The sequence below is a fragment of the Melospiza melodia genome, chromosome 9, assembly GCF_035770615.1.
Source record: "Melospiza melodia melodia isolate bMelMel2 chromosome 9, bMelMel2.pri, whole genome shotgun sequence".
Lineage (NCBI taxonomy): Eukaryota > Metazoa > Chordata > Aves > Passeriformes > Passerellidae > Melospiza > Melospiza melodia.
The window spans coordinates 6,971,368-7,042,740 of NC_086202.1; the positions used below are offsets into that span (position 1 = coordinate 6,971,368).

Genomic DNA, 71,373 nt, shown 5'->3' on the forward strand with positions numbered 1-71,373 from the left:
AGAGCAAGAAACCAGGGAGCAAATAAAGGGAGGTGCTGAGAGGCACCTGCAGTGCTGGGGCTTTGCTTCGAAATTCCATGGTCCTCAAGGGCTTCACAAAGATCCCACCTTGTGTGAGCAACAGCTTTGGTGAGGGGGCTTGGGAGAATTTTGGGTGGATTTTACACTGTCCTGGATATCAGTGACCTCCTGAGCCCAGGAGACCGCCCCGAGGCCGTGCTTGCAGTGAATGCCCTTATTTATTTCACGTGAAATACTAGCACTGATTTCAAAAGGCGAATGGCTGCTGAGGCTGGAAAGTAAAGGAGAATTACACCAAGAAGCACGGGTGGACAAGAGGAAAAAACCTTTTCTGGCTTGAGGATTGCTTGTGGGAGGTTACCAGCCTTATTTTTGTTCTCTTGTGTTTGTAATGGTTTGTTACTTAGTTTGGATAACTCTTAAACTTCATCCTGGATCGAGTGACAGTAGGGGTGTCTCTCTCCCAGGTCCTGGAGACAAGTACCTAAAAATCACTGGAAACAAGAAGTTCTTGGCCTGACAGCACTGCAGAACCATGTGGGAGAGCTCACTCTGAAGACAAATATAAAGAATTCCCATGCCGTATAAGCCACCCCGTAATACATGATATCAGGGGACCGGTCCGTGATTTATGCCTGTCCGGGTTAGCTGCACCCACACCCCTGACGATCGGGGGAACAGCTGGGGTAACCTCCGCAGCCTCCTCGCGCTGCATCCCTGCAGGACCCCATCACCGAGCCGGGCTGTCACCCCCGGCCACAGACAGGGGTCTCTTTCTGCGGCTGTACCGCGGACGGCTTTCCGCTTCGGTGGCCGTGAAATCCGCATCTGGGGCCGGCCGGCCCTCGCAGGCGGCCCCCCCGGCGGTGCCGTCCTTGTGCGGCTGCGGAGCGGGCGGGGAGGGGCGGCGCAGCCCCGCAGCCGGCGCGGGAAGCCGTCAGCGCCGGCCCGGCCGCTCCCCCTCGGCTCCGCACCGGCCGCAGGAAGGCGCAGCGGGGCGGGGACTACACGAGCAGCGGAGCCTCCCCCGGGGTGGGCAGCGCAGCTCCGCCGCCGGCCCGTGCCCCGGCGAGCGCGGCGGGAGCGGGCCATGTCGGAGGCGGAGAGCGGTGCCGCAGGTGAGGGGCCCCCGCCGCAATGCAGGAGCGCTGCCGGCTTCCCTCCGGCTCATGGGGGGAAGCGGTGTGGAGGAGAAGGGAGCCCCGTCCGGAGCAGGGGAGGCGGGAGGCGGCAGACAATGTCCCGGCTGTGGCCGTGCGGGCGGGGCAGGGCAGGGCCGGGCCGGGCCGGCGGTGCCCGGCTCGGGGGATGCCCCGCGGGCAGGGCCGGCTGAGGGAGGCGGCGGCTCGGTGCGGAACCCCCGCCCGGAGCCGGGCAGCGCCGCCGCTCCTCCACGTGCGGTGCCCGGGGAGCCGGTGCCGCACCGCGGGGGGACCCAGGTGACAAAACAATGCGGCGGCACGGCCGGGCGAGGCGAGGCGGGGCGGGCGCCCTGGCCGGCGCCGGGCGCTGCGGCATCCCCGCCGGACGGGCCTTTGTGGCTCCGCAACCCCGCGGGTCGGGGTCTCTCCCTTTCCTGGCAGCGGCCAGAGGGAGGAGAGCTCGGACTGGAGCTCGGGGGCTGCTGCTGACATAGAGGCAGCCCCCCTGTATAGCGAGAAGCCTGATGCACTGGGAAAGAAAGACCTGGCAGCCGGGTGGGAGAGCCGGCGCTGTCTGGCTGAGCGCCTGAGCATCCTGGCGCAGCTCCGGGCACCAGGCGAGGTGTAGGGGTGGGGAAACCCCCACCGGTGCCGTTTTACCACGTTAAGGGGCTACATGTCTCATGTCTCTGATTCTGCAGACTTGACTCGAGCTGAGCTGAATCTTGTTTTTGCCTGGAACAAGGATGGGTTTGATCGTTTGGGGTTACCCTGCCCGATAGGAGCAACACAGCCTTTGCAGGACGGGGTGGGCTCTCCTTGTGTGGGAACGGAGCTGGGGGAGGGAAGAGGGTTCCTAGGATACAAATGATATGGGTGAATAACCCCTAGGGAAATGCAGACTCAGCCTGATTTCATTCCATCTTTCCATGCCTTCTTCCTCACTGTAATCTGCAGACTTGAGGAAACTGCAGTGCTGAGCCAACGGCACTGGCAGAAATGTATGGGGAAACTTAAACTTTTAAGTTTGATTATGGTAGGATTTGGGGAGCGTTTAGAATGGCATAGCTTAATTTCAGTGTAAGCGGAATAATAGAGTCATAAAGTGTCCATTAAAAAACCCCAAACTAAACCAGGAAACACTACTTAGAAACTAGTCGAATCCTCAAGATGCTCCACTGGGTTCTTCTGCCTCCCAACATCTAAATGTTCTCTCAATGCTTCCTAAATGAAATCTCTGATGTCTGTTTGGTTTGAAGTACCCTGTAACAATTTTCTAGCATGCAGCTGACAAAGGGAAGAATAGACTGACAGGTTCATTTGTCTTTCAGATGACAGGGTATCACGTTTTTTTTTTCTGCCAGGTTGCAAGGTTGGTGCAATGCAATACTGAAATGAAGTAACTTGTGACATAGGGAGAATCTGTGCAGGAGGGATTTGGTAAGAAGACAGAAGACCAGGTAGTAAAGCAATGATTTGTGATGCCAGAAATCTTTGTGTTCTTTCCATGCGCTGGAATGCAGAGGCTGTCAGGGGGAAAAAAGGCTTGAGGGATAAAGTGTGATTTAGTGTGTGTTGTATTGACAGTATTGAAGCTGCAGCCACTTCTTGCAGCACAGTACAACGTGTAAAGGAAATGTCTGTATGTAAAATAGCTGAGTGCTGTATGCAGTGCCTGCCCATCATCTTTATAGCTCCACTTAGCACAGCACTGCGGTATCTGCAGCTTGCTTAGTGAAACTGTTCATACCCAGGAGCTACTGCATGTAAAGCTTCTAATTATACTGATTTTTGGCATTTTTCAAGCCTTTGGCTGGTAATTGGGTAATGCTGGTTGAGCTGACAAGTTTTCCTTCATGACACGCACCCTGTGAGCTTTCAGTCTGAGTGTTTGGTTCACTCCCATGGGGACAGCACTTGGTGCTCAACAGATCTGCCCTGCTCTGTCCCTACAAAGCCTCCCCAAAGCTTCAATCAGCTGTAGAGAAACCCCAAGAGGTCTGATGTGTCCAGAGGCATTTTCAGCTGGTGCATTTCTGGGTAAAGGGGCTTTATCCTGGTCCACGGGGAGTGACCAGGGTTTCTGACAAATGCCACTGTCACCAGGAGCGGGAAGAGGATGCTGCAGCCTTGGATGTCAGCTCAAGTTAGAGCAGCCTCTGGGAGGGCAGGCCTGTGCAGCAAGGCCAGAATGCTGTCTCTGCTATAAAAGACCTGATCCCTTCATGAACATGTCAGGGTCTAGGCCGTGTTTTGTTTTCTAACTGTGTCACTGCTGCTTTGGGTTATATGGGACTTGACTTGTGCTTTTCTTCTGCCAATGCTTCTTTTGTTGGTTGAGTTGATGTGACCTGCCATGGACAACTTTTCCCACTTTCATGGCAAGGCTGTTGAAATTTTTTAGGCCCCTTCTGGACATCATATCTGCTGTTGCAATTAAGTCTGGATTTCTTTTCTTTTTTCCTTTTAAAGTTACAGATCTGGTCAAATATTTTAAAATTTCCAGTTACTTATTCTTCTAAGCTGTTCCAGGGGATTAATTAATTTTTTCTTCCTTCTATTATGATTTCACCTGTTCTCTCTATAAATTCACAAAGCAACCATCCCTTTCTTAAAAAAAAAATCTCAAGAATATACTTTTAACTTTAAAACAATAATATTTAAAGATCCCATTGTGTCAGTTTTCTGAATTGGTTCTGCCTTTTGATGATATGTCAGATGGGATTTCACAAGTATTTGACTTCAAAGAGCACACCAGTTACGGTTTTAGAAACTTCTCCCTGTGGCTGTTTTAGTCTGTAGGTATTGTGAAGAAGCAAATTACCTTTTTAAATTAAAAAAAAAACTGTGCTGGCTCCCAGTAAATGATAATGGAAAACGTGAAGGGAATAAAAACAATGCACGCAAACAATGCAACTTTCAATTAGGAGGATGAGAACAGTCATGACCTTAATTTGGTTTGAAGCAGCATGACCTTTCTGGGGAGTTTGCATCTGTTCCTTTTTTGTTGTTGTTGTTTTCCTTAGGTGAACTAGCTGTTGATATTTTCTTTATGCAGCTTTAGTGAAATCTTTGTCCATCCATAGATGATTTCTTACACAATTACTCAGCTCTTGTGTGGCACTTGTCACGTTTCTATTAAACAAGCTGGCTGGTTGAAGAGGAGGATGGGTGAAGCTCCAGGTTGGTTCAGGTTGGTGTTTCTGCAGTGTGAGAGGTGCCAGGAGGGCTTGGAGTCTGTTTCAGGGATGAGCTCTGAGCTCCGTGGGCAGTGGCAGTAAATGGTACACTTGCTTCTCAGATGTTCCACTGCAGAGTGTGCAGCTGTTTGGTGCTGTAAGGCCACAGATGTTGGCGTTGCACTGAGGGGATGCTGCTGCCAAGGCTGAGCCTCGGTGATCTGAAATGCCTGTGACAGATCCACAGGCTTCCCCTCCCTCGCTGTGACAAGTGTCCTGCCTCCTGGGTCACTACATCCAGTCTGCCTTTTCTCAGTGACCAGGCACATTTTTGATATTTGTTGATATATATTGCTTAGCTCTCATTATTCAAAATGTGTCAGCTCTGGCCCGTGTGCTGTGCTGTTAAGAATCATAGTGATATGCATTTAAAATAAACAAAATCAAGTTTAAAATTTTGCTAGAACTGCTATTAAAACAGCGACTTTGCAGTGCTTTAAAATTAGCATGGCAGTGGTGATCTGTGTCAGTAATCAGTATTAAAACAGGAAATTCCTTCAAAGGCTGTCTCAGAGGGATTTGAGAAACGTTGTCATTTAAATGAAGAGGGAAATGCAGTCATTTCTGAGAAGTAAGCAAATAAATAAACAAATCTCCTCAGAATATGGTGGCCAGAAAGCCTAGAGTGCTTTGTTCTTCACCCGGGAGTGCACGAGGGTGTGTCAAGGACAGCAGAGGGGCTTTGGGCGCTGGGCTGGTGCTCCCCTGCCCTGCCTCACTGGTGTTACAGATCTGCAGGCTCTGAGCACATGGATCAGTTCCAAGGGTACCTACATCTGCAGGAATGGGAGACCTGGAGAGGGTTTTGCCTTTAGCTTTTAACCCAACACTCTCAGGCTGTGCTCTGCAGATGTAGTTTCTGAGGAATATTGAGAGAGATTTCTAGTAATCATTACCAGTTGGAGTCCAGAAAAGTGTGGATGTGAATGTAGTTCAATTATAGCAATTCCATGTCATCTGAAGGAGTTAATCCCCGTTCTCTCTCTGAAGAAAATCAGCTCCTATTGCAGGAGCCTGCCCAACCTGCACTAGTTTCCTTGGGCAAGGAAGTAGAGATAAATTATTCTCCCTTTGCTACTTCCTTCCCCCAGAGGCAATGATCTGGGAACACAACTTCAGTTTGTCCGTTTCTGGATACATCCCTGCTTCTCAGTGCTATTCAGGACCAATCTCTGGGGTTGAAGCAGTTTCTCTCAAAGGGTGTTACAGTCCTGAGTACTCTGTGTCCACCTGTCCCTGTGAGGTTATGTGCATTTGTATCCATGCTTTCTTTTTTCTCCTGTTCCCTGTGAGGCTGGAAGAGTGAATATTTGACTGTCTCTTTCCTCATTACAGGGATTGGGATATTTTTCTCTCTCAAGAGATAATAACACCATTAAAATAACAGTTTCTCAGTGCATCCTTGCCCCTCCTTTTGTCATTGTTTGGGAAATGTGACCATGTGGTCAGTTTTACCATCATTTGAGGACTCTTGATGCCTTCTCCATGATTAAAGATCAGAATACCTGTGATTAGACTGGGCTGACTGGCAGCTAGTCCCATTCCCTGATGCCAAACAGATCCAGCAAATTTAACATCTATTTCTCAAGTTTCCATGGATACCTGAGCAGAGCACTGACAGTAATCAGAACGGCAGGGCATGCCACTTCCAGCAGTGCTGGCACTGTGCAAGTGCTGCATTCAAAAATCACCTTTTGTAGGAGCTCTCTTGCTTACTCAGCTACTCTTCTGTTACAATTTTGGCCACAGGAACTCCTTTGAAGGTGGTGCCAGGGGCTTGTCACCGTGACAGTGTAAATTTGCAGTGGTTTTTTGGCTGGTCACTGTGGTCTGTGCATGCACTGTCATGGCACTTGAGCATGACCCTGATGGGTGTTAGCATAAAAACCTCTGGAAGTGGATTTCGGTTGGTGACTCCGTGATTTTGTGATCTACTCTGCAAATACTCATCAGGTAATTTCTTCTTTTCCCATAAGGTATTTTTTCTTTAAGCTTTTCTTTAAGCCTGGTAACTGTTTTCGAGACCATCAAATAAAAAGAAAGGAAATCTGGTTTTTGATACAGCAATGAAATATTGCTCAGGAGATAAATCAATAGCCATAGAATATGGTTTCATAGATGACTTTGCTAATGACTTTTCAAATGTGATACCTATATTTGACATTTTGTCATAGTTACTGTTCCTTTATTTTTCCATCTTTGAACAAAACTGGGTTTAATAGCCTTGAAGAATATGAAGGGATTTATATACAGCATCACTCATGCTGACTACTGTAAGTAATGGCTATTCTAGTTTGACTTTTCTTTTTACCCTGCCCCCTGCTTATCCTTTTTTTTTCCCTGTGAATTGATGAGAGTGGTTGGTTTTCTCTTGTCAAGGCTGTGTAAATGTGTGAATCATGTTAAGCCTTCCAGAAGATTGTCAAAATGAAGACAAACATATTCAAATTTTTTTCCCAATTCATGTTTTAAGAAAAAGGTGTCACTACATTCATCCAGCTTGATGCACTGCAAGATGCTGTTCCTGAATCTAGGAACGCTTGAAAACTAAATAACCTTTTTGCCTTCTAAGTGAACAAATTCCCCCCAAAATGTTCTTATTCCTGTGTGCTGGATGCACAGTCTGAAAAGCTGAACAGTGATTCTTTGAATACCTTGATTGAGAAATGTAGGATTGCATTCTTTCCAGGATACAATTGTATCTTGACATGGTTCTTAAATAGAAACTTGTAGTAAAACATGTTTATAACTGTAATATTTTGATCTTGTTTTTTAAAAAGAAAAAGCAGTGAACCAGTCCAGTTGAGCTGGGAAATGGTGATTTTCTCAAAGAGAGTGATTAACATCACAAACGTTCTGTTTTATGAGCATGGTCAGGGAATTAGAGCATAATCTCAGTAGTGCCATTCCTGACAACCTTGCAGTGAGCCAAGTGGAGGAGGTGGATGAGGGCAGACATGATGATGGAGGAGAAGCAGCAGGAAACCTTTTCCAGGAAGGTTTCTTTTCACCTGAGTTCTGTACATCTTGGGGTTTGTGTTCTGTTCCTTACCTGTTCCTGGAAGCAGCGAGGGAGGAGGTGAGAGGTACAGGAAAGCAGTGCTTGCAAATAGTGCAAGAACTGTGAAGGAAGCAAGTTCAAAGAAGAGCTTGTTGAAGGGAGAGAAGTTTAGTTAGTGTGCACTGAAGGTGTCTCTTACAGAACTGTGTCAGGAAATGTTTAGGGAAATCACGGAGAATTGTCTTTTACCACTCTGAGCTGCCAGATCTGTTGTTAACCCACCTTTATCACAACATAACCCCTGCTGCCTTTTGCTGGAGGTAAACCAGGATCAGAGTTGTGTCTCCTGGCAGTAGTGCATGGCTGTGGGAAGAGAGGGATCCCTGCAGGGCACTGCTGGTGAGTTCCCCTCACCCCAGGCTCTGGGGTGTGAGCAGGTTTTGAGCACACTGCAATCCCATCAGGGCGTGGGGAAGGAAATGGGAGGGAGAAGGGAGCTGGCTGATCACAGAAGCTGGAAATCTGTCAGGGCATTCAGGGTGGAGCTGGATTTGGGACCTTGCAGTGTAGAGGGTGGAAGGGTTTGAGTTGAAGGCAGCTTAAGGACACCCTTAGCTGTTGGTGAGGAGCTGCTGGGGCATCACACACCCAGTGAGTGTGATTGCTCAGCTTTAGTCCATCTTACCAAGCATTAGAGAGATCCGATGAATTGTAAGTAAAGTATTTTAGCCTATGTCCTGTCAGATAGAGGAGGAGTGAACATAGCCCATGTGGCATTTTCAGGAGGTTACTGCGAGTTCTTGCGTGTTTCTTTCACCTCAAATTAAGTTCACAGAAAAGTGGTGGCGTCTTTTGGCCTCCCATTGCTGCTGAGGCTCAGGAAAATTAATATTGTCCACAAAGCGAGTGATGGGATGAAACTGGGGTTGGTTTTTGATACTCTTAACAATAATGGTAAAATCTTAAAATTACCTTAGAAAGAGTTCATAGGGTAGTCAAAATGTAATCCCTCTAGTCAAAGCGTGATCATGATGGGAGACAATATAGAAGCAATAAATGGAAAAGGTCAAAGTTGTAATGACAAACATGTCTTATTTTTAGAATTCCGTGCAAAGTATTGGGAGATTATTTATTTTTTTGTTACTTAGGAAATCCTTGTGCTCTAATTGGTATCAGTGCAATGAATTCCAGTTCTTTGGGGGACCAGATATTATGAAAGGGTATCAGGAAACTTGGATTTGTATCAGAGATTAGTTATGGCTGTATTCTTGGAAGAGAAGTGTATTGCAGTCTTCAGCAAACCAGCTGGATGCCTGCTGGCATTTTAAAACAAAGGACTTTAATTGATGGTCATAACAGTGGTTCCATTGGTTTCAGTAGGAACAGAAGGTTCTTACTTCTGCTATGAAATATGGGATCTTTTTATTATGCATAAGAATATTTTAAGTTTTTTTTTTTGCTTCTCTCCATCTCTTTTTTTATTGTTCTGTAATTATTTTAAAAGGCCATCTTTGTATTTACAGTAAAATGCTCTAGGTTTTCACATTGCATTTGGAAGCTCTGACATTTTGTTCCTAATGCAAAGGAAAATCTCAGCAATAGGAAAAGCTGAATAAGGTTTTCTTCATCAGTGCAGCAGTTGCCAGCTAATAGCAATATGGTAAACCCTTCTTTTCTTGTGCAAATACCATTAGGAAGGTTTGCTTGGGTCAAAATTATTTTGATGCTCAAATCTTTTGAATGAAACATAATGGGTTTATTCCATTCTTTCGTTGCCTGATGGCTAATCCATACCCGTGTTTGGTTTAATACATCCTTGTTTCCTTTTTATTTCCCTTCTTTTTTTCCTAAATTTTAAATCCAGATGTAGTGCCTGAATGGGAAATAAAGAATTTGGCTAAGATTTTGGTATTACCCACAACCTGACTGAGAGCAGAGCAGTGTGTATACACACAGCAGCATTCACCTTTACCACATGCTGGAGGCTGGAAATTCCAGACAAAGGGCCATGAGATACTTGCAGTGTTTGATTTGTGACACGTTCAGTGTGTTCATGGTGAGTTCAGTTAACACGGATTTATTGGAGCCACAAAGATCAGCTGCAGTAGTGACATTTTTAGTAGGTCTAATGCATCCAACTTCCCCTGTGCACCTGGATCAGCAGCCTACAAATATCTGAGTGCTGGGATGATTTGGCATTTGGAGCAGTGGATGTGCATTACACAAATGAAAAAGAGTTATTGCAGCTTTCCTTTTGAGCCAGGGCGGTGTCCTGCACCACTCTCAGCTGGGAGTTTGGAAAAGGCTGTGCTGGGACTCACTGATGTCTTTATTGTGAAAGCACTTACTAAAATACTTGAACTCTGATCTGAAATGGGGAATGGTATTGATCCTGTTGTTGATTCAGAAAGTTGTGGGAAGAGTTTGTGTTGGGTTTGTGGCCACTCTGTCAGGACAGCAATACAAATTTACTTATGATTGGGATATAACACAGACAGGTGTTCAGGCATGTTCTTACAGATGCTCCTTTGCTTATTCTTTGGTTTGTGAAACAGCTGTAGGAGAGAGATCCAGTCACTTGGGAGTGAGGTCTGAGAAGATTTGGAAAGTGCAACTTCTCTGGTGAAGCCTTTGCTTTTGTAGCCATCACTCCAAAGTAATGCAGAATGTACCTGAAATGATTTCTGATGGCGGACTTGGGGCTTGAATCCTTATTTCTTCATTTTTAAAAAGTTGTTTCTTTTCCATACACAGAACTGGTGACATGAGGCACATTCAGAAATGTCCCCCCTTCCCTGGTGTGACAGCATTTCTGGGCATTGTGCTGCACAGCCCCACACCCTGATTCCCAGGTTCCTGATTTACTTGTCCTGTTAAATTCTCCCTGGTGACAAAGCCCACTCTACTTTATCCATTGTTTATGGCACCTGGGTTAGACAGAATCCACTGCTCTGCATCTCCTTCGCTGGGGAAACGAACAAGGTCCATAATGTGTGAAGCAGAAAATTTTACTGATGCCTTATGTAGCTGAATTATATACAGATGAAAAGTTGAACAGAAAAGAGAAGATTTTGTGTGGCTGCTGAATTATTTTTTGTTTTTGAGTACCACCTTAGTGGCTTGGACTGGGAAGTCCAGCACTCACCCTTCTTTAGCTGCTGGCTTGAAGCTGATTATCTGGGACTCTGTTGGTCCATGTCTGGCTTTTTTTAGCAGTTCCCCAAAGTTCATTTATCCAGTCCTGAGTAGGAATGTGTGGCAGGGGCTCTCAGAAATTCAGAATAGACTGATGGCCTTCCAGCTGCCATTAACTGATCTTTCTAATTAAATAATGAGCTTGGTCCTGCTCTCCAGATCTGTCAGAAAATCAGATTCAGCTGAACACTCAATCAGTGAAATATCCACACTGCATCAGCAAAGTTTTTATAAATGTTCTGGACTTTGCTTTTAGTCTGCATTCTTTGACACTTAAAGGTTAATCCTTGGTTGCATTTTGTCAAAATCTACAATGTTGCTGATCATTTACTGAAGAACAGAAAGAGCTAAACAGATTAGGCATTGCAGGAAGCCGCAGAAAATAAACTCTTGCATCTGTTTAGATGAAAAGAAGGATTAATTTAAATTAAGTCTGCTAAACCAGCAATTGGAGCTAATGTGATAATGGACATGATTTCATTAATAATACAATATCTTCTGATCTCATAATTTTGCTAATTCTGTAATGGTTTGGGAGCCTTCTCTGTTTTCCCTTCAACTTCTGATCACCTTAAAAATGCACAAGGTGTTCTTTGCCAATTACTTAGGTTAGGACTTAAGTCAGAAATCCTAATGTGTTCAGATTTAGTCTATACATATTTATTGAAATTATCCGAACCATATTCCAGGTTAATATTCAGCTCAGAAGTAAATACAAGAATTTTTATTCAAGAAGTTTGCATCATATTTAGAAAAAGATTATTTTAAATACTGTTTCGTTTGAGGACTTATTTAATTTGGATTCTAAGTCAGCTTCCTCAGTTTAATTTGGTGTGTAAATTGGCAAGAATTTAAGTGTTTATTTAGTGCATACTGTTTAGCTGTGTTTTTGTCCTAGCATGTAGTTTGACAGAGATAAGGATCCTTAGTAAACATGGAGATAAAGCTGGAACTTGAGCTATGTAGAACATTATTTGATTATGTTTTTTTGTTGCAGAAACCATAATAAGACATTCTAAGTCATTCTAATTCTAGAACTATTCCAAATACCCTGATCCTATCCAGGACAGTCTAAGCATCATTTTTCAGTGTCATGGTTCCAAATCAGGTTCCTTGGAACCCTTTCCCCATTCTTTGGCTCGGAACAGATGCTTTTGTTTCTGTCAGATCAACCAATCACACAGTGCTTTAGAGATAAGGGATTTTTAAATATCCTGGAATATCCATGCATTTACTGTTCTTCAGAACACAGCTGTAAAAATTGTTACACATGCACATTTTTTTCACCATGGAAACACTAACTCAACAAAATACAAAAGCTCCCACATAGACAAATATATTTTAACACCTTGCGGTTCAGATGGGGTAGATAGTATAATGTTACAAAAATCCTAATTTCATTTGCTTTTAGCAGTCATTTCACTAACTGCTGAGAAGTTTTGGCATTAGATCCAGGATGCATTATAGAATTATTTTATTTAGCTGGGTATTTACAGGAGGAGACATGAAGGCAGTGCTGGATGGTGATGGGTTGGGAAGGGTCTTTTTTTTTTTAATTAACTAGAATTAATTCTTGGTAGGACACCACCCAAGTTAGTGGTTTCATTGGATGGATGTCAGTATTGCTCTGGATATTTATTCACTGCTCTCTGAGATACTAAAATGTGTATCCTGTCACAGAGAATTTTCTGAGTTGCACACAGAGATAAAAATAACTTTTCAAGGCTGATAGCTGAAGACAGGTTGGAAAATGCACCTTAGAAACACAGAGTAGTTTGGGGGGTTGGAAAGGACCTTGAAGATCATCTTGTTTCAACACCCTGCCATGGGCAGGGACACTTTCCACTGGGCCAGGTTGCTCCAAGCCCTGTCCAGCCTGGCTTTGAGCCCTTGCACAGCTTCTCTGGACAGCCTATGCCAGTGCATCTCCAGTGTCACAGTAAAGAATTTCACCCTGATGTCTAATGGAAATTTGCACTTTTTCATTTTAAAGCCCTTTCCCTTTGTCCTGTCATTACCTGCCCTTGTAAAATGTCCCTTTCTGACTTTTGTAGGCCCCCTTTAGGTACTGGAAGGTGCTCTGAGGTCTCCCTGGAGCCTTCTCTCCCAGCCTGTCTCCACAGCAGAGGTGCTCCAGCCCTGTCATCATCTCTGTGGCCTCCTCTGGAGCTGTCCCAGCTCATCTGTGAAACATGAGTGCCGAAACAGGTAACCAAAAAGGGGCAAAGTCAAACACTGAAAACACATGGTTTGAGGGGTGCATTTTGTGCTTCAAATCAGCATAGTGGCAAAGTGAAACACTGAAAACACATGGTTTGATGTTTACATTTTGTGCTTCAAATCAGCATCCTAAGTGTGGGTAAAGTGCAGGTTTCCAAAGATGTTGAGTCTGTGTTGCAATGTCCTGGTCTGCTCAGGAAGTGTAGGGCAGGTCCAGCCAGGAATTACAGCAGGATGCAAGGAATGTATTTTGTTAGTTATTTAATTTTTTTTTTCTGTGTTGAGATATTGTTTTTCAATTCTAAAATAAATACCATGTTGCTGGTGCAAAAATTAAGAGGTAAAAATGGCACAAAGGAGGCTGATAACAGCATCTGTTCCAAAGACGTCTTAATGAACAGAGCAGATTCTGTGCTTGTCACACTTGGCCTGTGACTTTTTGTACTTCACTGCAAGAGGAGTAACTTAATATATTCCTGGAGAATTTGTGTAGAAAATGCAAATACTGTGCTTCTGCAAATGCTTCTAAAAATCAGGCTGAACATGCATGTTATATCTTCAAGAAATATATGAAGTTTCAAGAGCAAAATTAAGATTTGGAGAAAGATTTTTTTTTTTTCCCCCTGCAGGCGAATTCTCTCATACTTGCCCACTGCAGGGTTTTTAAATCTTCCCTGGGAAACAAGTCATATTTGATTGCTATTTTTCCCTATATAATTCTGAGGTTTTGGAGAGCCAGTGTCATTCTTGGACTGATGCTCTGAATTGTCAGTCATGTCTAGGAATTACATGCTATGAATAAACATGTGATGCATCCAAGTAGGTGATAAAAATACATTGAAATGTATTACTTATTATTTAATTGTCATTAATAATGTTCAGAGGCCTATTGCATCATTCTGCTTTACATCTAATTACAGCTTGTATTCTGTGGAAGAGAATTCAGTAAGCACTCAGGGCTTCAATTTTAGAGCAGAGGGGTATGAGCATGGACAGGGTGTGTGGTACCTTTTGTACGTTCTGTTTTGATAAACTATTGCATTCTTCAGATTATATATAAATCCATCTAAGCTTAATTTGTTTTAAGCCATTTCATTTTCTGTCATCATCAATGTAAGTGAAAGAATGAAAAATAAAATAAGTGCAGTACAGTATTTGTTACTCATTTGGTCTGTGCCTTTAAATGAAGTTTTAGTATTGTATGCTGGGTAGAAATATTTCTTTGATGACTTGTTAATAATGCTTTCCTTTTTCCCAGCTGGATTCTGTCCTGCAGTAGTATTAACAGCTGCAGGATGTTCCAGTGCAGAGTGTAGTGAAGGATGAAAACAGAGACAGTATTGGGAAAGTTTCAGAATAAAGGCTCAGGATGGACAAATTGCAGCTTACTCTTCCTGCTTTCTCCAGCTGCTCTCAGCTCCTCTTTTTCTTGTAAATGGGTCTGTCTTTTTGGATCTCACAGCTTGTGTTTAGTTTCTGCATTCATGCATTTAAATCCTAGGCAGTGTGTGGTGCTCAAGCTGCTTGTACCAACTATGATTTTTGAATATGTTTAGGAAGACTTTTAACATTGTACATGACAATGTAATAAAAGGATGGTAATAGTCATGAAGGTCAGACAGACATTTTAAAACCAAAACAACAGTTGTGTCTTAGCATGTTTTAAAGGCAGAACATGTTTTAGATGGCAGCTGTGGAATTTGCTTTGTGTTTTAGCAGATTCTTTACAACTGGAAAACAGTTTAGCAGTGTGCAAAGTAACTGTTGTATTTACTCATTCTGCTTGCTGACACTGATGGGTGTTTGCTTCCTTTTAGATGCAGTTTCCACATCTGCTTACTCATCACCAGCCAAAAGCTTGGGAGACCCTGGAATAACTCCACTGTCTCCATCACACATTGTGGTAAGAAATGCACTTTGAATTATACTGCATGCTTACATCACCTTCTCCTGCCTAATTTCTTTAGAGTTGTGATGTCCCCCATACTGATCCCCTTTATGTTATCCATAGTAGTAAGTGAGATTTTGGGCACACTGGAGTTGCTGACAGAGCTCTGATTCATTTCATTGGGCTCCTGGTTTTGCTGTTTTTCATTTGCTAAACTCATAGACTTGCTCCTGCATATTTTTATATCAAACACAGGGGCTTCTTGATCCTCAGGGTTCCCAAGGTCTTTCCCTGTCTTTATCACTGATTTGTTTAGGCAGCCCCTGCAAAGTCTTCTTCCTTTCAGAAAAAAAAAAAATGGAGGAAATACATGGTACTCAACAGTAAAACACAAATTCTCAGAGAAAAGAATGTGCCCAAAGAGAGAGAGAGGTAGAAGCCCAAAATAGAAGTAACTGGTTTTATTTCTTAAGGAAAATAGCCCCTTCTGTAAGCTTTTAGAACCAAGAGCATGTCCCATAGGTAGTGTGTTTTAATCTCTTGTACATCATGCTAATTTTGTTGCTAAACTCCTATTAAAACTAACTCCCACCCTTTTTTAAGATCACTTGTATGGTTTGTAACACAGTACATGCACAGTGTGCTTTATGTTACTGCAAGGGATTGTGTTCAGAGCACATTTGTATCCTTTGTCAGCCTATGGTGGAACACTGCCTTAGCTTTCTGATCCAAGTTCAGAATTATGCACAAATCCATCTTCAGGATTTCCAGTGCTCTCTCCCATAGTTTTTGGCTCTTATTCCCTTCTTTCTCTATATACTCTTGAAATTCCTCTTTTACTTCTGTCACAATGATGAATTACATCATATTTCAGTTCAATTTGCTCCTTAAACTCTTTGAGGAAGACATTGCCTTAGTTGAAAAACTTTCATTAGGAGAATCCAAACAAGTCTCTTATGACTGGAGCCAAAACTTGTTGCTCCTGTTTCTCCATTACAAGTAGCAGGTGTATGGGGAGATCTTGGAAAATGTAGGGATACAACAGGAATGTGCAGGAAGGGAGAGGTGTGGAATTAACAGAGATCTGTGGTGGAGCACTGCCCATAGAGTGAGGCCATGAGACAGCTGCTCTGTGAGAGGTATCATCACCTGCTTCCAAGTGTTTCTGAGTACAGGCTGAGCAGTCCTGGGTGATTTAGGGCAACAAGGCTGGTGAAGGGTCTGGAGCATATTGCCCTTGACTGTGCTTTTGAGGGATTGCAGGATTACAAGTGAAAGGCAGGAGAAGGATTCAAATTCATCATGAGCAGTTGATCAACTTCCCTCATTCCAGCACAGGCAGGAGGAGTGCAGCATGTAGTGCTGGCTAAATGAGTGTATATAAATTGTTCTTTGTAACATGGGCTGTAAACCTTATTGCTGTGTTTTGGGTGGGTTTGTCTCTGTTATTTTTGAATGGTAATTGTATTTCATTTTCATACTTATGATATAGTTAACTCCTAAAACCACCAAGTAGGTCCCGAATATATCACATTGATGGACAAACTCTTCAGTTGATCAGTTTAAGAAAAAACCAACCAAACCAGCCCCAAACCCCTAAGTTTTAATAATACAGCATAAGAGGTATTCCAGAAATTAGCATGAAGGAAGCTTTTAATAGAAAATGATGTATAAAAGGCTCTAGCATATATGTTGAGTCATGCACTGAATTTCCAATTCCATTGGAATGTGCAGCCTTCTGATACCAACTTTGGTCACAAGGGCAAATGTAGGGAAGTCCCCATGTTCACTGAAGAGATATGCAGGTCTTGCAGAGCAGAACTTGTGGCAGGTTACAAAGATTCTGATCAGTGACTGTGTGTATTTTGCTTCTGCTGTTTAACAGAAGGACTCTGATGCAGAGGATGCTGTGGAACAGTTATTTCTTGTTGTTGTGGCTATTGATTTTGGCACAACTTCCAGTGGCTACGCCTACAGCTTCACCAAGGAGCCAGAATGTATTCATGTAATGAGGTAAGGGCTGCAATGCAGCATTTGCTTTGTGACTCTGAGAACATGGGTTGCCTGCAGTAGCCATAGATATTTTCTGCAGGAGCCTGAAGTGTCTGGATTTGCCTGGCATTATCACAGTGTGCACATTTCTCATGGTTATGACTTTTTGTTGCATCTTATTGTATTCTGATTTGCTTTAGCAGTCCATGGGAGCACATCCCTTTTCTTACTTTGCTGAGGTCACAAGATGACAAAATAGAAGGAGGAATCTGAGTATTCAGAATTGTTCAGGGAGCAGAGTTAATAAGTAAGTCAGGATGCCCTTATCTCAGACACTGATTTTCTGAAGTCATGACATCCAGGAGCTGCCCATCCCCTGGAATCACACTGTGTATAGTTGGGTGTACAACACTTGGTTACTTGCACTGGGAGATCATTTGGCTGATGTAAACTTTGTGGTATTAAATCTGAATTAAATCTATGACAATGATCCATTGATATTGGGAAATAAGCAATCAAAAGTCATGAATGTGAAAATGAAGGTTTGATGTGAAATCTGTCTGTGTTATATGTATGTAAAGGACAGACATAGATGCTGTGATGTAGGGAGTTTTTTATTTTTTATTTCTTATTAAATCAGCACAGTATAACTCTATGCAATCACAAATGCAAAAACTGTTATGGCAGCTGCCTGAGATGTTTGCCCTGCAAACCATTGCTATAATATTTTATAGTATTTTTAAAAGTTATAAATAACTTAAAACATATTTAATTCTTATCATAGTATATTTAAAATTACTAATGAGAGTAATATATAGATAATTTTAAGCATTAAAAATTCTATATGGAAAGCTCAACCATAGCTGTTCTTGTAAATGATGCTGCTGTTGCAGAAGTAGGTACTGTGAGAACAAAAGGTCAAAAAGCCCAATTTGCTGCAGTCCAGTGTGATATACTGCATTTTTCTAAGCAGAGGTGGTGGCTGAATGCAGCTCCCTAAATCTCAGCAGACACTACTGATTGTGCAGGCAGCCTGCATAGTTGGTTTGTGTATAGCTGCACACTAATGCAGCTGAGGGATTTAAAATATTGTCTAAAGGAAAGTAAACTTAGAAATGGTACTCTGCCATCCAGTTGCAAAGATATCTGCCTTTTGCAGGATGGACAAGTAATGCTTTCCAGGTCTTTTCTGCATTTCAGCCATCTCTTGTTCTCTGAGCAGCACAGGAAGGTGCACAAGGCTGAAGTCAAAGGACACACCCTGAGTTGCTGCCTCAGACAGATCTCAGGGTGGGCAGGCTGGAACTCAAGTTTATCAATTCCTGTTCTCTTTGGCAGCAATTAATTAATTATTAAAGTCCTTAAAGAAGTTTGATGGAATGAGAGAAAACATCTCTGAAGCTGTATCTGAGCAAGCCTAAATTGCCTTAGAACAGCTCTGTGTTGCTCCTGTAAGTGCTGGAGGTTTTACTGTGTGGAATCACTGGTGTTTCTGGGGAAGTCCTTGAGGTGCCTTGGGCTCACGTGTTACCTTAGGACCTGGTTTTGCTGCTGGATTCACAATATGGATTAGATTCTCCTTCCCTGGGGAAATCCCTTCTCCTTACTAGGCTTCCTGCTGTCAGGCACTGGGACATTGAAATCCAGGTGATGAGATTATATTCCAAATCTCAGCTGACATTTTGCTCCTTGTGGTTCAAAATATGACATTTTCCTCCCTATGCAGTAATGGCAGCATGACTGTGATTTCAGAGCTGTGTAGCTGTGATATGAGATACTGAAGTTGAAAGAAATGAAATAAATTACTTCATGTGTTTCCAACCAGAGGGGAGGAACTTTTTTTGGAGGGGGAGTGTATTCATATTTCCAACAGGTATTTCAATCAATGGCAAATATTTTAATACCAAGAATTATCTTAATTTTTTAAATAGATATTTCTCTCTGGAAAGGATTTTGACAAGAGATGATTGAAACAGACTTACTAAATAATATATGTAATATTTTTATATATATTTATATATTAATACTCATGAAATCATGAAATTCAATCATGAATTCAACCATTCAAAAGAATGGTATATTCATTAAGGTAAGTCTGCAGTAGTTCAGAAGGTATTAAGGGCTGTATATAATGAGGCTTGCATGTAGGATAACTTACAAATATTTCAGCAGAGTAAATGTAGCTTCCCGCCGGCACTCGAGAATGTTTACATTAAAATAAAGCACACCAGTGATGCATGGTCCTCTCTACTTCCTAACATTTTTTCCACCTTCCCTCCTTAGTGTTGATTCTTTCCAGATACTTAGGTTTCTGACTGCCTTTTGACAAAGCTGCTTTTCTCTAAAAGGGTAAGATGGGTTTATTTAGAAGGTCCTACTTTGGAAAAGAGTGAACACACAGGGCTTTAGCTCCAGGTTTGAGTGTAGTGCCAGCAGTGCCATGATTCTTGTTATGTAATTAGGATACAAACAGTCACATTTTTGACTGTGTGTTTATTTGCTGTGATGCCCAGTGCTAAAAAAATATGATTTTATAAGCACTGAGCAAACAAAGTTCTTTCAGCATATATTTATCTTTAAATGTATGAGTGGCCTCACTCATCTCAGCGTGTTTGGAGTTGGGTGTGGGTTTGTAAATGTTCAGTGAATGACTTCACTTTGATTGCAAAACATTGGTTACTGTTTTATCAGTTTTAGGTAGTACTGACAACTCTTGATAGTTGCCCCCAGCTTCTGTTACAGGTAGCTGTGGTTCAGGTTCTTTTTGCAGAGGGAGTGTGTTACAGTGAGTGCTCTTTGCAGCATAACCTGAGACTGGAGGAAAGGCATCTGAGCTGCCTGGCCATGAGCTCAGCACTTCAGTGAGCAGGGCAGTGCCAGAGCCACACAGAAAATTTGCTGCTGTACAATGAGTTAATAGCATCTCATTTGGAGGGAATATGTGAGATATTACACAGTTGTGAAAAACTCCTCTTGGGTTATATGCACTTACGTGAAGTTACAGATGTTTTGGCTACTGGCTAGGTAGCTGAATGGGAGTATTTCACAAATGGAAATTAATGAAGAAATGCATGTGGCTATGAAACAAATGGCAGTCTGTCTTTGGAAGGAGGGAGAATGTGGTCTCTTTTCAGTGCAACTTCAGGTTTTTCTCCTTTCCCTCTCTTCCCTGTTTGACTGTAATTATTGGGAGGCACACACCTGCCTTTCTGCATACACTGTGCTGGTGGCATTCAGCTGCATTTTGATGATCCCAGTGTTTCATTTCCTTGCCTGTGGTGCTGCAGCTCTGGATCAAATTCCCATTACTCTGCACAAGTCCCTCTCTGGTCTGTCTTAGCGAGATTGAAGTGGAAGTAAAGGCATTTCTCTAACCTTTGTATAACCTCATCCTTCTTTCCTCACTGACTCTCTTGTCTCTATTTTCACTTTAGTATACAGTTAGATGCTCTGTGGCTATAAACACGTCTATGTTGTTTATATTTCTGTTCAGATACTTCACTTTATATCATCCTAGGAACTCATATGTCTGCATTTGGAAGAAATCTACCTTGGTTCTATTTGAATAGTTTTTTTAACTGTGATTCTGCACTGCAAAAATATCCCCCACATGTATTTATAGCAATTCTGGCTTGTATAGGTTTATGCCTTTGATAGGCATTTCCTTTTTATTTTTCCTGATTTTTACCGTTATTTTGCCTGTATTGGAACCATGAAAGGAAACTGCGAATGAAAGCATTGCAGTCCTAGTCCTACTAACTAAAATCCTCCTGTAGCTGGAGGGAGGCCAGGGCTCCACCTGGGAAGAGTGTTGCAGCCAGGAATTACCATTCCCATGCTTTTGCATCTGCTTCTCTCTAGAAAAACATCACACAGGAGTATTTCTAAATCTCTGATTGCAGATGGTAGAGTCCTGCTTCCCCTTGTCTTTCCTTGCTGTCCTTTCTGTGACTGAACAGTAATACAAGCTGGGGACTTTGGAAGGTGCTGAGCAATTACTGTGTCCAGTTTCCATCAGAAACTCATCAGGAAGCAAACATCCAATTCTCGAGGTGGCTTTGAAAATTTCATCCCGCGGCGTTGAACGTAAATTTGTCTTCATTTAAACTACACCTTAAGCGTGCTTATTCCAGAAAGAGAAAATGTGCCTAGCCATAATGAAAAACAAAGAAGCATTGTTATTAGCCACAGCCTATTTATGGCATTTCCCACCAGTGACTCAGAATGAATCATTAATGATTCCAAGCAAAAACGATATCAGTCTGTCTCCTCTCTGCTTGCAGCGGGTGTGTGGGATTTAACAATCTGCTGGAATAGCTGTGTTTTCTGTTCATGAGCTGTGAGATCCCAGCTTCTTCACATTGGAACCATATGTTTGCTGTAACACCTACTCAAAGGTTTTGGAGTTGACCAAGTGCATTTCTAGCAGCAGGTTGGAAGCAATGACCTGGAGCAGAGCCCTTGCCAGCTGATCATGGCTCAGGGGCTGAGCAGCGGAACTGGGCAGATTCAGGGAAGTTTTTTCAAGTGAGTGAATGTGGAAATCATTCCACTCCTCATCATGCTGTTTCTGCTTTCAGGGCAGTGGAATTGTCCTCTGCACTGAGGGGAGTTCAGATGTGTAATTCTCTGCTGCTTGAGCTAAAAAGGGAGATTTTGGTCTGTTTGGTCCAGTTGAATGATGTGAAGGGGTCCCAGCCCTTCCGAAATCACATTCCTTGTTACTTTGCCAAGTAGCAACCCCTTAAGTTGCAGTTTGCCATGTCAGTTTTCTGCCTTGGTCTGGAGGTCAATCAATGTTCAATAGATTCAACTGTTTTTGAGAGTGAAATGGAAATTATTTTTTCTACATACTCTTCCTATGTCACATAAACAGCTACCACAGAGCAAGGCAGACTTTTTGTGCTTCAGAATGAGGGCTTTGGCAGGAGTATGTTCTGAAAGTACGTTTTGCTATCTTTAGAAAAAGCAATTGACGTGTAGTTTAATAATGAATGCAGTTGCCTGTGTGATCTTAACTTGGCTCCTGTTTGAGCTGTGTTATGATTATGTCTGAGAGCATAAACAGATTTTCCACTGATGCCTTTTTAAGAAAATGTTTTCTGGTAAATGTTTGTTTCTCATACAGAAAGTACTTGTATATGGTGGGGGGAGGAACAGTAATGTGAGTTTCTTCCATTCTGCCTTTTTTTGGGATGGAGAAGGAATGCTCACAGCTGTTTCTACAACTTTCTACTGTCTGACCTTTTTGTCCTGCCATGCCCCCCTTCAGTTCCTGCTGCTGGGTGTTCCCATATTCAGTGTTCCTATTTATTTCCTTATTTATTTCCTGATCCGTTCAGTGAAAGCAGCTTTGGGTTTACCTTTGCCTTAATACTTTCATGGGTATCCCCTAAAAATACCATCACAATCTTGATGAGATAGGATAGTTTTATTCACCAGTAGTGACAGAAATATTTTGGTGCCTTTAGCATTCTTGGAGGTTGGGGAAAGCTGCCTCATTTTTGATTTTTTGAAACTTGTACAGCATTTTGGGTATTTGAAACACAAAATCCATCAACTTCACATGAGTAGAAAGTGCAGTGCAGAGAGCTCAGCATCTGCAGGCATGGATGCCTTCAGAGTTTCAGGTGTCTAGGAAATGAAGCACATGATCAGATGTTGGTTGAACTGGCTTGTCTTGTTTCAGGGAATGTTCTGGGACAGAAATGGGGATTTACTCAACCTCCCTCTGGTGATGTTAGATGATTAAGCAGGTCCCTAATTCAAAATGGCAGAAGTGTCCCTTGCAAGGAACCATTCATGAAGTCTGAATTACAATTGGAAAGGCCATTTTTGGGTTTTTATTAGTTGTGTTCTTGGATAATTACTGATTTATTTTTTTTTCTCTACAGTATTTATTACACGTGTTGGCTTAGGTAGAAATTACAATTACAAAACTGTTTCCTTAATTGTGTATGGCTTACTTCAGGAAGCCTGTGTTCTTATCTGAGTGTGATGTATCCTTAAGAATTATACATAACCACAAAAATGTGTTGAATTACCGGAAATGAAAATTGCACTCCTTTTTTCTTAGGTGGAAATAAACCTACTTGATTTTTATATTATAAATTTGAAATTACTATCTTTGGAGGGAAAAACAATCTGTGCAATTTTCCTCCTCATGGCTTTTTCTCATGATACACTTGTTTCTTCCTGCTGCTCTAACCTTGAGCATCACTCACTGGAGCTGTTTCACTTTTTGGCCAGACGATGGGAAGGTGGAGATCCAGGGGTTTCCAACCAGAAGACCCCAACCACAATCCTCCTCACACCAGAGAGAAAATTCCATAGCTTTGGCTATGCAGCAAGAGACTTCTACCATGACTTGGATCCCACTGAATCAAAGCACTGGTTGTATTTTGAGAAGTTTAAGATGAAGCTGCATACCACTGGTGTAAGTAACACCCAAACTGTGTTTGCTACTCAAGTTGTTTTCCTCTGAACATTACTAAATTTTTGTGAACTGTAAGTGAAGCACCTCTACATTTGCAGAGTAAATTAAACTCTTCATTTAGCATTATGATTCCTTTTGTCTCTCACTGCATTTGGCAGCTGTATATTGCCAGCCTTTCTTGTAGATCTTAAAAGTTCAGAATCTGCTTTGCTTAGATCTTCATGCCCTGTCTGCATGAGGTTGGTTTGTTCAATAAATCTGGTCAGCAGGAATGGGATATAAGAGCCAGACTGAGCTCTAGAGCAGCCAAGCAAATTCACCCAGAATTCATTGCCAGAACTGCAAGTGCCAGTAGGGCTGTTAATTTGACATTATTCCTACTGATTGTGTTTTTGTCTTTAATCCATTTTAGAGCTTTGAGAATTGGTCAGTACTTTCTGTTTTGTGGTGTTTTCTGGTTTCATCTGTTGGTGGGAAACCAAGAATCTAGACTTTTAACTTGGATTAAGCATCTTGAATGTGCAACTTTATTGCAGTTATTTACAGATGTATCTATTGCATTTGTTTAATATTTAGTCCACATTTCTTTCTCTGCCTACAGTTATCTGTAGGCATGGTAAGTGTTTAAAAACAAAGTCTAAAATAAGCAGCACAGTGTCATGATCCAGGAAATTCAAGTGATGAGTTAAATCCTCTTCAGAATAGTTTTGTCACTTTTTCCTAATCAGGTGAATAATGAAGAGTTCACTGTCCTCAAGCACTGGGAATTAATTTGATGTTTGCCTTTTTCTTTTAATAACTTCCAATTATTTTCTTTCATGTAGAATCTTACCATGGAGACAGACCTGACAGCAGCAAATGGCAAAAAAGTCAAAGCACTTGAGATATTTGCTTATGCTCTGCAGTTCTTTAAGGAACAGGCATTAAAGGTGGGGTAATGCTTCCTTATCAAGATTTTCTGTATTTATAACTAGTATAAATATGAGCTTAATATTTTTGGCCTTGCCAACCTTTGACCTAAGTTGTATTTGATGTAAACACAGCAAGGCAGGTGTAGAAACTCTGGGCAGGCTGTGGACTCTGGAGAGCTCACAATAGCCTGAAGTAATTTCCCCTTGCACAGGTCAAGCTTGATTCACTAATAGCATCCCTGTGATGCAGAGTTCTGAATAGCTTTTTACTGGCTTAGCTATTTTCTACTGTATTTTTAATGGGGAAAAAAAAAGGTACATTTGACAAGAAAATTTAAAAGCTTATTATTCTCCATTTCTGATTTGAAATGTTGCAGTGCTCATTTGTTGCAGTCTTCTTGGATCACGAGATTGTTTTTCTTATTCTCCAGTGGAATACATGTCCCCAGTAAACAGGTTTTGAGATGTTAAATCTCATGTAAATAGTCAATTGTGAATTAAGTAAACATTGCCTTCTAACGTGCCACTATAATGTCAATGTGAGCAGAGCAATTCCTGGGTCAAATCAGAGTATTCATCCAAGCAAGTGTTGTTTAAAATTGCCTTGTGGTAAAGAGCTAACCTACTTTTTTGAATGGGTTTAATTTATTTTCTCTGAGATCCCAGTCTGTTCCTTATGGCTGCAGACAAACAATCCTGCCACTCCAATGCCTCATCTTGTCAGGGACATTTTTAACTGTACTTTTTTGGGTTGGTTGTGGAGTCACAGACTTGGACCTGTGTGTAGACTGGGGACATTTTTAGCAGATATGAATGTTGGATAAAATCCCATATATTTGCTGTTCTGCCTGCTCAGGGCTACATCCTTTTCCTGGTGTTAATAACTAAATCCCTGGCATTTGTGAGTGAATCCTGGAACTAATTAGACATGCCATGTAAGTGAGCTGTTACTTTGCACTGTGCTGTGTCTGTCTGTGGTGCCCTGTGCAGTATAAAGGTGCTCCTTTTCCAGCGTGGATTTTTGAACTGCAGCATAGCTAAACAAACACAACACCTTGGCTCAGCACATGCAGAAACATTTTTTTTTTCACATTCTAAAGGCCTGTTGTCCACCTCTCTGAACCTTTCTCTGTTTGGATGGAGATTTAGATAGGACATATGGTAATGACATTTTACTTGGAACCTTGCCCAAAACATGTCAGTATATCACCTAATTTGCAAATGCAGTACAGACTTCTCTCTTTTTTTAGGGGAGAAAAAAAGGACAATAAAAGTACTAAACTAGTCTTGAATGTTTGCTTAAAGCAAAATTTTGAAGGACCAATCAGTCATTTTTTAGAGGGGCTAACTGTAACTTCCCCTTGTTAACTGCATTATAAAAGTTTGATTTAAAGGTAAGTGGTGTATAAAGAAGTCATTGAAAAATTCAGATTGTAAAACATAAATGTTCATCAGTGATGCCCCAAATATTTTTCTGTGTGTTAATCAAGATGTATGTGTGAATTCTTCAAGCTAACAGCAAATCCCAAACCATAGCTAAGGATGTACATAAATGTGCTGTAATATTCTGTAAATTGCTGCTTTTGCAAAAGCCAACTTTTCTGCTTTATTTTGAGCACTGAACTTTTCTGTAGGCCTCCTTGAGAAAGCTTCAACCTTAATCCCACCTTTTGGCACAGTAAAGCATTCTTGGCAGGTTGGAAGTAATTCTGATTTGTAGCATGGATGTAACAGGAAAAAAATTGAAAAGAGGGTTACTGTTATCAGAGCCAGCAGAAAAGAATGTTTTCCTGTAGACACCCATCATTTTACATTCACCTCCATTTTCTTTTCTTTTTTGTTCTTTCCCTTTTTTAGGAGCTCAGTGACCAAGGAGGCTCGGACTTTGAAAACACTGAAGTAAGATGGGTGATTACAGTGCCTGCTATTTGGAAGCAGCCTGCAAAGCAGTTTATGAGACAAGCTGCCTACAAGGTAATGTTACAGGCTGAATGTAGAAATGCCCCTCTAAAGGCCTACTTTATAAGCTAAATGATAAAATGTATTTGGGGTAATTTAGTATAAATACAGTCTAGAAACGTTGAAAGAGGAATTAGCTCTACCAAGCAGTAGTTCTAGGTTGTATGTATTCACCTCTTAAATGTCTTTTTCTTACTATTACTTTTATATATTTGTGTCCCTCACTGCAGACTCTGATATTTTAGTCATCTTGGACAATGTATTCCTGCTGAGTTCAGTGCACGTGGAACAGATGCAGTTTTGAGACCCTAGGGAAAGTTGAGTTTAAAATATTGGAGACAGTTTTGTTTTGTTACTTTCTTTAGGTCATCACAGACTTTAAAGTTTAGAAAAAAAAGGAAGGAAAAAGGAGGGAAAGAAAAGAGCCTCCTTGGTGGGACTTTTTTCCAGTTCCCATTTTCCCACAGTAGGAATGAAAGGACTGTGAACTGGATATAAAATAGTCTGGATATAAAATTAAATTCAAATGTTATTTTCACCAGCAAGAGTTTTATCTGCATTTAATTCTTTCCCCCCAACTGCCTCTCAGATATTTGCACTTCCCATATGCATGTCCTTTATTTCAAATTCAGTTTGTGTCTCTAATACATGAGATGTACACATTCTTCTATTCATTGGGATATTCATTTTTAGTTTGGTTTTTTTTTTTTTTTTAATTTTTGATTTTTGGTCAGAGACTTGCATAACCCATTGGCAGCAGCTATGCAATGCAGTTTGTAAAATATCTTCTAGCACATGAGTAATTTGCAGAGTGCTCCTGGGAAGCACCCAGATTTTTCTAACTCTGTTTCTGACTATCTCTAATGTTGAGCAACGTTTTTCTTAACAGTCTGTATTGTGGGATTGCTAATGCTAGTGCCAGAAGCAAAACACTCTTAAAGTTCTGATGGAAGGACACGGTTGTAGGTAAATCTGAAACACTAGAGACCCATTCATTCTCTCTGTATATTGTTGTCTGCCTGCTGTCTGTGTGCATGTGTGCTCGTGAAGTGGGAGCTGTGGAAGGAGCAGGGCAGGGTGCAGGTAGATCTCTTGGCATTTCTCATTTGTGGCACAATGGAATGTTGTTAATTAGTGTTTCTGTGTCTGTGGTTGTGTCTGTGGTTGTGTTCTTCTATGGGCAAGCTTGACAAACAGCAAGGGCTGACAAGGCTTTTAACTCGGGGTGTGTGATCCACTGCAGGAAAACTGGAGTTTAGGGAAAGAATTCATGTTAACTTGACACATGGCTGGATTTTTTCAAAGCAGTGGGGATGAAGAAACAGATGCAGAAAACAGAATTCTGAATTTCAATTCAGTCTTCCAGATTCCTGTTGCTGCATCCAGGTGTTCCTCATGGATGGATCAGAAGTTGCAGCTCTTGTTAGCTATTGGAAGATGGAAGCATCTTGAAAATGAGGGGCATCATGTAGAGAAAAGTCTGGAAAGGCAGTGGTAGCAGGAGACACACTGAAGTGCAGCCACCAGTCTGAGCTGAGAGTTAACTTGCAGAAAATATTAATGAGCTGTGGAAATCTGCTGAGCAGTCTGTGTCAGCTGAGGTAGCTCCAAGAGAAGTGAAGTACTGAAACAGCTTCAGTCACTGGCTCACAGTGTAAAGCCCAGCCTTCCTGGAATGGTTAAGGAGTTCTCTAGGCAAAGCTGATGGAATTCATAAAGTGTTGGAAATCTGCTTCTGTGCTCAACACCCATCAGCTTGTGACCAACCTATGATCTCAGTGCACCTCTGATGTCCCCTCATCTCTGCTTTGCCTTAAACAAAACATTGCTAACCTGGATCCTCTCATCTGCCCAAGAGCTCCTGCATTGTCCCCTTCCAGCTGCTGTGCTGCTTCCTCACTGGATGAGTAATCTGCTTGTTCCCTTCAGCTCACAGCTCTTCCTCTCTCTTTCCATCCAGCCTATCAAAACCCTACTAACTCTGTCTGCATGACAGCTTTTCCTGCCTTTGCACACTGCTGAGCTTTGTCATCCAGGCTGTCAGTGATTTTGCATCTTGGTTATTGCAACATCATTTCCTTGGCTTCAGCAGCTGTAGTCTGGCCTGGTTTGGATCTCTTCAGAGTACTGCCCCAAAAGAGTTTTGTAGCCTTGCATTTGACAGGGAATCAGCCCACATTTGACTCCATCTGTGTCATCTCAGGCATAAGCTGCATGAACATTTCTATTGCTTACTTACTTTTCTCTTCTGAAACTCTTTTTAAGATGCTGGGTTTTTTCATGCTTACAAAAACTTGGTTGTGATTAACCCACTTACAAAAGAAAACTACTCATTGCTTCTTGCTGTTGCTCTGCCTGCCCTATCTGTATCCATCTTTTGTGCTTTTTGTATCCTTAACAATTTTTATAGCTGAGTTACTACCTCTTTGAAGCAGGTGTTTGTTTGTTCTCTCTGGGGCCTTCTGAGGGACTCAGTCTGGCAGGCTGTACAGAGTTGCATGTCTTTACAAATTATTTTGCTGAATCAAAATTATTTTATTCCTGAGTGGCAGCTCACAGATGCTTTTTCCTGTGCCTCATGTTTCATTCTCATGTGTCCAGAGATGGCTCTGAGGCTCTGGGACACTTGCTGAGGTCTGGTCAGAACTGGAGAGAGCTCTGTGACGAGAGCAGAGTGTTAACTCTCTAGGACTCACTTAGCTTTAATGTTTTTTTCCCAGAACATGTCTGCTGGGATTAGTGAGCATTGCACACTAATTCACTACATCTTTAGTAATGACTTTCAGGGTTTATAGTCATATTTGCTATTCTCCCCGCTGGTTAAATATAAGACATCATAAATAGCATCAACTTTTCTTGTTTCTGTGTCTGTTGTTCTGCTTCACATTCTTTGGGCACAGGAAGTGCATAGCTGGAATCTGCAGGCTGGACATGCTAATAGGAACAAAGTCTTAAGGAAAAATGTGGAGTGTGACAGGAGGATGTGAATGCAGAAGCTGTGAGATAAGAAAGTAAAACATGGCGTAACAAATGCACTTAGGGAGAAGGGCAAAAGAAAGGGAAGGCTGGTGCATTTTCATAAGCTTGCCCAAAATACTGTCTGGGCTTTCAAACATCATCCAGGTGGTCTAGTCTGAGATAATAGTGAGGGTTCTTTTCTTTTTAATATGAACTCTTGAGTTTTGAAGTTGAGTTCTAGAACTCTGAAGTAGATTTATTTTTCAATTACAAATAGCAAATAAAATCATTTGCATGGTAAGTTCATATAAACAAAAGAGAGGCAGTCTAGGTTATAGGATTAAAGCATGTGACCCTAAAATTCCAGAGGCTTTATTTAACCAGCTCCTATGCTGAACATTTATTATTGTTTTCACATCAGTTTTGTCATGGAATGTGCACAGTGAGAATTATTTAACACATTGTGTTCTGGGGTCAGTGACATTACATTGATCAATATTGCTTTACTCTGGAGAAACCCTCTGAGAAAAATAAACAAACTTGGCAAGAGAATAATGTGACAGCACAAGAAATTCCTTACTAATAAAAACATGACATGAAGTATATTTGATTTTTAAAAGGTGGCTTGGGAGGCTTAATCAGATTGAAATTTGTGAAGCTACTCTTATTCCCTCATAAGTCTGTTCTGTACATAAAATACATGCAGCTAAAATTTATTTGTGTAGGGGTCAGGCTTCTGCTACAAGCTGCCTAAGAAGGTGTAAGCAGCACTGGGAAGCTGCTTATTTTTCTGAAACAATACTTGTTAGTGAGGCAAAAGTGTGTTAACACAAGAACGATTGTGGGGGTCTGTTAAGTCTCTGATTTCACTTTTGTGATGTTAAGATATTTTTAATTATGAGGATTGAATTGTTTATTGGGTGATGTTGGGGAAAATTCTGCATCTTATAGCTGTGCTTAATCGGGAAATGATAACTAACTGAGGGCTGAAGATTACAGAGTGGAAAAATGTGTATTCATTGATCTCTGCTCACACATTTGAGTTCCTCAGCCAGGAAGGCAGAGGCATCTGCTAATCCAATTTTGTACATTTCTGTTTGTCCACTTTTGGGGCACAAGTTAGAGCATTTGGAGTTTTTCTTTTGCTAAACAAGTAAAACAAGAGTTTTCATAGCATTCTCTGTAAGAGTCAATCTGTGCCTGTCTCTTACAAAGTTTTGAAACACATTTCTCAGATTCTTAAAAATTGACTGAAAGCAACAGAAACAGCCAAAAAATAGAATCTTCATTCTGCCTGGTAGAAAGGCTGTGCTAGGTGGCATTTACCAGCCCAAAAAGAAAATGATGGTCTGAAAGGCTGCAAACTACAATCATTAGGGAGTGATAGAAACCCACAAATGTAACTCAGTGTGGACAGAGTCTGAAACTAATGGGTTGGATTATAATAAATTCATAGAGAGGGTCAATAGATTGGTCTGAAAGACATCTTAGATGCCAATATTCAGTTACAAAGAAAAGAAATATGAGCTGAAATTGGAACTGTAGTGAAAAATATTAAGGCAAAATGAGAATGCCCAAGGTACAGAACAAGATCCATCTTACAGAAAATAGCAAGCAGCATTTTTCTCAGTACAGGTCCTTGTCAGTAAGGGCCACTTGTGTCTTTTCAGTAAAATCAGCCTGAGCCATAAGGAGCCACAATGAGGCTGGTTCTACATAAAGGGAAGGAGAGAGCCTGAGACGTTAGGAAGACTTGAATAGGGAGAGTCAGGCTTTGCTGTTGTGGTAACTGTTGCATGCCCTGGGTACAAAAAGCATTTCTAGAGTTTTATAACATTAAAAATTGAAAAGCTTATGAGAATTTAATGGCTTGATTTTTCTAATGCACGCTACTCATCAAACTTGCAAGTAATGTTCTCCTGCACCTTGGGGGATATAATGTAATGCAGCAAAAAATTCTTGGTAATGCCTCTTGGAGCTAAGCTTTCAGTTACTGCCCAAATGTGATCTGTGACAAGAGTCCCTTGGGAATGAGCTGCAGCAGCATCACCCTGGAGAAATATGGACCAAATGCCACTGTGGTCCCAGTCAACTTATCAAAAACCATGACTTCTACTTGTTATCATTCAGCAATATGTAACTCAGCTTTAGTAATGCTAATTTGGATTTATTTCTAGTCGCAATACCTGAGAAACTTTTTGAGGGCACAACAAAACAAGCAATTTGTGCGAGGAAAAATGTTGGTGAATTCAGTCTCTTGTGGTTGTTACTTACCTAAAAAATGATCCAAGATTCCTCTGCTTGGAAAATTGTGTTTGGGATTGCTTCTGAGACCAAAATGTGATACACTGAATCCAACGTCCTAAGTAAGGTTTGCTGCAATTACTGATGTTCTGTCATGTCTCACAAATACAAGAAATCCTTTTCTCTCTCGTGATGCAGAACTCTTCTGCCTGGCCTGTGTGTAGCAAGAAGTTTTCTTTCTTATGAGCAGTTAATAAAAGATTTTTGTCAAATAGGCACAGGTAAACTCCAGAACCTTCTCCGTGAATTGTAAACGAAAGTGCTGCTTCATGATTGGTAGCCAGTGGTCATAATTCAGATATTTCCTGCCTTATGGTGCATCTTTCTTCTTAAAAGAAAAAAAAATGGTTTTATAAATTAAAAAGGGGATATTGTAATACAAAATCCAAAAGACCTGGTAAGTATATATTTTACTAATAGAGTCAAACAGTCTCTACAGTTCCAAAGAATCCCAGGCTCAGATTGAAAATAAAAGAATAGGTAATGAAAGTAATGTATAAAATACAAAGTATAGAAATGCTCAGGTAAAGCAATTTGTACTCTTAGCTGGGTAATAGCAACACCAGAAGAATAAATTGAGGCAGTCTGGCTGTGCTTAGCAAAGGCATTTATCTCAATCAGACAGCCTAGCTGTCTGTAACAAACTGCTTCATCTAATCAGTGGCCACACAAATGCAGCAGTTCTGGCTACAGCCAGTGCAGCTCCACACATTCATTATTTTAAGTGTTCTGAAAATAAAAGTCACACTTCATTATGGTTCCAGGTGCCCCATTTGTTCTCTTGCTTTTCACAATGAGATAATGCCATAGTTTCTAGGCAGCCATTAAGGGGGAGAGTTGTTCCATGTTATTTCTTACCACAGGAATAGCTTTACTGACTGGTTAGCAAACAGAAGTGAAATATCAAATGGGTTCTGCTTTGGCCCAAAGTGACTTGCTAAGTGACATGATCAGGTATGTGCATGCACAGATAGCCAGGGTGATTATTCAGAGCCTGAGCACCCCTCATTCCAGCAATCTTCAGCAACAGCTCCACTGAAAAACCTAGTATTGATTTGGGTACTCAGAAGTTGATGCTTTTTCATTAGTGGGTTGTTTCACAAAAATTGTTCTTAGTGATTTACAAAATGTTATATAGGAAGCCTGTGGCAGAGCTGAATGCAAAAGCTGGGTTTCAAGTCCATGTCTGCTATTTGTATCCTCATGTTTTTAAGCATAAAGACCATTTTTACCTCTACAACTAATGAATTAGAGAATTAGGAACTGCATTTCCTTCTCTGGCAAGACACTGGACTGAGGCAGGTAATTTTTTTGAGTGCAGATTGTGTTAGTGTTGTAAACTCAACTTGAGCACCCCTGATGCATTGAACCAACTGCTTTCCTTATGTTGCATCACTTTTTCATGTGGCTCATGGCTGATGTTTAGGATTACAGGACTGCTTGAGGCTGTTGTGCTCTATATATTTTTAGCTTTAAAAATAAAAGAAATATGCTGTGATAAATGTTTCCTTTTGATTCCAAGACACTTGAACAAAAGTTCTAATTACTTTTCATACAGAAACCTGTGAGGACCTGAATATCTGCAGCAGTGAGTCTGGTCCTGCTGCCAGCCTGTCAGACACCATGGGCTCCCTCTCACTGATACACACAAGGATTTGACACCAGAGTCACAAAGACAAGGAGAGAAAAAGTGTGAAGGTTGTTAGCCTTTGGGAAGGATTCCTTCCTGCAGTTCTGGCCTTTCCTAGTGTAGGATACCTGGAACATTTTAGTCATGGAAGCATTAAGTGGAAGTGTTGGTTGGAGATTATCTAGCCTGGCCTTCCAGGTGAAGCAGGGTTATTGCTACCCTGGGTCAGCAGTGGCTTTGAGTCAAGCTTTAAGCTCTCCAAGGACAGCCTTGGATGAACAGCTATTTATGTGCTGCATCACCATCTTAGTAAAAAAGGGGTTTCAGCACGCAGTTTGGAGCCCACAAGCTGCAGTATGTGGCTTTTGTCCCTCTTTGTATCTCCTGGCAAGACTGAGAAAAATTGTGACCTGCCCTTCAGAGAGCTGCAGGCAGCTGTTAACTGCTCCTCGGCCTACAAGAGTTTCTTTCACCATAAAACTAGTTTTAACTCTAAAATGTTAACCTAAACCTCTTGGTCCTTCAGCATGGTCATGCACAACTATAAAGGGAGAGTAGTGTTACTATAAATTGGAATTAATTTCTGTGCTGTCCAGTGATGGACACTCACCAAACCAGCTGTACAGGTGCCACTGTGAGGTACTTTATTGCCATCTATCCTGATGGGCTGCAGATGGGAGGATTTCACCCAAAAACCCTTCACAAGAGCTCACAGCTTGAGTTCCCTGCTGGAGTGGGAGCAGCAGTGGGTTTGGCCCAGGTGGAAACTGTGGGGAGGTTGTGAATTTTCTGTGGGTTAAGTTCCTTTATACAGGCGTCTGGTATGGTCAAGCCCTGGGAATTCAGAAAGCACTGCCAAGCCTACACCCTGGTATTTTAAAAGCAGAGAAATAGTGTATAAATACATGGTGGCAGTATTTGCTTACTCATGGCAGAAGGGAAAAATATCTGAAGCCCCGAAAGAGCCTTCTCAGGATAAACCCAAAATCCCAAGGAAGGTTTAAAGGCTGATTTTTACTTTGGATTTCGTCCTTTTATGCCTTTCATGTTATTTCGTCACTTATATTTGTGTGGAGTGAGTAAATGAAAACTATTGCAGGAGTCTCTTAGCTTCCAGTTTGTGCCCCTCCATTAGTGGCTTTTTCATCTTCTATAGCTTGTGTTCCTCTTGTCTGCAAAATGAAGTTACTACTGTTTTACCACAGCCTGAGATGGCCTTTATGCTTTCTCAAGCAGTTTTCTCACAGAGGGATGAGTATCTTTGTCCTGTCCCTGAGCTGTTCAGATGGGGAAGCTGACACTGAAAGAATTCTGCAGCTGTGACAATTATCCACCAATGTTCTCACTTGTGAAATGCAAAGTATCAGTGACACCTGATCAGGCTAGGATGGAGGACAGCCTGTGCCACAAGCCTGATTTTAGTTCAGCCAGCAGTAACAGTGTGAAAATGTGTGCATTCATGTATATCTGTTAGGTATGTGCATGTTTGTGTAGTGAATGTTAAGAGAAAGCAAAATGCTCTTGTTTCTGTGAAGCAAAAAATGCCTCTGACATTGTAGATGTCAGATCTTTGCAGGATCAACTGCCACCCAAACATTGCGTTGATTGGATTTTTAAAAAAAAAGTCAATATTCAGTTTTCATCTAGGCTCTTCTATCCAAAGTATGTAATTTTGAAAGAAGGGAAGCACCCAGCAGTTCTTCCTCCTGCCTTTGGCAAACCCAGCTCTTTGCTGTGGTCACCGAGAGGAATCTTTGAAAATCCTGTTTATTTTGTGGCTGTTGAGCAATTTTAAGAATCTGTCTTTGAAGAGATAAGTGGGCAGAGCTAACTGGGCTGTCTGACCTCAGTCTATTCTATTTACCCACAATATTTCCTGTACTGCAGCACTCCTCATCTCTCTGAAGTCTAAGGGCAAAGCATCAGGCTATGTGATGGTGTAGTGAGTTTCCACCATTTTTTTTTTTATTTCTCCAGGCTGAGGATGAAGTGAAAGTGCATTCACTGTGCTTTTCCTGGAGCTTTGTGGTACCCACTCACCCCACTCCCTGCCAGCCCTGCTTCCCCTCCAGTGCCTCTTTGGGATAATGCTGGGAGTCTTTTCCCATGTTGCTCATCTTCTTTCCTGGCACGCTCTGCCTCCGTAATTAGATCTCAGTGGTTTATTTGTGACATCCCAGTCTGATGCCATAGGACTGGAGAAAGTGCTAGCTAGTGAAAAAGGAGGAGGATTAGAGGAGCTCACTTCCCAAGGCACTAAGTGGATGGTGTTATCATGAAGCCCTTAACACAATGAACTGATTAGTTTAAACACTGGAAGTTTCACAAGGCACTTAATTTCCAGCCACTGTTTTTGTCTTGCCTTGATTCAGCCTCACAACACTTTCTCATGCAGCCTGCACAGTGCTTAACTTGCAATCATGCCTTTCTTATTGTTGCTAATTATAATAAGTATCTTGGAAAATAGGAAAATGTTGATGTTAATTCTCAGCTTCTCTTGTTCTGGCTGAATGATGTTGTCCTCTAGAGCCTTGTTTCCTAATGAACCCCATTGTTTTTACAGAGCTGTTTCATGGGATTCAACTTCTAAATTTTATCTCTCATGCTTACAAATGGGGCTGTAGTGGTAAAACAGGTTTAAAAGGTCTTTCCTGCCGACCAGAAGAATGGATCCTTGCACTTGTCTGGTCTGCAGCATTGCTTCAGCAGTGATTAAAGCAGTGCAGTTGGTGGAGGTGACAAAGTGGGAGAGGAGAGTGGGACCCAAGGCTGTGGAGGTCATGGGTGAAGCTGTTCCTGCAGCTTCTGCATGTGCCCCATGCCACAGCAGAAATGGAACCTGGTTGGAGAAGAGTACCATTTGCCTGTGACTCTGAATTGGAGTTCTGGGGTTGTGGAGGGAAATCCCACCTTGTTGTGGGTTCCTTTTTCCTAAGGAAAGCCTTTTAGTCTCTGTGCCTTGTTTTTCCAACTGTGTGATGAGGCTGGCTCTTTTTATCTTTTCTTTTATGTGTTTATCTGTTTATTTTATTTATGCTACATTTTTGTATCTGGAAATGCTTTATTAATTGAGAATGCAGTTCCTCCAGCCCTGCAGCAGTAGTGAATCAGGTTTTAAATTACTACAAAATATATCAAGGCAGGTAAAAAGTAGAATTCATCCAATCAGTTCTTTAATAAATTTTATAACTCAAAAGAACAGGTGCACTCCATGTAAGGCATGTTCCTTGTGTTATAAATCAGTGGTCAGGCTATTTTTTTTCCCCCATTAAAAATATATCTGATCTATCTTTCTGAAAAACCAAAAGAAAGAACTTTACCTGTTGCTCTCAATAACTTGCAAGGATAGGAATAGGAAACAGGTACCTTGTCAAACATGGTGGATTTCCTGACATTGTACTTCTTTTGAGGTCACTGTGGTGTGAAAAATAAAGAACACACTGGTGTTCTGTCTGGCTGTGGAGAACCGCAGCTAAATGCTGATGCTTCTAATTACAGCAGCATTCAGAGATGGGACATTTTCATCTAGGCCTACCTTAAAAAGACTGACTACATGGAATATTTTATTATAGTGCTGTCTTTAATGTCATATATGTTACAATAGTAAAAAGAAATAAAAGGGCATTGGTTTTTTTTTTTCCTGTGTGTTGTGGCATGTGAGACTGGGTTTTAATAGCAGCATCTTTTAATCTGTAGCAATGGTGGCGCAGCATGTGGAGTGAGTGAAAACAGTTCTCTGAAGTGCTCAGGCTGCTGTAGTGAGCTGCAGTCCAGACCTCAGTATTTGCTGGTGGTGAATTACTCCAGCAGTTGGCAGCTGATGCTGTTCAGGGAATCAGGAATGTGTTGTGGTCAGCTGTGGCTCTCTCCTGGTGACACCTCTCTGGCCATAAAAACAGAGCTGGTGGCCAGGGTGAGAATTCACCTGCATCTGGATGGTGAAATTATTTATGCTCCACTACATGGGACTTTGAAGTGCTTTGAAGTTTGCTGTCCATGATGCATCTTGGCAAATGAGCAGCAATGAATTGGCACCAGCACACAGACCTGTGCTACTGGAGGGAGTGAGGTCTGGGAGTTCTCTTGTCAAAAAATGAAATCCTAGTCCTCAGGCATATGAGCAAAGTTGAATTTTAGAGCAGTTCTTTTCATAGTGTTCTTTGCTTCTTCCAGGTGTATAAATGCAGCAATATCTTGCAAATTGATTTAAGAAATTTTTTTGTGCTCAAATAATTTTTGTAATCCCATGATGACTTTTCCACTTTTGTGTTCTTGGGGAAACTGCTCTCTGCTTCCTTCATGTTCCATAAGTGATGGCTGCTAGGGAGGGTTATGGGAGCAAGAAAATTCCTTAGCAGGCTGCAGTCAGGACACTGCTCTGTTCTAAGCTCTGCTATAAGCTGTCCTGGGCAAAAGCAAATTGGTGTGTCTGTCCCACTGCCAGAATGATCTCTAAATTGTTGAATATTGAGACATTGTTTAGATCTGCCCTGCTCAGGTCTGTTAACTTGTGAATCCCTGGTGTTTATTGCAGTAGTGCTTGGGCAGCAGTGGGCAGGAACACGGAGTGAGGCAGACAGAAAGCAGAAAGTGAAAAACACAGCAAATTCCCAAATGCCTGCAATTAATAATTTTAACAAATGCATCACTGTTTCTTCATGTTGGCTGCCTGCTGTTTCCACTCCTCTTTCTCTGCATGCTCAATATTTTTCTCCCATCTGTCCCTTGGCCGTAATGATGGGACAGATGCACTGCCTAAGTCTTGCTCTTGGAGCTTGGATTAAAACAACCTCATTGCTCCATTCCTCCCCAGCAGTATTTATGTGCTCATGTTTCTTTATCATCTCCCCCTGTCCCATTTTCTCTGTGCTGTGTATAGATGTATAGATATATATGTAATATGCTCTCTTTCATGTTTAAAGTAGAAATACTGTATACACGAGGTATGAAATATTGATTGCTACATACACATATATATATATATTTATATGTAAATATATATGTGTGTATATATTTGTGTCTACATATAAAATATGTGTTGGATGCCTTGTACCTTTCACTGTAAAAGATTCTCTGTATGGTCTTTTTATGATGTGAAGCAACACTCTTCATTGTAACTGGCCCTTCAAACTCTGTAAGAAAAGCTTTTAAACTCAAAACCTCAGCAGTTTCTTCATGAGGTTCTGTTAGGATCAGCTGTGCTTTGAACTGTTAAAAACTGTCATTTCAGTTGCATGTTTTCCTCAGGAGATACTTTGGGTATGTTAAAATCATAGCTAGGGGAAAAAGGAGCAGGAATAGCATCTGCTGTGCATGGAGGGTCTGAGCACACAGCTCGAGCCCATCCGCTGCAGGTCACTGCCTTCCTCTCCTGGCTGCAGTGTGAAAAGTTCATAGTACAGGCTGCTGGAGGAGGGGAGGAAGCAAATGTTATTGTTAATGGTTTACTCTTTGCTTTTAGCAGGACCAGCCTTGGGAGTTTGTACTAAAATTCCCCCTAGAACAGACGATTTGGCAATTAATACAGTCTTCTCCCCACCACCACCTCCAGTTTGGAAATACCAGTGCATTCCATGTGTGTGCAACTCAGGTTTTGTCACCTCTGCAAATGCTTTAGGTTGTAGCCTTTGCATTTTAATATCTTTAGCAACAAACTATTTTTTCCCTAAAATACAGTTTTGTCTTCAGTGCTTAGGTTAGCCTGAGACTAAGAATGTCTGTGCTGCTGACATGCCCAGTACAAGGAGCAGATTGAGCACTCTTGAGTTCATCCACATTGCTAGATAGTGAAAAAAACCCCCACTTGCTGCTCAGATTCAGAGCTCTCACACAACATGGTAATGGATTTAATACAAGTAAAAACTGAAGCAGGGTAGTCAGGAGCTATTTATTCTCCAAGCCCTTACTGGATAGAGCAGGAAGTGCTGCCCTTAGAGCTGCAGCAGGAGCCAGATTTGGCTTTTAGCAAAACTCCAAAGGCACAGACAGTTTGTGTGCAGACACCATACATTTGTGGAATTCTTGAGCAGATCAGACAAATCTGTTTGTCAGGGACCTGAGTATTGATTCATATCTGGAATGTTGCTCTTTCCAGTGCAACAAACCAAAACTTCCTGTGTGGAAAAGCCCAGCTGGAGATAAGTGATGTTGAAGTGAGCTGGCATGAACCCAGCCCTGCCTGTGCCTGCAGCATCCAGATGGGTCACAGGAGGGACTGGGTTTGTCCTAAGGCACATCTTCATCCCCAGTACAGCTCCAGGGCTGCTTCTGCCAGCATGCTCACATGCAAGTGATGTGATGGCAGGAGAGTCTGTGCTTAATTGATGCTCTTTTTATACATTTCAGGGTTACTCTGGCTGATGTCAATCTGTTTTCCAAAGTTTGAAAGTTTGGTTGCAAACATTCTTTTTGATACAATGTTTTTTTTTTCAATACATGCTGCTACAGAGCTGGCAAGGTTTAAAATTGTGCAGTATTTGTTCAATATTTTCCTTCCCACACAGTTCTGCTAATTTTGGATCATGCTGTTTGGTCCAGTGGAGGTAACTGAAGCAGAAAGGTTTGCCCAACAGCAATAAAGGCTGTAAAGTGACCATAATCCCAGTCATGGTGTGCTTGTAAAATAATGAGCAACCATGATTTAAGAGTTTAACTCTTAACTAATTTTAGAACTTATTTGTTGTTGTTTTGCCTTTTTTTTTTTTTTTCTGTTACCAACAGTGAGGTAAATGCTTTCTTCAGAATCTGTTTATGTTACTTATTAGGATGGAGAGGGTAAAGTGAGTCAGTATATAAGGACAGTTTTGTGTCTCAAGTCTTAGCCTGGTACTGCTTTTTAAACCAACTTTACTTTGAGTTTCTGGCTGCAGTTGTCAACGAGGCAGCAATTCCCACAGCCCACAGTGTAGCTGTATGAAAGGAGCCAAATTCCAGTCCAGGTCTGCAGACTTTCCATGTCCTTTCCAGTCCTTTTGGGGATGCTCTAGAGACACCACAGTGTGTGTGCGTGTGTGTGTGTGTGTGTGTGTATTAGTTGAAGGCTGGAAGACTGACTGTGGAAGCAGGAAAATGTTCATAATGTTCATTTTGTTTTATTTGTTTGCTCAGGCACTTAACTGAAAAGTAATAGCAAGTAACCCAAAAGTTGGCCGAAAGAATTGAAAGTTGTCTTATTTTTTAGGCAGAAGTACTGGGAAAAAGAAGTTAAAACTGAGTTTTGTGAATTGTTCTTTGAATAATTTTCTTTAAGCCCAGTTTTGAGAGTGATGTAGTTACATAAGAACTTGTGGCTTTTTGAAAATACCTGTGTCTGAAGGCTGAAAATCCAGTAAGAAAATAGAAAGAATGGCAAACACTGATTTTATAATGTGGTATTATTTTTAGGTTTGTTCTCATTACATTTTAGGGAACCTGCCCTGTTGTATTTTGTCTCCTTGAATATACTGAGCATTTTGAAGATGGTATAAAAGCAAATGTACTTTAAAGCATTTTGGAATAGAAAATGTTGGTTGTAAGACAGAAGATGCATTACTGGCAAAGTGTATTGTATATTCCTATACAGTTAAACAGTGCAGGAACCTCATTTTGGCAGGGACTGTGAATATCTGGGACATAAAGACATACTTAAAATATTGTTGTGGCGAGGAGAGGCAAAAGGAGGCTGAAAGGAGGCTGGGGCCCAAGTTAATTAGAATTGAGTTCAGATTTTAGGCCAATTATTGCAGGTTTCAAACCGATTTCCTTCGTTTCTCCACCTGTCATGTACACAAGTGCTCGGTTAGCCACTTAGCATGGTAAGTGCATGCAACCCTCCCTGTTACAGCCCGTGCAGTTGTGCTGTGCAGTGTGGGCAGGACAATTCCCAGTGCAGCAGCTCCTGGCTGGGGCGAGCTCTGCAGGGCGAGCCAGCGGAGCCCAGGGGCTGGGGACAGCCTTGTGCTGACAGGGGCTGCAGGGTTCCCCTCCCCACTTCTCTGATCCCTTCTCTCTCACAGGCAGGAATGGCTTCTCCTGAAAACCCCGAGCAGTTGATCATTGCCCTGGAGCCCGAGGCTGCCTCTATCTACTGCCGAAAGCTGCGCCTGCACCAGATGATAGACCTGAGTAGTAGGGCACCTGTCAATGGCTACAGCCCGAGTGACACTATTGGAACTGGATTTACACAGGGTACTTGTGTTCATTCACTTTGCAGATTCTCATTGCTTTGTCCCCCAGGGCTGCTTTCTCACCTTTTCTTGTTGTTCCCTTGAAATGTTTCAGGCTGGCATCAGTTTGTTTTAAAAACTATTTTTGCTGCTTACCATAGTTAGACTTGTTTATATGTTGACCCAGCAGACAGAATGATTTGGGTTGGAAAGAAACTCAAAAATCATCTAGTTCCAACTCTCTTCCACTAGACCAGGTTGCTCCAATCTGGCCTTGGATATTTCCAGGGATGGGGCAGCTGCAGCTTCTCTGGGCACCCCTCACCACCCTCACAGGGAACAATTTCTTCTTAATACACACTTGAAGTTTAGCATGCAGGTAGCTTGTCTTGTCTTTATTTGGATGTTGTGGGAGTCTTTTAGTATTTTCACAACAGTATTTTTCTGCCTTAATTTAAGTTAGTACTTCATGTTGGATCATTTTTTTTTATTTAATTTGTTGGAAGCAGTTATGTGTTTGATTATCTGCATTATTGAGGCAGTGCTAAATAACAGGATCTGCAATGAAACAATTAGTCTGAGGTGTTCCCAAGTATTGAAAGATGCTTTTTGATGTCATCTTTATGAAATACTATTAATGACTTTCAATACTCAATGGAACACATGGCATTGGAATGTAGCAGTGAATTTATATGCATGTTGAAGAGCAGCTGGATAATGCACTTCTGATTTATTGAGGTGGGTTCTGTTGCTGCTGTCACTGTTTGAAGGGGAGGGACAGATTGGAGCACTGTAAGTCACTTGACAGAAGATCCTTCATCAGCAGAGTTTTTTGAGCTTGGCAGCCTACTGAAACTGGAGGCAAAAAGAAGAAACAAGAAAGGAAAATGGCCTGCAGCAGTAAGATCTGATAGCTGCTTAATGTGCATATTTCCCTATATCTCTGTGAATTGTAACAGTAGCCCTGATACTGATGGTAGTGTGTCAGTCTATCCTAGAAGGAGTTTCTCAGAAGAGTCTGTGTTTTAGCACATTTGCTAGGTCAAAACAGTAGAGACAAGTGGGAGGTTAAGCTAGTAGAGCTATTCCTGCACTTACCAGAACATTTTTTTTTTTAGTTAGGCAGAGTGACTACATCATTCTCTCCAATCCATGGCTCTCCCAGCCAGCACTTGTCAGATGTGTTCAGTGTTTGGAGGCCCACGCAAAGTACAGGACACAATCTGTTTTCAGGATTCTGTCCCTTCAGGGCCCCTTGGCTTCTGTCCCCCTCATTTGTGCCCTGAAATGTTCCAGTTCCATGTGATGTTACATGAACTCACTTTCAGACAACACAGGGATTTGCTTCTGGGAAAATAATAAAGGAGTTTATCTGGTTAAGGTTTTGAAGCTGGGCAGAATCTGGCAGATCATGGATTTCTGCTAATGGGCTTTTTCTTGGGTGGGGGTACCACTCTCATTCTTGACTTTGTATGGTAAAAAGCTATTGGGGATGAGAAAGGTTTAATGTCAAAATTAATGAAAACAAAGTTTGGAGTGAATTAATTTGGGGTTGGAATTAAAATTTCATAAAGGCATGGCAAGCACCCAAGACAAGCTGAGAACAGATTAAGGAGAAAAACCCTTTAAACATAAACAGAGAGAAGCACTCCAAGGACCATATTATTGCTGTGAAGTCAAAACAGAAATTTTAGTGTTCATAGTAGCAAGGATAAGCTTGCTTCAGTTGTAGTCAAAGACTGGCTCTCGTGTTCACTTCTAGCCCAGAGAGGGGAATGAAAGGATTGCCATTGATTTCTGTGAGCTTGACAGGCCCTCACTTGGACCTAGTTCTTGTTCTGCCATGCAATTCTTCATCTGAGCTCTCCCTGTACTGCCCAGTCCCTGAACTGAGGCTGGGGAAGCTTCTCTGCATCGTGGAGTCTTCTTGGGGAGGGTGCAGGAGCAAGTGGAGCTGATGCTCTATTTTCTGATGACAGGCACTACAGAAATAGGAAGCAAAGTGCATTCTGTGATTTGCATGCTGGTATTTTCAGAAAGAATTTCTACTTATGACAGGCTGCCTCTCTTGTAGTGTTTTATGAAGTGCCTTTGAAGGTGAGTGATGATAACACAAGGAATGTAGGGTTTTTTTGATCGTTCAGTTATGGAGGTTGATTTAGAGGCATAAATAGCAGAGGTTCTCACTACCCTGCTTTCTCCTGACAGACTGTTCTGCATCTTTTAAATGTCTAAGCAGCAGTTAAGTCTTGTAAGTTAATGGGTTGTTGCAATAAGTAATAAATATTATTGCAAGATTGCACTTAGTTGATGTATATTTGATGTATATTTTCAATACTCTGAGGGTCAGCCCTGGTGATCACTGTGTCCTTAAGACTAATTCTAATTCTTACTTGTCCTTAAGATTAATTCTGACTAATCTGAGCAGCAGTGCTTCTGGCTGCTTGTTTTGGGGTAGACTGACATCCTGAGAGGCTGGGGAGGCGTATTTGCCGGAGCACTGAAAATGAGCAGTGGCTTTTGGAAATGTGGGAATGTTCTCCCATCCCGGGTAGTGGGGGCCTTGTCTGGGCGTGGGCTGGGGCTGCCACCTGCTGGTTGTGGAGGCTGCCGTGAGCACAGCTGGCTGCTGTGAGCACAGCTGGCTGCCAGCCCCCCGCCCTGCTGCCAGCACACGCTTTGCAAGCCAGAGTGCATTGAAAAACTGCAAGTCAGACCTGTTTATAGCTGTCTTATTATTAGATTGTCACTATATATAATTAGTTTGCTTTATTTCTATTAGGTAATTTATATAGATTAAAAGACAAATAAGTATATGTAACAATATCAAGGAAGATCAGGGTAGCTGTAAACCATTTTTCCTTCTTTCCAGGAATGGCATTCTAATGTTCCTGGTCCCAATGCAATAATTTTTGGACATTTGTTAAGAAGGGATACATACAGATCTGTCAGCCTGCTTGCACTTGTTTTCTGCAGTTTTTAATTTTATTTCTTCATGCTTTTTTATACTCAATAACTTTTTTTCTATCAATCACTAGGGAAGGAGCACGTGCGCCGGAACCGGCAGAGCCGAACCTTCATGGTGGAAAATGTCATAGGAGAGATCTGGTCTGAGCTGGAGGAAGGTACTGTCCTTTCTTCAGCAAACTTTGCTCTCACTGGTTTTGTGTTACAGGCAAATATTGTGTTTCCCATAAAGGTGCTGTGCACTGCATTGTTCTCACGGTGGTTATAAAGGGGAAAAGGAAAAAATTCACAAGTTCACGCGCTGTTCTTAGTTACAAGTGCTGAATTGCAATTCTGTATGCTCTAGCATACAGAAGATTTTTTAATGTGATAGTGGAAATATTATTCCATGCAACTGGAATATTTTCCTCAGAACAGGCTTTGTAAATATGGTATAATATTTGGTAGTCCACTAGGATGTACACCAGCAGCATGAGCAGTCCCACTTTTCAGCTGTGTTACATTAACAGCTTTTGACATCTGACTTTGATGTTTGTTATCAATCATTGTGTTGTAAATACTAGCAAAGATCAGGTCTTCAGCATGGCCATTGCTGGCTGTCTGTAGGCCCTTATCTCCCTTATCTGGTGCCCTCAGGAGCTCTCACTCAGTGAGCTGCTGTGCTCACAGTGGTGTAAATGGGCCTGGCCTGTCCCCTTGGCATTGCAGGTGATCGGTACATCGTGGTTGACAGCGGAGGAGGCACAGTGGACATGACTGTCCATCAGATCAGGCTTCCTGAAGGACATCTGAAGGAGCTCTACAAAGCAACAGGTATTCATAGAATTTAGAAAATTACTAGGTTGGAAGAGACCTTAAGATTGAGTCCAACCCATGCCCTAACACCTCATGGAATGTCACTTCCACTGCTTGCTTTATGTAATTAGATGGTGTATTACATATTTATGTAATGTTTTGGCTTGTCAGTGAAGGAAATGTGTGCTTTATTGCATCTTACTGACAGTTCTTCCTGAAATGAGACCAGCACTCAAAAATGGTGTAACCCAGCTGCTGGTTGGCTGAATCACTCATTTATAGTGGTAATGTTAGAGTGGCTATGATGATACAGGAGTAACAGTGAGGCAAAGGTAAGATCTTGTTGTGTATTAGACCAACTGTTACATTTAGCAGAGATCCTCTCTTTGTGAACCTTCTCCTACGACAGTCCTGAGAGTGTTGTTCTGATGTGTGTGTGTGGCCAGCTCGAAATATCATAGGAATATTAAAGCGTATCCCAAATATTAAAGCTGTGTTTTGTCTGTGCTACAGGTGGCCCATACGGTTCTCTGGGTGTGGACTATGAGTTTGAGAAGCTGCTGTGTAAAATCTTTGGGGAAGATTTCATTGAGCAGTTTAAGATCAAGCGCCCCGCGGCCTGGGTGGATCTGATGATCGCGTTCGAGTCCCGCAAGCGGGCGGCAGCTCCCGACAGGACCAACCCCCTGAACATCACCCTGCCCTTCTCCTTCATTGACTACTACAAGAAGTTCCGAGGGCACAGTGTGGAACATGCCTTGAGGAAAAGCAAGTGAGTAGAGAAGCACATGGATGCAGAATTAACTACTGGTAGCAAAGACAAATAATTGAAATACCCTAATTACATTAGGAGTGACAGAGAATAAGTGTAGAAGTGTAGCGCAAGGATGAGAAAATGGGGTTGCATCCGGTGCAGTTTCCAGAATGAAAAGTTCTCATCAATTTCTAGCAAAAGCTTTTCTGTACAAGACTTGCACTTTTCAGGTATTACTTTCTATGACTTGTTAGGTCACCACTGCATCACTTTCTTTGACTGTATATTGTGGGTCTCTTGCATGTTAATTAGGAATGTCAGATCAAACACAGAATTTGTTGCCTAGAACCTTAATATTTAGCAGCCTGGATCCTGGAAAAAATCCAAGGTTGTGAGATGTATAAACATGTTTATGGCTTGAGGGAAGTTATTAACAGTATCAGATCACTGGAGAAAACATACATACACTACTGCATAAAGCTCTGTAAGGGGAAGCATTCAGCTTTTGAGGTGATGGCAGGCTTTTGCTTCTTATCTTGCTTCTTTAACAAGTTTGATAATTTACTTGATACGCAGGGAGACATAATCCCCTCCAGAGATCTTAATTAATGATTTTCAGTATCAAGAAGTCACTCCAAGTGACAAGATCGTGGGCTGCTGTAGAAAAGAAAGTGAGCAAAAAGTAGAAGTGGGCATTTTGCATCTCTTGAAGTTACATATTACGGAAAACCTGGAGTTTAATGAGAATGAGCAAGAGAACCTGTGAATCTGGAACAGAATGCTTGGGACCTGAGAGAGGAAGATCTGGTATTTAGTACCTGTACCCTAATTTTTTAAACTAGCCAGTGTTGAATGTAGTATGCAGGCTGGAACTCCTGCATATCTTTCAGAAGTTATTGGTGAATGTACTGGAAGCTTGAATGACTTGGAATCCAGCTAAAAGTTGCTTTATAAATGAGACTGAGGTTCTGTAATCATTAAAAATTTCTGGAAATCCTCCTCCTCACGAGGCTATCTCCTTTTTAATAGTAGTCTTAATGGTGAATCTTAGAGGAAATGATAAACGCTCCCTTTAAATGAAATGAAATCAATTGGATAAGAGGATAGAAAGAGTGTAAAGGTTAACATATAATGTGCATGAATATAAGGGAGATTACTGAGCTATACAGATGTGTATCAGTGGTAGAATAGCATAATGCCAGTGTTCACTTAATAAATGTTATGCCTCATTAAAAATGCAATTCTCTCTTCTGCCTCCTGAGGCTTCCCAAGTTGCTTGTTTTCCTTGTGTGTTTCCAGTGGCTTTGGCCTGCCACTGCTATAATCTAAATGTTGCCCTTCTGGGGATGAATCAGTGCTGTTTCAGATGAGCGAGCACTGCATTGACTGCCAGCTGTTTCAGAGAGCAGTTGAGCATTGCTAATGCTGCAGAAGGCAATCAGGCAAAGAAAACAACAATTAGACAAGCCAAAATAATAATTCTCCCTTCAAGTTTTACATAACTGCAGTTGGTATGGGGCTAGGGTGAGGTGGAGCACTTTGTTCCAAGGAAAATGCACGCAGATTCTGTAAACTCATTGATTTGTTTAATGCTTGTTGTTTCACAGCTCAGCTGCAATGCTTTAATGTTCTTTCTCTTGTTCCTTTGCAGTGTGGACTTTGTGAAGTGGTCCTCCCAGGGAATGCTGAGGATGAGCCCAGATGCAATGAATGCTCTTTTCAAACCTACGATTGACCAGATTGTTCAGCACCTGAGTACGTATCTGTGTGGGGTTCCACTTCCTGGCTGAGCACAAACTGAAGCTTTACTCACCCATTTCTACCCAGCAACAACTCCTGGTATTCACTAGTTGTTGACAAGGAATTCAGTTCTGAAACTTGCAGTTCTCTACAGACCAACTAGGAAAATAATAAAAGTAAGGGATGTGTCCTGAGCACATACTCCTGCCTAGCTCTAATGGTAGTTACTGAGTGTGATTCAGTTCTGTTACTGTCTAAGTTCCAATTACTCTATGCTTCCAGGGCTGCAGGCATTCAGAGGGCTGACATCCACTGGGAAACCCAGATTCTGCCTTTCTTTTTTCTGGTTCAGGCAACAACCAAATTATGCCAGAGTTGTATCTCATTTCTGAGTATTCCAGCTATTAAGAACTCCAATTCATTCCCCCCTAGTGGAAGGTCACATTTGTTCATGACCATCACTGACATCTCTAAAGCACAAATAGTAAATGATGCATCATGGTAAAAGTACTTCCAGGCATGGCTTAAGCAGCAATGAATTTATTTGTCCAGTAATGGAAAGTGACATGTGTTTATTGGGAAAGTTACTATTTAAGGTCTTCCTACCTGAAGATGAAATTAGTATCAAGTAGAGTATAATGCTTGTGGTAAGAAAAGTGTGCTTTTACATGTTTTAAAGCACTATTTGGAAGAAATGTCCAGCTTTGCTCATCGTGTGTGAGGGATTATTAGCTAAATTTCAGAACTTAATAAGACAACAAGTATAGAGCAGCTTATATGTGAGCAGGGAGGGAGACACCTGGGACTGCAATAGTTGTGACAGATAACTCACTTGTTTGAACTAAAAGTGAGTCTACAACTGCATTGCATGTATTTCTTGAAAGTAGATGTGGGCTTAAGCTAAGAAGGAAAATCTGTAAAAATGTAAAGAGGGATTTTTTTGCAGATGGTATTTATTGTGGTTCTGCTGGGGTCAAAAATAATAAGTGAATTTGGAATGGAGTGATTTATCTGGAATGTAATAAAGGGTTGGTTTTAAAGGCCAACTTCATAAATGTTGTTTGGTTTGAGGTGAGTGAATTCATAGTGAAATACACTAGAGATAACAGAAGTGAGACTGGTGCTGAGGGGGTGGCTGCGTGGGCACGGATGTGGCAGTTTCGGATCATGTGCATGGAACACTCAGACATTGCCATTTTCACTTGCATTGCCTTGTCAAAGTGGATTTTATTGAATGCTCTCTGTTTCTGCTCAGGTGAGGTGTTCGATAAGCCAGAGGTGACCAACGTGAAGTTCCTCTTCCTGGTGGGCGGCTTCGCCGAGTCCCCCTTGCTGCAGCAAGCCGTGCAGAGCGCGTTTGGCTCCAGGTGCCGGGTGATCATTCCCCAGGATGTGGGGCTGACCATCCTCAAGGGAGCTGTTCTCTTTGGCCTCGACCCTGCGGTCATCAAGGTGCGGCGCTCCCCGCTGACCTACGGCGTGGGGGTGCTCAACCGCTTCGTGGAGGGCAAGCACCCCCCGGAGAAGCTGCTGGTCAAGGACGGCACGCGCTGGTGCACCGACGTCTTCGACAAGTTCATCTCAGCCGACCAGTCTGTAGCCCTGGGAGAGACTGTGACCCGCAGCTACACGCCTGCCAAGCCTTCCCAGTTAGTGATAGTGATCAACATCTACAGCTCGGAGCAGGACAACGTCAGCTTCATCACCGAGCCCGGCGTGAAGAAGTGCGGCACGCTGCGCTTGGATCTCACGGGGACTGACGCCTCCGTGCCCAACCGGCGCGAGATCAAAACGCTGATGCAGTTTGGGGACACTGAAATCAAAGCCATGGCTGTTGATGTTGCCACCTCTAAAAGTGTCAAAGTCGGTATTGATTTCTTAAATTACTGATGGCCCTTTCCCCCGCCACAGCCTGTTTGTGAGACTGATCTTCCACTGTTCCGTTTTCTGACTTCTGTCTGTCATGTCATCACCGTGAATTTCAGCAGGCTACATGAGAACAGCTAAGGTGGGGTGTGTTGTGTTTGTGTCCTTTGGTGACCAAGGACTGCATTTTGAAAGACCCTTAAAAAGTTCTAGGAGCAAAAGTTCCAGAGGTAGTAAAAGTTACCGAGTTACTCACGCATGCTTAAAGATCTACCTTTATAAAATAAACACTGATTATTGTTGGGTCCTGAAGGTTAGTTAAAAAAATACCAAGTTGTAATCTCTTTGCCTTGTTCTTCTTCCTCTTCCTCCTGAGAAAAACTCACTAACCCACGTGGCTGTTGTAGGGGGTGTATCTGTGTGGGATATCTGTTTAAACAGCACCATCCTCTGGCAATGGGAACAAATTAGTAGTTTTATTGTATTCTTTGGATTTTGCCCGGTGCTTTCAGAATTTAAAGTGCTGAAAATTAATGACTCAAAGAAATAGGATCTCAATTACTTAAATCCTGTGTAAAGAAAATACCCAGAAATTCTTAAAATTATATTTAGGAAATACATATGTGTTTTGGGGGCCTAATATTGATTGTTCCACATTGAAAACAAGGCCTTTGTTGTCAGAGCTCTCAGAACAAGCTGTCAAATTAATTAGCTAGTATTACCCTCATTATACTTTGGAAAATAATATTAAGAACAAACCTATTTCTCTTTTGGGTCTTCTGAGCTTATTTTTATTAGTCTTCATCTGAAACCACAGAATCACAGAGTAGTTAAGCTTGAGGGGGACATCCATTGACTGTCTGATAAAACCTCTCTTTCTAAGCAGTATCAGTCAGAAGAAGTTTCTTTTTCCAATTTTATGGTCTCCAAAATGAAGATCCCTAAACTCCAGGTAACTTATTTGACAACCCTCACTGCAAAGGTTTTCTTTCTTACGCTTAAAAGGAATTTATTGCGTTTAAATTTGTGCGTGTTGCCTCTTTCTTGCTCCTTCACTGGAGACCTCTGAGAAGTCTGGCTCCGTCCTCTTTCCTGTCTGCTCTCAGGCATTCCTAGCATCCCCTGAGCCTCCTTGAGTCCAGCAGCCCCAGCTCTCACAGCCTCTCCTCACATGAAAGCTCCCCCAGTCCCTTCTCCCCTTCACGGCCCTGTGCTGCTCTCAGAGCTGTGTCTGTGTCTCTCCTGTCCTGGGAAGCCCAGAGCTGTTCCTGGCACTCAGACATCGTCTCAGCAGGGCTGAATCAGGGAAGGATCCCTTTCCTGACCTGCTGGCAGTGCAGTTCCCAGTGCTGGCACTCTCTGTGGCAGGGGCACAGTGTTGGCTCACGCTCAGCCTGGCTCAGTGTCTGCCTGCCACGATGCCAGGGTGGGTTGTGCTGCCAGGCTGCTCCCAGACAGCTCCTCCTGCTGCATGGGCTCCTTGCTGCCCACCTTCAGCACTCTGCCCTTGCCTTTGCTGAGCCTCATGAGCTTCCTGTCTGCACATTTCTCAACATCCCTCTGACCCATCTGCTTCATCAAGCACTTCCCCAGGTGATTGCATTTCTTTTCCTTTTTCATTCCTGTGTTAAGATTTGGAAGCACAGCTAGATGGTGGCTGTCCAGAAACATTTAAACAATTCTCAAGAGACAAAACATTCAGATCTAAAATACCGTAATACATTTTTTTGTAGCAGACATTTTAATTCAGTAAAACATATTGCTGGGTTGAGTTGAATGGCCAATGAAGTGGAAGGCAGAAACCAATAGAATGAAACTATAAATAGCATTAAATAAAGCATTCCTTACCTGGCAGTGAGCACTTGATGCAGGAGAAATGCACTGATGGCCATGGTAGCATCTTGTTTTCCAAATACTAACTTAGTGGAAATGTTTCCTTAAACACTGCTCACCTGGCAAACTTCTTTTGCAACTAGAATAGTTTTTATTTTGCAAAAAGCTACAGGAAGAAAACTTCTGAAACTTACATTCTGCATCCGCCATGAACTGACAACTTCAGATTCAAATCCTAATTCCACTCCAAATTAGCAGAGTGGTACCAACCTGTAGAATCACCCTAAAATGCTGACACTTCCCAGTGCATTTATACAGAGCTGCCTGATTACCTGCTGGAATTCATTACATTTTCAAAATGTTGCAGTGTTAATTATTAATCTAAACCTTCCTTTTTAAAAAGTTGAGCATGAGTTAAATCCATTACTGACACTTTTGGGAGATTAAAGCTTTAACAGTTATTTCACTAATTTATGTTCTAATCCTGCACTTAAAACTTTCTGTGTTTATCCTGGAGTTTTGCCACAGAAGAGAGCTGGACAACTGATGCACTGCATTTTGTCATTGAGTTTTCTGTGTCTCCTGCAGAATTCCCTGATTTAATGGGAAATGTGTTCTGCATTCAGCTTTAAAATAAATAAATAAAGGACTATGGAGAATGCTAGTCACAGTATCCTGCTGGATACTTTCTATAATTACAAAGTGTGCTTGCTAGCAGTCGATTTCCTGCTGCCTGCTAAATGCTTTAAAAGCTAAATACTGGGATTTTTTTTGTGTGTGCTGCTTTCCATGGTTTACAAACAAGAGAAACTTTAAGATGAGTTATGAACAATATAATTTTATGTATATACAATATTTAAATATTGTACAGACTCTTTCTTTCTACAGTGCTATTTTCTTGTATAAAAATGCACTTTGCCTCTGTTGATTTCATTCAGCTGTTAATTTTAAATAACACAGTTTCTCAATCAGCTTCTGTAATTATAGGCTTTTAAAGATGGTAAGATATGAAATGTAAAAGGCCGATCTTATAATAATAGGAAAGAAATGTTGGTGTGTCAGAGAATACAACATTCTTCCTGCAATGCAAGTCATACCAGCTAAGCACATCACACAAATGCAATAGTCTGTTGCTGGGGTTTTCATTTCTTTGTTTCAGATGGTGACCATTCCATCTCCAGCAATTCTTCATAATAATGGATGAATCCTCCTGTAAAACCAAAAATCAGATTGTAAAATCTGGGTATACAGCTTCTTCACTAGGTTTTGGGTTTTTAATAAGGGTATTCTCTAGTTTAAAAAACAACAACAACAACAAATGAAAAACTACCTCCCAAAGCCAGGCAACACACTTGTATTGTAGCTGCAGGTAAGGCACAGTCTCTGTCTACCACTTCCACCTGCCAAAATCCAAAATTATTACAGAAAAATAGGCTTTGCTGTCTTTGCATGCTATGTTAAGCTGAATCTGTCCAGTTCTGCACAGATTTGTTTTCAGTGGCCTTAACACAGGATTTGGTTTAATGAATGGCTGTCACCCCTGTCCCCCAGTGAAGAGGAGGTGATCTGCAGGGTCAGGTGGCCCGTGGGCTTTGTGCTGTTTCCAGCCTGTCTGCAGGGAAGGCCACAGGTGGATTCTGCAGCTCTTCTGAAGCACAGCTCCCTGCCCAGCAGATTCTCTGCCCTTTCTGGTTCACCTTTTGTAAGATCCCTTCTGGATCCAAGCAGGGGCTCATTGCTGAAATCCCTGTAAAACGTGGTTTACATATTTTTGCACTTCCTCCTTCAGTCTGGTGAGAACACTATCAAGCTTATGTTTGCAGAGCACTGAACTACTGAACAAACTCCCAGCTGTCCTTGTTGCCCTCTTTCAGAATGGAAAATTAGCTTGTCTCTCTAAGGAATTAGAATTGTTAAGTAGAATATTATGCTGTGGTCTGTAGACAATAACCCAATTAAACAACTTTACATTTTAAGAGGCATGTGGATGCCCATTTCGATAAAGTATGTTAGGTTGTAAAATTTATATGAAATTTACTAGGAAATGAGGCATTTTTAGAATTGTAATTGTGACACTTTTGCAGGACCTTCCCCTGCAGAGCATTTTTTTGGTAGGGGTTTCAGATGACATTGTGCAATTTAGTGTTGGAAAGACAACAAGGCCAGCTATCCATAGGGAAAGCAGAAGGTCTTGGCAGGAGTTTTGCTCTAAGCAATTTGCAAGTTTGGGTCCAAGTTACTGAACTCTAGGCTGAAGTTTAGCAGCTAATTGTGATGGAATGGTTAATTGTGCTAGAATATGATAAATGTGCAGTGGTGGTTAGGACAGTTTTCAGTGGTATGAGTATACCAGTATTCATATACAGGAGTTTTAATGCATTATTATGAGAAGGCTAATTATATATTGCAGAGATTTAATAGCCAAGATAAGCTGCATATTTATGATATGAAGTGGCTTAAGCGGATGAATAGTATAAAAGTTGTTGGGCATAATGTCACAGTACTCACCTGCTTGAAATAGTCTTAAACTATATTATAAAACCAACCATTGTGGTCTTGTTCACCTCTGTGCAAGATAAATTCAGATTTCACTGATACTTGGAGCTGTTCACAACTTGTCTGGATTGTATCTTGAGTGTTCTTGTGTCTTCAATCATGTCAAATAAAATACCTTAAAACTAATTTCTCTTTTTTGGGTGCTACTGTTCTTATGAAAATGGCTATAAAAAGAAACCTAATTTATTATGAAAGTGAGGCAGGCCAAGTGGTTATGCTTGAATTTGGGTGCTCCTTCATGTGTGTGACTGAGCAGAAGTGACACCGGCCATCTGTATGGCTTTAGTTCACCTGTGTGCCCAGGGTGGAACTTCACTGCTGCTCATGGCTCAGCTTCCAGCAAAACTGGTGTTTTGCTCTCTGGGTAAGGTGTTTGTTGGAGTTCAGGCAGAAAGACTTTGGGCACTACCAAAAGCAGATCAGGCGTTTTCTGTAATGATGCTGTCAGCCAGAAAATTAAATACAAAATCTGATATATCAAAAGAGGTGTAATCTCTTAGGTCTTGTATTTTTAAAAGCTGTTTTATTGTTAAAAATTCATTATCAGGCCAATAAGCTGGCCAATATCCAGGTACATTTGCATGAGAATGTGTGTATTTATAGATCTAGGGTTCAGTAAGGTCCAGCTGCCCTGCAAAAACCCTTGCACAGCAGTTTGTGCAGTATTACATTTTCTGCTAACAGCTGTAGCCCGTGTCCCTCTGAAATTCAGCAGTGTTGGCACAGGCTCTGGAGGTGATTCAGTGGCACAGGTGACCTTGGTCCATGATGCTGCAAAGATGCAGAGGGTGAACTGAGAGGCTTCAGCAGCCACTACACCCAACTTCCACCTATTTGCTGCAATGAAGGTGTTTTACAAGTGCTTTATGACTATAATTATAAACACCATCCTAATAGGCTAGGTACTGTATTTAACTTGTAATGAACTTGATTTCAGCTAAACATTCAATTAATGTTACTAGTACAATGGGAAATATAATTACAGTCTTCAGAGACACATTAAGAACCAAATTTTGCTTTCGTTGTTCTACCACAGTGCTGAAGATTCCAGTGGAGTTTCATGTGTGTGCATGCAGAATTTGGTCCTTACTCTGGACTTTTCCAGATCTTAGGGCTTTCTCATAGGAGTGTGTTTAGATTTAAAGCTACAGCCTCATCTTGATAGAAGGGATTTTGTGTAAGTTGTTGGTTCTACAAAATCACCTAAGTCCTTACTGAAATTTGCAGATTTTGTATTCATGTGAATAGTTATGGAATAAAACAAATTGTAAAAGGGCCTCCCTGACAGCACTGTCCAGCTCTCTGGCTTAGGGACAATGGGTTCAGAATTCCTTTACTCAGTGCAAGAACTGCTTGGTTTTCAAGAGATGCAGCCTGGATAAATTAGTGGGAAGTGCAGATGCTTTGTGTGACTGGAATTCAGGCCTGGTTGTTGCCAGTCTTGTACTTCATTTTCTTTTTAAGGAATAAATTCTATTTTATTAGTTCTCATTCATGCCTTGCTGTGTTCTAACAGTCAAAAGCAATTTTGTGGTGGAATCAATGCAGAGTCACAATAAGGTATTGTGCTTTTTTCCTTCAAGTTAGAGACTTGAATGTGAGTATTTAAAAAAAGGAAGAAGTTTCCACCACAGACTGTGCACAGATGCAAAGATCAATTTCTTACAGCAAAAACTGTCTTATATGGCCATCATTATGCCATATATTGAGTCAGTTAAGTGCAAATATTTTTCTGTAAATGTTCTGTATTGTCTTTAGTTAATGTACAATTGATTAGGTCAAATGGCTATGATTTTAAAGTAGTACCTGTTGTCTAATTTTTCAGGGATTGTAATGCTAGGGAAAGGTTTACTGGATGCCATATCCCAGGAGCTCTGCCCAGAGCAGCAGTTACTGGATGAGGCCATGGTGTTCATTACCATGCAATGGCAAAAAAATTAAGAAGTTGGTAGATTGCAGCCACTATGACCCTTGTATCAGTGTCCACAGGTGAGCTGACACAGACATGGAGAAATGAAAATAAATCTCAGCTTGCTCTGAGAGTGTTGTGAGTGCAGCAGAGCCAAGACACCAAAGGAGGACGATGCCAGACGGAGTGTGAGGATATGGGAATAAATCACATGGACTCCATTTTCTTCATGGTGGAGAAAAGCTCATTCTTTATTGATGTAACTAGTTTTTATGCAGTTTTGCAGACCTCATGTGTGACTCCAATTGGTCAGTAGCTTTCTTGCCAATTACTTTCATTGGTTAGTAACAAACTGTTATCCTGTATTGATTGATCACTCAAACCCCAGTGTGTACGTGCAGGAAATGTTGTTTGTGAGAGATAAAAAAATGAAAACTGTCTAACAATGTAAAAACAATTTATACAGGTGCAAGCTGGTTTTTTACCCAGGAATAGGTTGTTATGTTAATGTACTGCTCACACCAGGATTTCTTTCACTTGGGAACTTGCAGGGTGCTCGCTTCCCTTAGAGGAAATGACAGAATCGGCCAAAGCAGGCCTGATATTATGAGGCCTTTTTCTTATAATTTTTCCACTTTACTGCAAGGTAAGGAAAGAAAGGAATTGTCTGGAGAGAAGTGTGAGCAGGCCCTGGATGTGCTGGAACAGAGGCAGTGGAGTGCTCCAGCAGTTATAGGGATGGTTTCAAAGCAGAGGGGTGAGACAGAGCTGTGGCTGCCAGGGTTTGCTCAACTGCAGCAATCTAAGCAGTGAGAAAGGTGACTCTCCCTTTCCTAAGGGCAACAAGGAGTATTTCCTTCCCTTTGAGGAGTAATCTCTGCACCTCTAGTGGGAACTTCCTTCTGCCATCAGCTGATAAGGGCAGACACCAGGCTGAACACATCCTCTTCCTCGGCAGCCTTGGTGCTTCTCACACACTTGGTAACAGCCACAGGGCTGCAGCTACAGCTCCGGGGGAATGCATTGCTCAGAAGGTTTGTTCTTCATCTGTGACAATCATAATGGATCTGTTTTCTCAGCCTGTGCCTCCCCACCAACACTTTGCCTGGAAAACTATTGACTCTTCAAAATGAGTGGAGTTGAAGGAAATTAGCTGTAAGTACAGCAGAATCAAGCAGGTTCTGCTTGATGTATGCAGGAATTGTATCTAAATGTGTTTTTTCCCCACAAGCAACATTCCAGCATCCTCCTTCAGATGATTTTCTCCTGATATTCTTTGTGTTGGCAGAGGTCTGGATAGCAGCACTCTCTGCAGGGTGTTGTGAACACGCAGCCTTGTCCATGAGAAATTCCTTACACAGTGGGCAGGAGAACTGATTTGTCTACTCAGGAAACAAAATCAACATTTCAGCCTGATAATTGTGTAAGGCAGCTGAACAAGCAGGTAGCATCACTGAGGATGTTCCAAAACAATTTAAGATTAGTGTTGCAGTTCTTCTGTTTTGTCTTATGGGTGCAACACATGAGACTGAAGATCAAAAAGTCCCACACACTGATTGAGGAAGTTCCAGGACTGAGGAGATGTACAAACTAGGCTGACCATATCCCACCAAAGGAATTTTAATTTCTCCCTTCAGAGTCAAGTACCATATACTAATTCACTAGCATATAATAATTCAATAGCATATAATTATTCAATAATTCAAGTGGGATATCATAATTGTTTTTTCTTTTTTCAGATCCATCAAGTATTTTTGCTGACTGCAACTGCAGCTCTGTCAGAGCATCACAGGAGTTTCATGTAGCTGGAAAGGACTTCAGGTATCTATCATGTATCACCTTCTGATGCAAAACAATATTAGTTCTGCCTAAACTACTCCCAACTTTTGTTTAATCTGGTTTTAAAACTTGTGATGTTTAAAACTTCTGACCATTCTGGAATGGTGTTACCTGCTCTGGCAGTTTGTTTGTTTCACTGTCCTCATCTGTCTGAAGTCTTACATAATGTCAGCTTTGACTCTCTGTGGTTGTCCTACCCCTAGAGAACGTGGAACAATTCATCTCATTCCTGCCCTGACAGCTTTTGACATATCTGAAGACCAGTTTCATGCATGCCCTGAATCTAATTATTTAATTAAATCCCAGCTCCTTCCATCATGTTTTATAGAACCTGTGATCTTTTTTATGGCTCTGTTGGGAGCTTTGAGGATTAGGCAGTGCGTGCTGGTTTCTGGCAGATAAGCATCTTATTGCTGGGAGGAGATTTGGAAGCTGATGCTGAAGTTGTTCTGTGGGAACACACGTGAAGGGCTCGTGTTGGGAGCATCCCTGTCCAAAACAGCCCTGGTGAAGCATTAACAACCAATCAAATGGGACTGGGGATTTGAGGCACGTTGTGGTTTTATCTTTTGCAAACATTGATTAAAGGCCTTCTGTGTTTAAGCTGAAAGGTATGTGTTTAAACCTTGGGAGCTTGTTGCAGGAGCTGATGTTATACTGGCTGGGTGTGTTTTGGGTAAATGGCACTTAGGAGGCAGCCACCAGTCATGGTGTGAAGCAGACTGTGAGTTTTCAACTCAGAGTGCTTTTAGAATTTGCATCATTAAAGCATTTTCCTTGAACTCCTGCACTGTGGAGGTTCTGATGAACTGCTGGTGCTCTGCAGGCCTGAAGTGTTTTTCAGCTGCAGGAAAAGTGCTGCAGTGAAAACTTCAAAGAGGGTGAGAAATCTCTGACTTCATAAATGAGTTGAGGGGGAGGTTTTCGCAGGGTACACTGAGCTTTTTACTCTGAATTTAAAATGCAGGAAAATAGTCCAAGCACAGGAAATCAGGTTCCACTCTGAATTAAATATTAATTTCATCTGGTAGTCAGATTAAAACCCCCTACTTTTGACTAGATGTCAGCACCTCTGGGGGTCTAAATCTCCCTCACACACCCCTGCTGTTAAAATCCCTGGCTTTTCTGACCTTTGGAAAATGTAGATCTAAATGGAGAGTTTTGGAAGACAGTGCTTTAGACTCAATTATTTAATAGCTCTTTTACTCCAGTTGATGGCTGAGGAAGAACCACATGGTCTCTTGGGAGATTCCCAATGCTCACCTAAAGCTGTGAATGGTTTGATGCCAACAGTGAGTGATAAATCTTATCACTATTTCCTCTCTGCTTAACCAGTGCAGAAAGCAGAGGCGCTGTAAACAAGAAAACAGCTCACTGTAGAGCAAACTCTGCACACAGGATTTGTTTCATCTGCTCTATTCTACTCCTCCAAAGCTGAAATAAAGCATTTTTTACAGTCTCCATGCCCGAAATACCTCACAGGAACAAAGAAGATTATGGGATTGGTATGGGCAATTTGGTGTGCCCAGAAAACCCCAAAAGATCTGCCCTGTAGATGAGCAGTCCTGGGAGCAGCTGGACCAGTTTTGGATGCAAAGCAAAGCAAAAGCAACTGGAGAAACTCCTCAAATTTACTGAACCTTCTGGGGGCTTTTTGTCTGTGAAGTTATATTCATCTTCCCAGGGTACTATTAGCATATTCACCTACATTTAAATAATTAATTTCCTTGTTATACGCCAACTCTTAATTTTTTGTTCTTTCAGAATTATTGAAATCTGTGACAAGAGGTAGTGATATGAGGAAATGCTTGGTTTCTGGTTTGTTAATCAATTCCATAATATCTCATTCTTCACAATTGCTTTATTTAATAGCACCAATTTCTGCTTTCAGGTCTTGACTTCCCTGTTAAGCATTTAAGTTTCAGAATTTTTTTTAATCTTTTAACCTTTATCCCTTTGATTTTTTTTTTCTCAGCCTATAATTTATTATACAGTCTCCTGTCAGAGGAGGAGGTAGACTAGGTGATTTTTACTGTATTGCAAATTATAATTATTATAGTTATTTGCATTAGTAATGGATTCATTCTTATCACTGAAAACAATTCCATTATCTGATCAGACAGTTATCTTCACACTGTCCGTGCTCATATACTTTTATTAGGCACCTCTTTCTCTGTGGGTCAAAAGGAGAATTATTCTTTGGTGCAGTCACTCTGCTCTCCACTTTTAACATCCTTCCCTGGTTAAAAGGAAGTTTTTTATTACCTTATGCAATACAACTATGCTGCTTTCTGCTGCTGTGTTTCCATCCCTTCAGAGGCAGCCAGGGAGGGCACATGAGCAATGTCCCCTCTGTCACAGCCACCAGGAGAGGATTCCTAATTCAGGTTCTGTGGGAGGGAATGAGAGGCTGGTTTTCATGACCTAGCAAAGATATTTTGGCTCCTTTTGGAATTAAAGCAAAGGCTTGAGGATCTACAGTGTGGCCTTAACGAGGGGAGAATCCTCCTCTGCCAAGCCCTGGGTGACGGCAGAGGGGCAAACACATCCTCTCTGACTCCTGCTGCGCTTTCTTGCCTCTGCAGGGCTACAAAAGGGTCAGCTGCACTGATTTCCAAACTGCAGGCAAGGGGGAGATGAGGAAGGCTGGAAGGAAATGTGAGGTCAGGCCACAGAATCCCCCAGGGGACCGAGAGCACCTTGGTGGGAGCTGAGGGTGGTGGAGAACCCTTGCTCACTTTCCTCCTGATGATTTCTTTCCCCTCATCAAAAGGAAAGGAGGCTGGTGTTTGGGTAAGGAATTAAAAGGTTAGTCTGAACCAAGAGTTTGTTTAATTTCTTTTTGAGCAGCTCCTGTGGTAGTTTCTGGGCTGTAGGACAGAGTGCTTCGTGCTGGGAGAAGGAAGGGGTGGCTCCTGCTCCTCCACCACCCCAGGCAGGACAAGCTTATCCTGTGTTTTACATCCCACATAATTAAGGTGATGACTGTATATATTCCTCCTCCATGAAGAACCTCTTCTGAGTGAGAAATGGTGCTGCACTTAGGGCTGCACTCCCTTTCCAAAGAGGATAATCAGGACTCCCAGAGAATCCATCCTCTGGAACTGCACACCCCCAGCTCAGGCACCCAAGCCACCAGTAATGTTCATTGCTGTTATTTTTCATGCAGAATTGACTCTTAGGTTATATAAATTGTATGCTAAATTACACTAGTGTGAATTATGAGCTGAACTAATGCAATACTATGGAGGTTTAGATCCCTTTTTTTCCCCTTCACCTCCCTAAGTGGTTGGATGTGAAGGCGTTATCTACTTAATGCAATTAAAGGTAATATCTTTCTTAGGATAAACACACAACAATAATTCCATGGGCCAGAGCACAAGGAGGGACTTCAATGCAACTTTTGTCTTTGGCTCTCACAAAATAGAGGTCATCAAAGTGATGGCAAGTTCAAATACACAGTTGTTCCTGTGTGTTTGAACACAACATTTAGAATAATTTAAAGAGTACTTTGGTTCTTGTTTCTGTTTGTCTGCAAGCACAGTTTAGAAGCAAGTGTCATATAGGGCACTATTGGTATTTTTTGATTTAGAGCTGTGGAGCATCACATCAACCCTCTCCTTTCTTCCTCTGCCCTCTGCTGACCTTTTTTTACTTACCTTTCTCTTGCCTTCAAAATTTAGAAGAAAAATCGTATCTGAACTTATGATATAATTTCTTTGGTATTTAGTTCCAGTGAACATCTCTTTTGTCAAAGAAACTGCTCCCAGTTTCTATCAGCAAGAAGATGTTAACAAATTTAACCTTTTTTCCACACTTTTTTACAACCACACATGGTATATACTTCTGAAGGATGAAGGTGGGGCAAAACAATGTGGGAAATTACACTCCAATCAAGGAGAAACAGCCTTCAAGGCATAACATGATAAAATTCCTATTTGCAGCCTCTGAGGACACATCCCAGGAAGGTATGGAAATAAATACACAGCCATAACACTGTCAGCTGGGGCTAGGTGATGAAAGCTCTAACATGACAAACTAGATTAAAAAAAACCCTCCAGAGATTTGGGAAGGAGAATTCATCAATGCCAAATTAAGATACCCTCAAATATTTCTTGAAAGATAGAACCTCATTATGCTATTGATTTATGGAGCAAAGTAATGACTGTGGACAGCATTGTCTAAAGACAACAATGAGCACTGCAGTAATAATTAGAGTCACATGAAATCTTCAATTTTTATTTTTTTTGTCTGTTTCTAAGATGATTTGTAATAAAGGGGGAAAATGCATCACACGCAGCAGTCTAAAATGTAATGGAAATACGTGGCCCAAGTTGTTCCCATATTTAAAATATTTAAAATTCTTTTTGCAATGCTGCCCACCAACAAAATAATAGTAATTTCTGGCAGGAATTATAAAACCTTAACTATAGCACAAAGTGTTTTTCACCAAATTACTCACTCTATATCCACAATTACAGCCCATTTTTTTTCCTTATGCTGATAACAAAAGATACATTTTAAGATCCTCGCTGTGCTACTCTTCCTTTAATAAATAAAGTGAGCTTTTCAAAAGCAGATAAAAATCAAAACATTTCTACATTTAAGGATGCAATCAAAGACTTGCCGTGAATGGTGTGATATTAAAGTTTAAAAAAAAAATAAAAATCAATTTGCTGTGTATTTTTGACCATAGTTTGTCACAAATACCATTCCCAATAGATAAGAATGATTATATGGTAAAGAGCATAATTTATATATCTCAAGCATTTTGCTTTTGTCACCGCCATCGTTAAGGAATTTGACACGTTTGCAGGAGAACAATATATGTCAACTGAAATATATACCAATTAGCCCTAAATGGGACACTGAAATGAATGATGCATGTGCATGCTATACTTACAAGTAATAACATGTGGTTTAAAGTCGCTCGCGTTTTCAAACAAGAATTCTTTTTATGTTGTCATTTAAAAAATCTAATATTTCAAAAGGTCAGGAATAAATAGCACCATTAGCATTAAAAGCTAGCTAAAGGGAAAGTAATTTGTTGTTCATTTAACATTGCATTTTATGTAATAGCTTTGTAAAGTGTTCGGGAGGGGGGGGAGAGATTTTACTCTGCTGAAACAGGATGACGGCAGCTCCAGTTCATTATTAAAAGGAGATTTTTTATTATGCTATTGTCAACTTTAACGTCTTGATTCTGTTGGGTGTTTGTTAAAATTACACGGGCTGCTGAAGTGGCTATGGCAGAGGATAATGCTGAGAATATCATAACTGTCAAAACAATTGTGTAGGCAAGAACCTGCTTATTCCAAGATAATGGAACGAAAGACAAAGGAGAAACTCTTCTGCAGTGTTAGGAAGTTAATAACCCTGATGAGGTTTCCTCAGCAGGAGGCACTGAGATCAGGACAGCAAATCCTAGGAGACACAAACAGGGAAGGCAGAAGGAAGCAGGGGATGCCAGAGGGATGGGGGCTACATGAAAACCCAGCATCAGACACCAGCTCCCATGTCCGTGGCTATTCATAAAGCCAGAACTGTTTATCTTCCTGGAGAGGGTTTGTGTGCTCCTCCAAGGACTAGATGAAGTGTGAAACCTTCTGTTCCTGTGGCTGGATCCTCTTCCTCCTGCAGCCATGGAAAGCCAAGGAAGGCATTGCAGGAGCAACCCAGAGCTGGACTTAGCAGGGTCTGATGCAGGACAAAGAACTCAAATCCTTGTATTTATTAGGCCTGACTCTATCATTTTATGACTATAAGACTGACCACTTTTGGGAAAAACTGGAGACAAAATAAATGTCAGCTTTTAAGAGTCCTTCAGGACAGCATTGGCTGGGAGGAAAGCACACAAAGAGAACTCTGCTGTGTGCTTGCTGCTGCACGGGGAGAGAAGGAATGTGACAGGAGGAATACTCCAGCAATTCAGCAAATTCAACCAGCCTGGTGCTGAACATTTCCAGAGATGGGGCACCTAACACCTCTCAGGGCAACCTGGGCCAGTTTTAACACTCCCGTTATACAGAACTCCTTCCATACATCTAATCTAAGTCAAATAGTACCTTTTAATCTGGGCAAGAAGCAGAAGTGCAATTTAGAAGGTTTTAAAGCATAAAAGCAAGCCTGCATGTCTCTGACTAAAACTGAAATTGCTGGAGGATATTCTCTTCAGTTGTGTTAAAGCAAGGAGCACTTTGGCTTTTATATAAAGAAGTTACTTCAGCCCAGAGCATGCCCATAGGTTGCTAATCTTCAGTGCTGATGTTTCTTTGTCTATTATTCACATCCCCTATCTCCTTCCCATCACCCTGTGAGGGCTGGCAGAATGCGCTCAATTAAAAAAAAACAAACAAACAACAACAACAACAAAAAAAAACACCACTGTTTTTTTCTATACTAGAAAAGTAGTGCTCCAACCCAAAATAAATTGGTTTCCACCTCCACCACTACACAGAATGTAAAGCCCTGCTGGGGGGTTGATGTCCTTCAGGACAGGGTGTTTTGGGTGAGGAAAGCTCACCCAGAGAGACCCAGGAGAGGTCAGGAGATACTGAGAGAGGGTCCCCAGGAGCAGTAGATGTGTGGAGCAGCAGATCCCCAGCAGTTCTGTGAGGTTTCATCAGTGAAGATGAGATTCCTCTGGCAGCAGAGGAGACAAAGCCCCCTTGTCCAGCAGAATGCTGAGGGACACGAGGCAGGATTGCATGGGACAGAAATGAATTTGTTTCTGTTACCTGCCCCCTTTCCTCTTGCTTGAAATTGTTTTGAAACAGGCTGAAAGCAGCGGAATTCTTCAACAGGTTTTGGCACATTCACTCCTAAAGCCACTCTAAAAATTCCGTCTCTAGAGAGGCATCCACAGACTTAACCTCTGCCTCCCAAACCAGCCAAACCCCACCCCAAACACCACACACCGTCAGTAACACACATTCCAGTGTTTTCTGCATGAGTAGCTTTTATTGGCAGCAGGATTTGGGATCTGAACATGCTGTTAGCAAGCAGTCAGAGTCTGCAGCACATCCTCCCTCACGGTCTCAGAGCCGCAGAAACGGAACCTGGGGAGAGAGGAAAGGAGAGCACCTTGAGCTGCTGAAATTGTACAGGTGGATTTACACTGATGGTAACACAACCTGATCTGTCATCCCAGACAAATGAACAGAACAAACTTTGAGCTTCCAAATTTGAAATATAACTGCTGGGGAAAGCATTGATAGACTCTATTCCTTCTGCTTCATTGCCCACCTTGCTTTAACGTTACAGTTTTGGGGTTTTTCCCCAGATTTTGTGCTACCATCTCCATAGAGATGACCACAACTATTTGTGCAAAGACCATAAGTCAGTAGAAGGGTGAGTTCCTATTGTGATATATGTTACACAATCTACAGAAATACACTTTGTCAGCAATGTGCTTTGGTGACTGGAAATTACAACCTGACTTAGGACCTCTGCTTCAAGGTGAGTTCAAGTGCTGCTTGGCTGTAATAATTTCACTTTGCTTGAAACTGTTTCCACCTCCCATGTTGTCTTTTAAGAGATGGAATTTTAACTGCTCATTTGAAAATAGAATAAATAAAATTTAAACTGTACCTCTTGTTCTAGATACCGACTCATGATCTGGATAAAATAACTGATCAAGAAAATGAAGGAATTCATGTTTAAAAGTCCAGGAAAATTAGTAAAACTGGATCAGTAAACCATGCTTCTATAATCTGAACATCCACGTTGTGCTTTACAAAGTCTACAGAATTCAATTTTGGCCTTTTTCCCTCAGCTTTATAGGTAGCTTTTCAGTAGGCTCTAAGTGTTACTGTTCCTCATTGGAAAGGTGGATTTTTTTATCACCATCCTCTTTCGTCAGTCATGACCTTTAGGGGTCATCAATACCAATGGAATACTTGGCTGGTTCCAGCTGACAGTGAATCAGACCCACAAATAATCTGTTTTTATGGACAGAAGGAGTTTGGCAAGAATGATGCTGACAGTCCAAGCCAGCATTAATTTTTCTCACCCAAAGGGTTTTACAGAAAGTTTGCTCTTCTAAAGCCTGGAGAGATTTTCAGTTTTTCTCTGAGGTTATTTAAGGCAAAGGGTTGAAGTAGCAGTGAATAGAACTGTGGATGAACAGTGTCTTGAAAGGAAGGAAAGAAAAGGTTTCCTTGAGAATCTTTTCCTTTTAATGCCTTAAATAACTTTTCTTGTGGAAAGGCTTCCACTCCACTTATAATTTTGTCACCTATCTTCTCCAGTAACTTTCAAGACTTTCACAATACTTACTCTCTTCTAGTTTGCCCAGCTTCCACTGTGATGGTTGCAGCTCCCAGTTTAGGAAGAGTTGGGTTGACCCAGTTGTTGTTCCAAAGGAATTTAACCTTGGTGACTTCTCCTACATTAACTTCTGCATCAATGTAGGCTGTGTAAGTGTTGCCTGGTTTGAGGCTACCCCTGTGAAAAACAGCATTTCATGGATGTGAGGCATGGCAAAATTTACTGTTAATTACTTGTCAAAGGCTCTGCTGTGGTGGCAAGAGGGTAGAAATTCAGCAGAGAGACAACATTTATCCCATTATATGGCAGCAACATTACTGCCAGATTTCTGATGTAATTCATCCCAAATCATTTATTCAGAGGCAGCAAAGGCAGGTGGGCCTGAAATGCTGCCTTTTTGTTTCTCTCTTCATAAGACCAATTAAAACAGAATTATTAATTACAAATACAAATTAAGGGTTGTAGAAGAAAAGTTTCTTTTCTATTGAATTTTTAACTTACTTGGTGATCTGGTGCTGCTTTGTGTTCCCACCAGTGCCATAGAGGGCCACATTTACGTATCCTTCTAATTTGCTCTTTCCAGAGAGGGTCACAGAAACTTTGTACCTCCAAACTAAACAGAAGAAATAGAATTATTTTGACTGTACCCAGGGAGAAACAGTCCCCAAAACATCATATTCTAGGGTTTTTTTTCTTGTGTGTCTGTACAGTATGGTTGAGAGCAGAAAATATAAAACACCAGTGAATCAAATCTGTTATGTCCTAATGAGATCAACACGAGAAACAGAAGATATTTGTGTTACTTTCTGGGAGAGAAAAAAAGAGAAAACTAGTCCATATTGTAGTAAATACTATACAGATCTCAGCATTTTGACCATTAAGGTTTTCACACCGAGTGAAGCTGGAAATAAAGGGGTGTTAGGGATAAATACAGATACAGAATCTAAGCAGCATGACAGAATTCTGAAGCTCCAGGAAAATAATTTTTGTTGGTGGGAACTTCCTTTTAGAGTGCAATTACCAAAAGGAGCTCAAAGAGATTCTGATTTGTGCTTACAAGAGCAAACTAAGCAGTGTGTTGTGAGAGCTGGCATTTAGGTTAACTGAGGCTGTAAAGGAGCTCATCTTGTCCATCCAACAGCTGTGATCAGCTTGTTCTTGGCCTTTGTCAAATGGAGTTTTTGGTATCTCCAATGATGGAGATTTCCCAGCTTCCCTGGACCCCTCTTCCTGCATTAACCATTGTGTGATTTGTTGTAATTTTCATACTATTGTATGTGCCACTGTGATGTAATTTTCATTCTATTCAACAAGAAATTTCCTTTCTGCAACTTCTGTTCATTGTCTCTCCTCCCTTCTCCTTGAACCTTGCAGTTCTCCAAACATCTCAGTAACCTCCACTAGACTCCAGAGTTTGTCAGTGTCTTGTCCTGTAGGGCCCCAAACTGGCATTAGTGATGGGGCAAAAGAAGAAAAAGCATGAAGAACAGAAGACACTTTGCACTGTGATGAGATCTGCTAAAGCTAACTGTCAAACGGGAAAAGAAAATTTTTATGAGGAGTAGGTAGCAATGGAAGCATTCAAAACTCACGAGGAAAATCCTTGGCCTCTCTAGTATTCAGGTAAAGTTTTGTGAACTCATTTTTAACCTGGTCCTTGAATCTGTCTGCATAGTGACCCATGGTTGGGCATCCCGCTTCTGGGCATGGGAAACAGCTTCCCTAGTGAAAACAAATACATCTATTAATAACATTATCCAGCCAGACAAGGAAAAGAAAAAAAAAATTAGATAAAAGATTTATTTTTAATAATGCTCTAAATAGGGTCCATCCTGAAGCTCTGAGAAATACTTACTTCTTTAAAAAGATCATATGAAGCACAAGCATAGCCTAAAAATCCGTCAGGGTAGACGATACTGTCCGAGTAGTACTTGTAACTCCTCAGGTGATTGCAAGCCACAAAGTCCCGAGTTCCTGTGAAAAGATGCCCCCAGGTTGGTTCTCCTTTTCTCTTCCCACTCAAGGAAAGAAACCCGGGTCCCAGGGATGCATCATTCCTCCTCAAAAAGCATCACCGGGATGCATCATTCCTCCTCAAAAAGCATCACCGGGGATGCATCATTCCTCCTCAAAAAGCATCACCGGGATGCATCATTCCTCCTCAAAAAGCATCACCGGGATGCATCGTTCCTCCTCAAAAGCTCATCTCAGTTCTTGGGGAATCAAACATGAGGCTGGAACCTCTCTCGCTCCGGATGCGCTCACCCCAAGGGATGGCTCCCTAAGGGATGTCACTGGCTCAACAGGTACAAAATGTGAACTTGAAATGCTTTGTGGAACCGACTGTGCAGCCCAGCCCAGCCCCTGCCCCTCAAAAAACCCTCTTATTCAAGCAATCTGACCGAGTTTAACAATAGAAACCAGAGCTGCCTGCAGCAGGTCTTTTGTAGGCAACAGTTTCATTACCATAACAAAAGAAAACCAAATGAAAAGTATTTAACAGTGAACTTCCTAGGGCAGCGCTGATTTGCTCCAGCTGAGGGCTTCAAAACAAAATTATTATTATTTGGGGGGTACTTAGGAAAGGGAGACTCTTAAAATTAAAATAATGAATATATTATTTTCCTTTGTGTTGCTTGTATTTTCCTGACTTCAGGTTAAAAAGAAGACCATATACTATGCAGTTATTTCTTTGTGCTTTAATTCCCCATTATGATAACAAGTTTAGTCTATTAAAAAAAAAGGGGGGGCAAGAATGAAAAAGTAATGCCTCCAGCTGCATTGAATAAAACCTGGAGTAAAAAGCTAGCGATCACAAATCAGAAAATGGATTCCCAGAGTTTAAGTTGTTTGCAGTAGTGTAAGAAAGAGCTCAGAAAATGTACTGAAAAATCTCCACAGCAGAAATCTTCGGGGTTTTATTTTTTTTTAATCTTATGTGCAATTTAATTTTAGAAATATTCATAGGAAACCTCTGACACTTAGAGATTTTATAAGAACCACGTTAAACAACAAAGAACAATGTATTTGAGCAACTACGTGCCAATCTTTTTTTAGCTGCCTAAAAATAGGCACAATGAGATCACTTCAATGCAACTCCGGTTGTAATCTGTAACTTAACAAGGAATCAAATTAATTGCTCTGTCTCCGAAGAATTTCAGCCAAAGACACTCTCCCAGGAGAAGCTGTGAGCATCTTTGCCCAATTCCACCAGTGCTGCTGCTGGGCACTTAGGCACAAAATGCAATGTGCTCTTAAAAGACCCTGCAAAATGTTTGGCACAGCTCCAACAACTTTTGTTTCTGATATTAGATCCTTTAGAGGAAACACATTTTCCAGAGGCAAACCCTTTGTCTTGTTTATTTTTTAATAAGCTCTGGAAAAGTGGCTTGTTTTGAGCATTGTAACAGCTTCAGTGCAGCCTGCAGCTGGTGGATAATACACCAAAAGCTAATGTAAAACACCTGAATTAAGGCAAGATAAGTGGCTGCACTTTGAGGGCTCCCCCTGAATTCGTGATGCAAACAACACCCTTACCTTCCCAGATGCCATCGATATCTACGATCTGTGAAATGGGATTCTTGTCACAGCCGGGCATCTCAACTCCTCCGTTTGGATAAAAGTCAAGATGTCCTATAGCTGGCGCCATGCCAAAACCTGGAGCATTAGAAACGGGGGTAAGCACGTTTTAAATGAATGTTATCTCATACGTGTAGCTGCTGGCTCCACGTTTGTCTGTGCACGGTGCTTTAGGACAGGAGCTGTCAGTGACTGAAGTGGTGAATTTGTTCTGTTCTGCCCCAGAACAGTCTCAGTGAACGATCAGGACACTGAAGTGCCACAGGGCATAGATAATTCAGTGCAGTAAATAATACATAATCAGTAGAGTGGAGCTGCATACTCACCTAAGTTGGGGATTGTGGGAGCTGTGTCTGTGTGGATAACGTCAACAAATTCAGCATCAGATTTATCCAGTCTGACTTCAATTGGAGTGCCTTGAAAATAAGGTTGTGCAGGGTCCAGTCCTGAGAGAAAAAGAGTAGTGTTATGTATGAATAAAGAAATGTAGTGTAGAATCATTTTACATATTGATGGTATATAATGAATGTCACAAATATAGTTGCCTGTGGTTCTTATATCTAAGTAATATTGGCATTAATAAAATGAGGATGTGTGCTCTCAACTTCCAAGTGGCTTTTCTCCCAGGAAGTCACCTGTGGAAAGCCTATTAAATTTCACTGCTTTACATACTTACAGCAATACTGAATGCCAACACTTAGAATAAACTTTTTTTTTCTTTTAATTGAACTTCTCTTTAATAACCCTGCTCAAACTGAGGTTACTGTGTCCGCATCCCAAGGAACTGATCCATCTGGGTGGTTTCTAGAGTTCCTTGCTTGAGAGTACTCAGAGGAATTTGTGCTGATAGCACCCCCTGCTTGGAGGTGTTGAAATGTTGAAGCCTGCCCACGTCAGGCTCCAGTCAGATTTTGGGAAAAACATCTCGTTTTGAAGCAATGAGCTTTGCTTTTGAACCTAGCAGAAAATGGAATCAATTTGCTTCCCAAATTGCTGCAGCAATTTCAGGTGCTTGTAAACTCTTGCAAATTGCACAGCTTTTGCTGCCTTATACTTGCATCTCTTCTTGTCCCTAGGCAGCTTATTTTGGGGTTGCTTTTAAACTGAATTTTTTTAGACTATTAGCCCAAGTTTCACCAAGCCTGAAATCCCCAAGGAAAAACAACAATTGAAAAGGGTTTTGTTAATAACATCCAAAATTGTCTTTTATCCATGAAAGGCCACTCTGCTTAATGCACAATGCCCTTGGCATTGCCTACGTGATGAATAAGGAGCTCAAACCCACAGCTTTAACCTCTGGAAGTACTGAATTTAAAAAAATCCCTTTGCTGTAACATGTGCAGGAAAATAATAATCACACTCTTTCCCCCACTTAGCACAGCTCTGCTCCTTGGGGAACAGTGTGAAAGGAGCACAATATCCCAATTGCCCTGACTGCGCTGCAGCCCAGAGAAGCAATCACAGTGGGATGATTCAGAATGAATGTCACAAATACAGCTGCCCATGGTTCTTATATCTAAGTGATGCAGGCATTAATAAATTGGGGGTGTGGGTTTTGGGAGGTGGCTGCAGCACTGACCTGTGATTCTGCCGATGCCCGGGGACCTGCGGCCGGCCTCGCCCGCAGCGTGCGCTCCCAGGCTGTGGCCGATGATGTGAACATCAGCTGGGGAGTACCCGTACTCCTCCTGACAAAACAGCAGAAAACACACATTGCCATGCCCCTCTGCATCAGCAGACAGCAACAGGGAGGACTTGAAAGGGGCTGGGAAACTATAATTTTTCCTGTTGGCTCAGAATCTCCTCTAGGGTTTCAGCGTCTCTTTGCCAGTTAGTTCTGTCCAACACAGAGATTTTTCCAAACCTCCTTATTCAGCTGCTGCCCTGGCTTGGAGTTTGTTATAACTCCAGACAGCTCTACCAAGAGTCCTGAGGGGACTCTGGATCCTTCCAGAGGACCTATTAAGGTTCACAGAATGCTTGCAAGAATAAACCAGGCAGGAACTCTTAGTTACACCTGGCAGGTTAAAGCACCACCCCAAGCTGGAGGAGGCCATGAGATGAGAAATGCCTTCAGCCTTTTTGGACAGGAATTCAGTAACTGCAGTGCAGATGTGGAGAGTGAGAGGTGGGTCAGAGCACTGCTGGACCCAGCACGCTCTCTGGTTTTAGTTATTTATAGTTCTTTTATGGGAAATTTGTGTTGAAAGCAATTAGATTAAGAGAA

General features: G+C 41.6%; 2 protein-coding genes across 2 annotated transcripts in view; one reads left to right on the forward strand and one right to left on the reverse strand.

The window, feature by feature from the left end:
• The first annotated feature begins 1,042 nt into the window (after positions 1–1,042).
• On the forward strand, positions 1,043–53,677 carry HSPA12A (heat shock protein family A (Hsp70) member 12A). The gene is made up of 13 exons (XM_063163135.1): positions 1,043–1,139; positions 12,653–12,806; positions 14,636–14,721; positions 16,592–16,719; positions 22,948–23,134; positions 23,959–24,063; positions 25,903–26,019; positions 40,891–41,062; positions 44,079–44,165; positions 44,716–44,820; positions 45,316–45,574; positions 47,208–47,311; positions 48,552–53,677. The coding sequence occupies exons 2-13, from the start codon at positions 12,791–12,793 to the stop codon at positions 49,184–49,186; spliced, it is 2,001 nt and encodes a 666-aa protein (XP_063019205.1). The 5' UTR covers positions 1,043–1,139; positions 12,653–12,790; the 3' UTR covers positions 49,187–53,677.
• A 10,562-nt stretch (positions 53,678–64,239) lies between these two features.
• The window catches only part of LOC134421636 (pancreatic triacylglycerol lipase-like), a 10,949-nt gene continuing 3,815 nt past the window's right edge, over positions 64,240–71,373 (reverse strand). Inside the window, exons 5-12 of the mRNA XM_063162819.1 lie at positions 70,726–70,834; positions 69,473–69,592; positions 69,105–69,224; positions 67,423–67,541; positions 67,160–67,289; positions 66,069–66,180; positions 65,577–65,744; positions 64,240–64,357 (exon numbers count right to left, since the gene is read on the reverse strand). Coding sequence (XP_063018889.1) covers positions 64,294–64,357; positions 65,577–65,744; positions 66,069–66,180; positions 67,160–67,289; positions 67,423–67,541; positions 69,105–69,224; positions 69,473–69,592; positions 70,726–70,834 — 942 coding nt within the window. The 3' untranslated portion in view covers positions 64,240–64,293. The remainder of the gene's footprint in view (positions 64,358–65,576; positions 65,745–66,068; positions 66,181–67,159; positions 67,290–67,422; positions 67,542–69,104; positions 69,225–69,472; positions 69,593–70,725; positions 70,835–71,373) is intronic.

Excerpts from the sequence above, each read along its gene's own strand:
- HSPA12A (XM_063163135.1), top strand. Across the intron at positions 41,063-44,078 it reads TGGAACTGGATTTACACAGG|GGAAGGAGCACGTGCGCCGG; the intron begins GTACTTGTGTTC and ends ATCAATCACTAG. Across the intron at positions 44,166-44,715 it reads CTGGTCTGAGCTGGAGGAAG|GTGATCGGTACATCGTGGTT; the intron begins GTACTGTCCTTT and ends TTGGCATTGCAG.